This window comes from Adiantum capillus-veneris, chromosome 5, assembly GCF_014529385.1.
Source record: "Adiantum capillus-veneris isolate H3 chromosome 5, ASM1452938v2, whole genome shotgun sequence".
NCBI lineage: Eukaryota > Viridiplantae > Streptophyta > Polypodiopsida > Polypodiales > Pteridaceae > Adiantum > Adiantum capillus-veneris.
The window spans coordinates 64,934,190-65,006,278 of NC_140935.1; the positions used below are offsets into that span (position 1 = coordinate 64,934,190).

General features: G+C 42.5%; 1 protein-coding gene across 1 annotated transcript; it reads left to right on the forward strand.

Moving 5' to 3' along the window:
• The first annotated feature begins 21,125 nt into the window (after positions 1 to 21,125).
• Positions 21,126 to 50,829, forward strand: LOC147457445 (coronatine-insensitive protein homolog 1a-like). The gene is made up of 3 exons (XM_086512335.1): positions 21,126 to 21,907; positions 48,841 to 49,330; positions 49,530 to 50,829. Exons 1-3 carry the CDS (start codon positions 21,408 to 21,410, stop codon positions 50,271 to 50,273), a joined length of 1,734 nt encoding a protein of 577 aa, XP_086368461.1. The 5' UTR covers positions 21,126 to 21,407; the 3' UTR covers positions 50,274 to 50,829.
• Positions 50,830 to 72,089: the final 21,260 nt, after the last annotated feature.

Here is a 72,089-nt window from a genome sequence, read left to right on the forward strand (position 1 = left end):
ATCCAGGCAAGACAAAAAATTGGTGATGTTTATATTGTGTATGTAATGCGGTTTTTGGGACATCACATGGGAAAAAAACTTGTATGAATACACTCATAAGGGCTATCTTCAAGCTAGTTTGAAGATTCTCAAAAACCTTCATCTCCAAAAACCACATCAAATTATTGGATAAAAGAAAACAAATGCTCCAAAGTTTTCACCATAGATAAGAAAGTGACGTTCCTCCCCCTCTCTTTGAGCTTTTTCAATTTACGTGACCGTATTCATGCCGCATAGCTCCTCTGTTTACCTCTTCCCTTTGCTCTCTTGCGTGGAGATTCACTACTCTCTTGGTCAAAAGATGGTGATGACCAAGAGGAAGAGGAAGGAGAAGACAGTGATGGTGACCACTTTCTACACTTCCTCCTCTTGGGTTGGTTTCTCCCTTCTTAGGATTTGCATAAGAGGGAGGGCTTGATAACTTCCTCTACTTTTTGGGAGGGCTGGGTGACCGCCATACCCATTGGATTCTTGGGGCTACATCATTTTCAAAAATAATAGGCATGTCACTTTCATACCTCTCCCTTGAAATTTTAGGAAGTACTTCTAGTTTACCTTGGAGGTCCTTCTAGTATCTCCTCTTCATTACACAAATAGATTTCTCTGTTTCTTAAACCAAGAAGATGATGAGCATCATGATTTCATGGCGTAACCCTCCTTCCCAAACCCTAAACACCCCATCCGGGAGAAAGGATCGGAACGTTGAATTTGCCGATGCCGAAATCAAAAACCTATTTGCACTTTTGAAAGTGCGCACGTGCGGATGCGAAAACGGCAAGCACAAACCCTGCTCTGATACCAGTTGAAGGTGTCGCGAGAAGCGTATGCAAGTGCAAGTGCGAGAGCAGAGAGGGAGAGAGACCTGCTTTGGGTGGAGCGCACAGCAACGTTATCCTGTTGTTGCAGCTCCTTACTCTGTTGTATTAAAGAATAAGTATATAATGGTTAAGTTAGTAGATGGGTTAGTAGTAAGTGGGATGGCCTACCAGTTGGCCTGAATCCCAACAGAGCCTACCTGCTAATTTAGGACTTGCTAAACTAGGATGGACTTTGGTAAAGGTTAAACTCACCCTTGGTGTTTTAGAACTTCTCCTCCTATATAAAATCTTAGCACAATGATTTGAAGGTATCACAAAATTGGTCCAAGAATTTGTTAAATTTAAACTAGCTCTAGTGAGTTTTCACTTTACCCTAAGGCTTTTGAGAATTCATGCTTGGATTCTGATGAATAGTTTTAATCATTTAAAATTAACACAGCTAGTCTCTATTTTTAGACTCCTATAATTGCTCTAGGTAATATCCTTTGTCCTATACCTTTGATTAAGGCTACTCGGAAATAGATTCATCCTTCTTTGACGTGTACCTTTGACTGAGACTACCAAATAATAATTATCCATGCTCTTTTATAGACTGCTCTTTTGTGATCCAAACCCTTTGGCAAAGTTGGTCTATAAGCACTTTAATCAGCTTTACTTGTTCTCCTTTGTTTTTCCCGGATTTAAATGGCTAAATTGAGCTAGAAAATGCTTTTAAAAGGTTAGAAATTCATTTTCATTAGACTGCTTATGATGGAGGATTAGATGGATGAAGTAGAAGTAAGTTGCATGCCACAGAGGAGAAGAAAGAACTACAATGAGTGGTGGATAGTTACCTCCCTCCTTTTTTATAAAAAGAGCTTATCTTATTAAAATAAATAAAAGGAGAGTACAAATGCCTCTAAGGAAGGATAAGGGCTATCATGGCCATAAGAGGTATGGACTAAGAACGAAAGTACATTCACGAAGTGCTACCTAGGGCTCTAGAAATTGCATAAATTATAGAAGGCTCATAAAGGGCTAAAATGAATGGCCTCCATCTTTGCTATCTTAGGGATTTCAGTATAACCCTAACATCTTGAGGAGCATATGTATCCAAGTTGCACAACTATTTCATAATAGCCAAAAAATTGAGGGAGAGAGGAATAGGAGAGGATTAGTGAGGTAGCCCGAACAATACCTTGTTTTTTTCCATCCATATATGCCAAAGGAAAGCTCCTTAGAGATAGCTCCAAAGAGGAATATCCAAAAATCTTAACAAAAGAGATCTCTAGTTTATATGAGTTGAAACAGTAGAACATGATTTTTGTAGATCTCCCTTAAACAAATCAGTGTGCTTATAGCCAACAAAAAGATGAAGGAGAGATTTTTCATGCAGTTTACACCTGCTCTAGATGCCATTTGCAACTCCAATGCTTTTAGCTTTTAGGCATGTGTAGATCCCTTGTTGAATAACAAGCCACATTAGGCAACTTTTTTTAATTGATAGAAGGTAGGCCCAAATGCACTTAAACATGTATATCCATTGCTTGGCATTCCAAGAGACTCTTGGTTTTCTATTGAGCTTAGCAACTAGGGCCCGACACCCCTCTAGACTTTTTATTTATAAAATTAGCAAAAAGGGGAGGCATCACAAAGGCCTCACCTCTTTGGGCACATCAAAAAGAGATAGGAGAGCTTCAAAGTAAAGCTTTTGAGGTAGGCTTTTAAAACACACACACACACACACTCACTCACTCACTCACTCACTCACTATGGTCTTGTATTTGTAAAGCATCAGAGAAATACTCAACTATAGATGGTGTTGCCCTAGCAATATAGGAACTCAAAAACATGTTCTAGAAAGAGAGAGTTAATTGCCAACCTTGTCTTGTGGCACCCATTCCTTCTAGTTTTAACTTTTAAAATTTTTATTTTTGACCAATCTAAGGGAGCCACCCAATAGAGGAAAACTGGGATGCCAAGGAGGTTGCCACCCACCCTAGATTGTGCATCAAACGGCATAGTTGTTTGGCCAATTTGGCCTTGCATATGCATTTTACCCGAATTTTGTTCATTTTTCTGGCCTTTGCTTATTTTTAGGATAATCAATCTATTTTTTAGGATGTGACAATGGGCACTCTATTCCTAGTCTTTACTCAAACACCCCCTCCTTTCATGTCTTTAGGTGACTTTAGGTTTCATTCGCATTTATCAATTGAGTACTTAGGGTATGGACTCTATTTCTATAGTTGTAAAGTGACCTTTCTGGAGTCAGTTTCTAGGCAATTTCTCTCATTCTCCCTATCTCCTATTGTGTTTTTCTCCTCTCTTATGTGCTCTATCTATGTATAGAAAGCCCTTTCCTCCCTATTCTTTATTTTTTTGGGTTTAATTGCCTCCCTTTCATTCTTTAATTTGATAATGGCATTTTGGAAGACCAAAAAGGCCTTAGTGCACTTAAAAGTCTTGCAATGAAAAGAAATGATGATCTTTTGAATGATATTTTCTAGAGTTGGAGTCACCTTTAAGGATGAAAAATTGTATTCATAGGAGTTCGATCCCATGATGTAAAGTATTGAGCGAGTCTTTTGATTTAATGATTTTATAAAAATTTATTTCATTTATTTATTTATAAACTTATTGTAATTTTAACAATTCATTACCACATTTATTTCCAAAAAATCTAATATTTTGTTGTGAAAAAAAGTGCTTAAATATGTAGTGTCACTTTCTTGTTTTCTCCCTCGCAAAGCAACCTATTATTATAAAATTCTTTTTGATAGCCTTTATGAAGGCCATAGTAATCTTTCACCTTGTTTTGCATACTGTAAAGAGCCAAAAGGCATATTAAATCTTCAATTATGAAGCACAAGCACTCAATCTTCCCAAATGTTATTTTTAAGGCTATATTTTTTTGAATCAATAATAATTTTCTTTGAAAAAACATCAAAAGGCATACTTTTTTCCAAAACCAATTTATAAAGGCAAAGTCTTGTATAATACAAATTTTAATTTTATGGTACACCTCATAGTTAGCATTTGAAAATTATCACAAGTTGTTATTAAAAATCATAAATGGCGACCCTAGTGATAATGACAAACGTGCATCATTTTATCAAGGATACTCATGGCATTGATATTATAGTATGCATCCAATACACATTGTTATAGCGCATCAAAGACTGACTTTTTAGTCCTTTGTGTCTCTAATATAAGATTTTTAGATTGTGTGTGTCTCCAATAATTGAAAATTGACTATTCAAAGGGTTATTGTCTATAACATCATCCTTGAACTTAACCTTTACATGGATTTCATTTTCAATCTCATTGTATTTTGTTAAATTGTATTTAGATTTATTGAATATATGATATCTAGGTAAGACCACATGTGCGACATGTTTTTACCTTCAAAACTTCTACATGTATCATGCCAAATATCACAAAAAGGATAGTCTCTTGTCATCAAAACTGTACTTCTAAGTAAAGCTTTAAGTAAAGCTTTGCTTGCTTTCCATCCCTAAAAGAATGCTTAACTATTATTGGAATGAAATTTTAACAAGATTAATTTTTTCTAAGGTTTCTTTTCTTAATGTCTAAATCAAAGTTTTAAATTTGATAAGAATGGAAATGCCAAGTTTCCAAAATGGAAACTTACCTCAAACCATTCAAAAGCCATTAAAAATACATTGTATGAATAGGGATATCAAATTAGCCTTGAAATGACCTTGAAAGTGTTGATATGGAATCGAGGTAGCTAGGTCTAAAGTAGTAAGATAATAACAGCAAAAAAGTGGCATCTAATCTAGTGAAAGAATGTACATGCATGGAAAGTGAGTGTAAGCACCTAATTAGAAAATGTGCCAAGAGGGGTGGAGCCATATTAATAAACTTATGTTGTGTCAAATATGTGGCATTTCACAAATCAATAATTCCCTCTATGCGGGTATCATTGGCTAAGGTCCACAATATATGACCAACTCTTCCATTCAAATTACTAATTGGAGCATTCTTTTTGTATGTGGGTGGCTAATAAAAACCTTTTTGAAATAAAGATAATTAAAAACAACATTTTTTAATCAAGGGAATGATATGAAGTGGCTAAGCATTGGTTGGAGTGTTTGCACAAGGATAACAAATAATCTATTACATTGCTCGTTGGTTGCAAGAAACACATGACAACCCAAACTTGCAAGCAATTGTACATGATCACTTGCAATATTATCATGTGGGAGTAATTTGGTTGCTCCCATAGCCAAAAGGAAGCTATCTCTAGCCAAGAAGCTCGTGGAAATCAAAGAAAAATCTTAATGTGGGACTGATTTGGTTGCTCCCAGTCGCAAAAGAAGCTCTCTCTAGCCCAAGCTCATGGCAATCAAAGAAAAATGTTCATAGAATAAAGTGAATCTCGTTAAGGGAGGTAGGAGGTTCCTCTTAAATGTCTCATGAAATTTTGAGAAGGAGAGGACTGATTCTAAACAGTGTACTACTATGAAAACAAGGACTCATCAAGAGTCACATGTATATGCATCTTAACAAGGGAAAAATCTATGTCCAAATTTTGGATGATTCCAAATGTTTGAGAGAAATAAATGACTAGGCTATGTAAGTGTGGCACTTCTAAAGAAATTCTCTCTCTCTCTCTCTCTCTCTCTCTCTCTCTCTCTCTCTCTGTGTGTGTGTGTGTGTGTGTGTGTGTGTGTGTGCGTGTGCGTGTGGAGCGTCTCTTTACCTCCAAGAAGCCCCACTAGTTCCCCCTACTCGGACCTAGCAACTCTTCAGCTTCTTCTCTCTTGCAGACCATCCTCCCGATGTCCACCAGCTCGTGAGCCTAAACGTCCCTCTCGTGGAGCCATGTGGAGTACCTGAATGTGTTTCTCCATAATCGAGTAGAAAGATAACCGTGGCCGTAAGTGAGGAAAAAAAAGCATCGGTCGTCAAAGCGGTGAGTGCATCCACCTTTGTGCTTACTGACCCATAACCGAAGACCCACATACTACAATTATTTGTCCAAGAGATTTCCCTACTCTCTCTCTCTCTCTCTCTCTCTCTCTCTCTAAAGAACCTTTCATCACCATATCATGGAAAGGACAAATTTAATTCCACATACTATCCTTCATGGATCTTACACACATCCTTTGAGCATTGTTGTCTCTACGCATGCAAATAACAATATTTCTATCCTTTGCAATCTTGCTCAATACTCTCTCACTTGCCATTGACAAATAGCTTGATGGTTTTGGAATTGTTTCCCTTTGCAATAGTAGGTTGGGCCACCGTCAAGATATTGGCCTACAGAGAGTGGCACCAAGCTAGCTTTTGGAGATTTGTGAGCACCATTTGGCCTTAGGTGTCTCTCTATGGTCCATGGTGGCACTCACAATCTTTCCACTATAATGTGTAATTCTACTCGTCCACTCAACTCGCTGTCTTTGCGACACCAAAAAATCCAATAGTGTTGGCTTATGTGGAGCACATAGTGGATTTGCATGCCAAGGTTGTGCGCGCGCGCACGTGTGTGTGTGTGTGTGTGAGAGAGAGAGAGAGAGAGAGAGGGAGAGAGAAAGTCTATAACTCTTGAGCATGTCTCGAGAAGACAGAGAAGCTTGCAAGATTTTGAATAGAAAAGGCATTCAATTCTAATAGGGAGAGAGAGAAAGAGCTTGCTGGAGGGCCCAAGGCTGCATATGTAGCCACATACCCTCCCAAGAAATGAATGCTTCTTCATCTCCCGCCACTGTTGGATTGGATCCCCCTTCATCTTTAACACATGTCCTGCTATGTGAGCACGCTTCATGAGCCTCAGTGACATAAACCTTACCTTGATAGCCCCCACATCATCTTTGGCGCACATCTCCTCGAGCCAGCCCTTTGCACACAGGTCAGAATGATACAGATGTGATGGCCCTAGCATGGCTATACTAAATTCAAGCATCTATTATACGAAACTCCAACAACATGATCATGGGGGGCGGGGTGAAGAATGATGATGAGGATTGTATGAAGAACTACATTTGTGGTCTTCTTTAATTTGTGGTGGCAGCATAACACCTATGCCCACCAATGTTCTTAAAATGATTGATGAAGCCAAACACAATACAAAATCTTGATAGAGGGTTAGTGATGCATCATGATGCAAACAATGGCCTACTTTGCTAGATTATGGGCTATTTCTTTCCTTTAATTTGTAGGTACAAGCTGGTGCACTCCTCTCAAGTCTCTTCAAGGCAATGGCAAGGAGTTATTGTCTCTCATGTTGAGCAATAATGAAGACTCTCTCTCTCTCTCTCTCTCTCTCTCTCTCTCTCTCTCTCTCTCTCTCACACACACACACACACACACACACACACTCACACACACACACACACACACACACACACACACAGAGGCAGTGCCCATTCATCTCCCATACTTATTGCCTCTTTGTCTCTCAACCGGAGGCTCTTTAGATGATCTGTTAGGGCCCTTGCTCGCCTCCCGGAGGCCCGCCCTCTTCTCATCCACCTCGCCTTCTTTATAGGCCACATGGCAAGCTTGAATTCCCTTCTCCACCATAATAGTGCGCGCACACACACACACACACACACATAGACACACACACACACACACACACACACACACACACACACACAGAGAGAGAGAGAGAGAGAGAGATTTTATTATCATCCTTGGAGGTCAAATATGGCCTATGGGACCAAAGTTACATGTGATGCAGTATGTCTGTGGCTCATGAGTGACTCTTAATGCTCCAAAATTGTGATGATGGGAGTCACAGTGGAGAGCCCACACTGTGAATGGGAGAGAAAAGTGTGTACGGGAGCATAGCACCGCACCCAAAGCTTACTCTCTTCCTCTTGGGTATAGTCATTTTTTAATCGTGGCATTGCGGTCATTGGTCCACTCATGCATAGATTACCGCAACGTACCTTTGGTTTTACCACAGTTGAGAATGTGATGATATTTAAAGAGGTGCCACATGACCTTTGGCACTACTAGCCCCTGCTTAGACCTACTAGTATGTATATGTATCTATGTGCTTGTGTGCATGTATACTTGTGTACACATTTATAGATGAGTGAGTAGAGGGAGAAAGCTAAATCTCATATTACTCTCTGTAATGTAGATGTCAGACGAGAGACCATCTGGTGGGGAGCAGCCATCTGGTTCTTCTTTTGGTTGGTTCACATCCAAGTGCAGGGTGGAAATCACTTCGAGTTGACCCGAGTCTTGAGGCGGTGAGACCAAGCAAAGAAATTAAGATTATTTGTTGCTAGTTTTTTGTGACCAGGAGTGTTATAGGTTTCTCTTTGTTATTTGCAGGCATGACCATCCTACACCCACTCTACTCAGGTTCCTCCATTGAATGAAGATACAGACCTACAACAGGCTCTCTCTTTACGAGACCAGTACCTCGGTTCTATAGAGGGATTGTTAGGCCGCTACACTCTGCAACAGCTTACGAGTTACGGTCTTTCTCTGCAATCCACACCATGGGGGAGTCAAGGAGGGACTTCTTACATCCAAAGCCTTGCACCGACAGCACCTTAGTCTGCGGTCCCTTCTTACCGTCCTACTCCCCTTCCATCGCAGGGTCCCACTCCCATGGCATCGCAGGGTCCCATGCCACTCCATTCCAAACCTGCTTTGCCCGATCATCGTTGACGCACTTCTTCTAGCACCACACGCCGACACTCATCTCAAGGCAGCGAGCGCCGAGAGAGACGGAGCGATGGGGGATCTTTGTGGAGTCGCTTGTTTTGATGGGGGGGGGGGGGGGGACAGAGTCCCCTATTTAAGATTGTGTCGTCCCCCAAACACAGAGGACGAGGATATTGATGCACCCATGTGAGACATGCATGGGTGCTACTATAGGGTAAAGTATGGCAGGGAGGTGGATTTTGGTACAACACAGGGCAGGGCATTTCGACGCCATCTTTAGATTCTTATACATTCGATATATAAGAATTGCTTTGTAAATTTTAGAGACAAGCTGCCCAATCATGCACGCTACATTGAGGACACATTGCATGCTAGATTTCCAAATGCCCCCGATCATCATTTTTCACAACAGTGGTTGGAGGGCTACATAAAAATATCTTTGAAAAACAAGCAGTCCAGTGTACGGCAAGCAGAGGCCAACCAAGTTAGAGATCTAGACAGGAGCTATCATAGTGACAACATGGCAAATACGGAGTGGGAGTGGGAAATGCAAGAAAAGAGCGATGAGGCTGCATCAGGCTCATCCTACAGACAACAACGTGAAGCTCGACTGGGCCAGACAAACTCCCAGGCACTATGGCTCGGGAGGCAAAGCAGCATGGAAGGACAAATATGTAATATTGATTAAATTACAATCTAAATTGATTATTATAAAGATTTTAGTTAATGATTTGTTGTTGTTATTGCTAACTTAGGAAAATATCACTCTTAGTCGACCAACCATAGACATGGTCAAGTTTTGGGGGCGGCATACAGAATTTGAAACTTGGCAATGGTTGTTGGAGAACAACCACATTTCTCGCGAGCAATTCGACACAACAGTTGGATCACTACAAGAGGTAAGTTTAAAAAAATAGTATTGTATCAATTGTTTTGACTTGTTGATATTTGTTTAATTTAGTTTGGGTTAATGTAGAGTCAAGGCGATCAAACTACGTGCCTGTGGACGACGATAAGGAGGAGGATTAGATAAAAAATTACTTGTGTTAACTCTCATAAAGTCCAATGTGGCACAATGTATATACAATCCCATTTAGTTTCCAATGGTATGTCATATTGAATCTTTGTCGTCCATAACTTTTGCTCAACCATTATTTCAATGTACATAAGTGCCCGTTTGAAATCCATACTGGTGATAACTTCTCTTCCCTTTGTATGAGATTATCATGCTCAATTGCTTATCCACATGCAAGGTCAATACATAAGGTTCGATGGTCTGATTCTGGGGTCCATTGGCCAATCTTAAAACTCTTTATGTGATACATGATGGATTTGGAGAAAAGCATATAGTCAATCACACTATCCCCATTATGTTTTCTACATGTAAATCCATTGGTTCCACTCCACAAAGATACACCATTGGCAATCACTATCAGAGGAAAAATTACAAAACCGCTAGCATTTCCGCGGGTTAACAAAGAAAATAGAAAGGAAAAAGTTTGCGTGTGCGGCAACTGATGTGGTAGTGGTTTAACAACAATATACACGATAATAGATGTGAGAATATACCCGCGGCTATTATTGTGTCTATTGCTGCCACTATTACCGCGACTATTACTGCTAAACGCCTATTCAAAAATAAAGGTGTTCATTTATTTTTGACCTGCTAAAACATATGAAACATCAATTGTTTTTTGAAAGAGTATACAGAAAAAACAAAAAATTGAAATTGAATATAATTTATTTTGAAAATTTAATGTGCAAAAAATCAACTATTTAAAAAAGTTACAAAGCTTTCAAGAAAGTTATTTGTTCTTGTGCCAAAGAATGCTTTGCCATAAAGCATGTCCATGGTATCAACAAAGATAGATCACTCAAAAGGTGGTTTGATAAAGAATGCCAAGATGCTTAAAAGTCCTTGATAAAGCTTGATGCAACTATGGACAAAGAAGACTATCAAAGTCATTTGCATACGTACAAGGCATTGATTCAAAAGAAGAGAAGAAGATGGTAAGTAAAGAAACAATTGTTTCACTTCCAAGAAAAGGCACATGCATGTAGAAGATTTTGGAGAAACTTGAGGGACAAGCGGCTTGAGAGTTTTGGTAACTTGAGTCTTATTGATATGTACATACATTGTAGGCAACTATATGAGCAACCAAATGCTAGAAAAATGTCATTTTATGGTTCATTCTGATGTCTGCCCTCTTCTTTATTATTGAGGATGTATGCAGTGGGCTCGAAAAGTTGGCCACTCACAGAGCGGGAGATCATCAAGGTATCAAGCCGGAAATCATTAAATGGACGAAAGATTTTACACATGAGTGGATGCGTGATATGTTCAACCTGCACTTCAACATGGTATGCCTTATGATTGGAGTACTAATTGGGTCAAACATTTGCATAAAGGAGGGGATGTAAAAAATGTAAATAACTACCAAAGTATAATGATTGGGTCTCTTATGAGAAAGTTTTTTGGGTACATAATGGAGATAAAATTGAGTGATTAGGCTGAAGAGAATGGCAAGAGTGCCGAAAGGACAAGCGGTTTTTTGTCGATGCCATAGCACCATTGATCATCTTGTCATTCTTCGTGTTCTCATGGAGGAAAATCAATTGAAAGGAAAGCGATTGTATTGTTTCTTTGTGGACTTTAAGAAAGCCTTTGATATGATTCTATGTAACAATTTGTGGAGAAGGATGGAAGAACAAGTGCCCAATGAGTCTATGCTTGTGGTTTCTTGAATCTATGATAAGGTGATGTGTCAATTGCGCATGGGAAGAGGAATTTCAAAAAAAATTGCCATCACTATTGGGGTTAAACAAGGATGTCCGTTGTCACCAACTCTCTTTGGTCTATGCATCGATCAATTGGAACAAATGGTACTTGACTTTATGCAAGAAGAATGCATTGAAAAAGTCACTATTTGCAATGCGGTATTCATGCTTTTGTTGTATGCGGATGATGTAGTGCTTCTAGCACACACTTTAGAGGATGCACAAAATCTTATGGTTGTTCTTGAGAACTTTTGCTTGCATAGTGGGCTGATTGTGAATGAATCCAAAACAAAGGTTATGCTTGTAAAAACCAACCGTAAGGAGAATCCATGCATTGTGTACAACAATGAGACACTTGAAGTTATTGAGAGCTTTAAGTACCTTGGCCTTGAGGTTCCAACCAATCACAAGTGGCATGAATGTGATATGCATTGTTTGAAAGTGGGAAAGGGAGCGTACTATACACTTAAGAACATGTGTAATGCAGGAAACATCAAGTGTTGGGTTCTCAAGAACTACCTTTTTGACACATTGGTGACACTGATTCTTCTTTATGGAGTTGAAGTGTGGTGTGGGAGCATCTCAAAGTCTACTTGGAAAGAGTTTGAGAATGTCTTCTTACAAACTTTCTCCAAGTTAAGACATAAATACCATATATGTTCCTACTTCTGGAGTCAATATCTCTTTCAATTGAGGTTATGGGCATGGAAAGGTTTGTGGAGTACATGATAAAGATGCCTCAAAACCCCTCACATCGACTTCCTACAATTGCATGGGAAGCAAAAAAGCTCAAAAGACGCATAAAAGCAATATCTTGAAGTGAGATGGATGCAAGACATAAAGAAGTGATTTGGGAGATGGGATGCATTACACTTGCTAGATGAGGCGTCCATCGACTCCCAAGTGAATGTAGGTTTTCCACAATGCCAATGAATTACGGCTTGGGAGAAATTCGATGGGTCACGCTTCATACATTACACCACCCATATTGCCCCCAACTACAAAATCATGTTCTTCGTTGAAAGAGGGAACCGTACTCACCCTTACATGCTTGAGCCTAACCCCTTGCCAGCGATATGCAGTATTGCAGCCATTTGGCTTAGCTCCCACTCCCTTCGATGCAAGATAAGGCGTTGGGGCAATGGAGAAGAGTCAAATCGATTGTGCACATTATGCTCACTGCAAGTTCGAGAGTTTGAGTATCACACACTACTAGAGTGCTCAGCTTTTGGTCACATCCAAACTTGTTTCCCTCACATTTTTAGCCATGACTTAGACCTACACACTTTCCTCTCCCAACCACAGTGTGGGCTCTCCATTGCGACTCCCACCACAACAATTTTGGAGCATTGAGAGTCATTCATCAGCCATACACATACTGCATCACACATAACTTTGCTCCCATAGGTCATATTTGACCTCCCAAACAATATTAAACTCTCTCTCTCTCTCTCTCTCTCTCTCTCTCTCTCTCTCTCTCTCTCTCTCTCTCTCTCTGGAGCGTCTCTTCACTTCCAACAGGCAGCCCCACTACTTCCCCCACCTGGACCTAACGACTCTTCAACTTCTTCTCTCTTGAACACGGTCCTTCCTACGTCCCACCAACGCATGAGCCTGAACGTCCCTCTCATTTGAGCCATGTGGAATGCTTGATTGTGGTTCTCCATAATAGTGTGGAAAGATAATCGAGGTCATAAGTGAGGCAGAAAAGCATTGGACGTCAAAGAAGTGAGTACGTCCACCTCTCTGCTTACTAACCCATAACCGACCCACATACTACAATTATTTGTCCAGGAGATTTCCCTACTATCTCTCTCTCTCTATCTCTCTTTGTCTCTCTAAATAACCTCACCACCATACCATGGATAAGAAACTTTTGATTCCACATGTTATCCTTCATGCACCTTACACACATTCTTTGACCACCATTGTCTTCACGCATGCAAATAACAATATATTCTATCCTTTGACATTTGATCTGATACTCACTCACTTGCGATAGGTTGATGGTTTTGGAATTGTTGCCCTTTGCAATAGTAGCTTGGGCCACCATTAAGATATTAGCCGTTGGAGAGTGCCACCAAGTTGGATTTTAGAGATTTGTGAGCACCATTTGGCCTTAGGATAGTCTCTATGGCCCAAGGTGGCACTATTCAATCTTTCCACTATAATGTGTATTACTCAACTCACTATCTTTGCGGCACCACTAATGCTAGTGATGTTGGCTTATGTGGAGCACAGAGTGGATTTTCTTGCTAAGGTGGTATAGCGCGGAGAGAGAGAGAGAGAGAGAGAGAGAGAGAGAGAGAGAGAGAGAGAGAGAGAGAGAGAGAGAGAGAGAGAGAGAGAGAGAGAGAGATAGATAGATATATTTTATTATCGTCCTCGGAGGTCAAATATGACCTATGGGACCAAAGTTACGGGACCAAAGTTACATGTGATGTAGTATGTGTATGGCTGATGAGTGACTCTCGATGCTCCAAAATTGTAGTGATGAGAGTCGCAATGGAGAGCCCACACTTTGGCTGGGAGAGGAAAGTGTGTAGGTCTAAGTTATGGCTGAAAATGTGAGAGAAGCAAGTTCGGATGTGATCAAAAGCTGAGCACTCTAGTAGTGTGTGGTACTCAGACTCTCGAACTTGCACTGAGCATAATGTGCACAATCAATTTGACTCTTCTCCATTGCCCCAACGCCCTATCTCGCATCGAAGGAAATGGGAGCTAAGCCGAATTGCTGCGATAGTGCGTATCGCGGACAAGGGAATAGGCTCAAGCATGTAAGTGTGAGTACGGTTTCCTCTCTCAGCGAAGAACATGGTTTTGTAGTTGGGGGCAATATAGGTGGTGTAATGTATGAAGTGTGACCCACCGGATTTCTCCCAAGCCGTAATACATTGGCGTTGTAGAAAAGCTTTATTAGCATCTTTATCATGTACTCCACAACCCTTTCCATGCCCATAACCTCAATTGGAAGAGATCCCGACTCAAGAAGTAGGAGCATATATGGTGTTTGTGTCTTAACTTGGAGAAAGTTTGTAAGAAAACGCTTTTGGACATTCTCAAACTCTTTCCAAGTAGACTTTGAGATGCTCCCGTCCCACACTTCAACTCCATAAAGAAGAACCGGTGTCACCAATGCATCAAAAAGATACTTCTTGAGAACCCAACACTTGATGTTTCCCGCATTACACATGTTCTCAAATGCATAATATGCTCTCTTTCCCGCTTCCAAACGACGCATAGCACATTCATGCCACTTGTGATTGGATGGAACCTCAAGGCCAAGGTACTTAAAGCTCTCAACAACTTCAAGTGTCTCGTTGTTGTACACAATGCATGGCTTCTCCTTATGGTTGGTTTTCACAAGCATAACCTTTGTTTTAGATTCATTTACAATCAGCCCACTATGCAAGCAAAAGTTCTCAAGGACAACCATAAGCTTTTTTGCATCTTCTAAAGTGTGTGCTAGAAGCACTACATCATCCGCATACAACAAAAGCATGATTACCGCATTGCAAATAGTGACCTCTTCAATGCCTTCTTCTTGTATAAAGTCAAGTACCATTTGTTCCAATTGATCGATGCATAGACCAAAGAGAGTTGGTGACAATGGACATCCTTGTTTAACCCCAATAGTGCTTACAAAAATTTCTGAAATTTCTCTTCCCATGCGCAATTGACAAATCACCTTCTCATAGATTCGAGAAACCGTAAGCATAAACTCACTTGGCACTTGGAGTTCTTCCATCCTTCTCCACAAATTGTTACGTGGAATCATATCAAAGGCTTTCTTAAAGTCCACAAAACAACAATACAATCGCTTGCCTTTCAACCGACTTTCCTCCATGAGAACACGAAGAGTGACAAGATGATCAATGGTGCTATTGCATGGACGAAAACCCGCTTGTCCCTTTGCACGTTTGTCATTCTCTTCAGCCCAATCACTCAATTTCATCTCCATTATGCACCCAAAAAACTTTGCCATAAGAGACCCAATCATTATAGTCCGGTAGTCGCTTACATTCTTTACATCCCCTCCTTTATGCAAAGGCTTAACCCAATTAGTATTCCAATCATAAGGCATAGCATGTTGAAGTGCAAAGTTGAACATATCACACATCCACTCATGGGTAAAATCTCCCGTCCATTTGATCATCTCCGGCTTAATACCTTGAAGATCTCCCGCTTTGCGAGTGGCCAACTTTTCAAGCCCACCGCATACATCCTCAATAGTAAAAAAAGACGGCATACATGGGAGTGAACCATAAAATGGCATTTTTTCAGTATTTGCTTGCTCATTTAATTGCCTACAATGTGTGTACATATCCACTAGACTCAAGTTACCAAAATTCTCAACCCGCTTGCCTCTCAAGTTTCTCCAAAATCTTCCACATGCATGTGCCTTTTCTTGGACTTGAAATTCTTGTTGCTTTACTTCCCATCTTCTTCTCTTCTTTTGAATCAATGCCTTGTATGTATGCAAATGACTTTGATAGTTGTCTTTGTCCATAGTTGCATCAAGCTTTATCAAGGACTTTCGAGCATCTTGACATTCTTTATCAAACCACCTTTTGCGTGATCTATCTTTGTTGATACCATGGAGATGCTTTATGGCAAAGCATTCTTCCGCACAAGAACAAATAGCTTTCTTGAAAGCTTCCCATTTAGTTTCCAATGGTGTATACATAGATGGATTTACATCCACACTTTTCTAATCTAAGGAAACACTTTCATGAAAACTCCGGAGACTCTTGCTTTCGAATGTGAAACCGGCAATTACCATACGTTCTGTCCAATTAGTTGTGTAGCTTGGTTGTACCAAAAGATTGAAGATAGTTTTTTCCTGGTAGTGGGTACAAAAACTCGTGGTTATTTTTTGCAAAATGCTCTTGGAGTGATGATTTTTGCCGAACCTCGATATGCAATGGCAGAATTGGAAGAGGGCGATATCTCAGCTCAGTTAAATGATCAGAAAGAGTTGGAAAAGATTTGCTTACAAATAAGAGACGATAGGAATCCGAGTGTTATCATTTGGATTGGCACTTGTACTACAGAGATAATAAAAATGGATTTGGAAGGTATAGCGCCAAAATTGGAAAAACAAATTGGAATACCTATAATAGTTGCACGAGCAAATGAATTGGATTACGCCTTCACTCAGGGGCAAGATATCGCGTTGGTTGCCATGGCGCATCGCTGTCCGGAATACAAACATTGCACAACGAACTTGAAGAACCGGACTGATGAAATGGCGCGTATTGATAATCATACTACTAACGAATCTCCCTTTGAAGCGAGTAAATTGACAAGATTCAATTTAGTGCTTTTTGGTTCTTTATCCTCCAGTATAGCTTCGCAATTGAATTTAGAATTGAAACGACAATCAATTTCTGTTTCAGGTTGGTTACCTTCGCAGAGATACGAGGAACTCCCGACTTAGGAGAGGGTATCTATGTTTGCGGAGTAAATCCTTTTCTGAGTCGTACAACAACAACATTAATACGTCGTCGGAAATGTTTTTTCCTCTATAGCGAAGAGAATCCAAAATTGAAACCCGACTCATCTCTCAATCGGCGGAATAATCTTCCTCTGGAAGAGGAGGAGCGAGATTCCGAATACGTCAGGGAAACCTCTTCCGTAGATATACATCTGCAATATCCGCAGATATTTACTCCCGTTCGTTTGGGTTGCTACGCGGTAGCGGAGGATTTTCCGGAACGATTTCTTCGGTTTAGGCTTCTGGTTCATAGAAACAAATGGCAGAGGCAGAGAGAGAGAGAGAGAGAGAGAGAGAGAGAGAGAGAGAGAGAGAGAGAGAGAGAGAGAGAGAGAGAGAGAGAGAGAGAGAGAGAGAGAGAGAGAGAGAGAGAGAGAGAAGCAACTGGGGACTTAGCTTGCAAGAGTTTAAATAGAACAAAGCATTCAGTTCTAAGAGGGGGGGGAGAGAGAGAGAGAGAGAGAGAGAGAGAGAGAGAGAGAGAGAGAGAGAGCTTGATGGAGGGCCCAAGGATGCATATGCAACCACGTACACTCTCGAGAAATGAACGCCTCTTCATCTTTCGCCACCATTGTCGTCTTGGATTCCCCTTCATCTTCAACACAGGTCGTGTTATGTGAGCATGCTTTATGAGCCTCGTCACTGACCTCGCCACGTTAGCCCCCGCATCATCTTTGCTGCACTTCTCTTCAGGCGAGACCTTGCACGCATGTAAGAATGATACAAATGTGATGGCTAACACATGGCTACACTAAACTCGAGCATCTGCTATAGGAAACTCTAGCAGAATGCTCATTGGCATACATAAATATGGGGAAAGGGGGGGTGAAGAATGATGATGAGGATGATATGAAGAACAACATTTGAGACCTTATTCAATTTGTGATCGAAGTGCAACTCCTATGCCCACCAATTTTCTTCAAATGATTGATGAAGCCAAACAAAATACGAAATCTTGATAGCGGGTTACACATTGGTTTTGTTTATACTTGCTCGAGCTGTTGCCACGCCTCTTGGCGAGTTCATGAAGGCGTAAACTTGCACCCTCACATGCACAAACTTCAAACGAATCTTTTACTTTGGAAATTGATGATGCCTCAGGCTGCAAACAACTGCCTACTTTGCTCGATTGTGGGCTACTACTTTTCTCTGATTTGTGGCTACAGCCTGGTACACTCCTCTCAAGCCTCTTCAAGACAATGGCAAGGAGTCATCGTCTCTCTCATTGAGTAGTAATGCAATCTCTCTCTCTCTCTCTCTCTCTCTCTTCTCGTGGAGTGTCTCCTCACCTCCAGGTAGTCCCACTACTTCCCCCCACCGGACCTATTGACTCTTCAACTTCTTCTCTCCTACAGACCGTCCTCCCTACGTCCACCAATGCGTGAGCCTGAACGTCCCTCTCATTGAGATATGTGGAGTGCTTGAATGTGGCTCTCCATAATAGAGTATAAAGATAATTGTGGTCTTAAGTGAGGTAGAAAAAGCGTCGGATGTCAAAGAAGTGAGTGCGTCCACCTCTTTGATTACTGACCAATAAGCGACTCACATACTACAGTTATCTGTCCAAGAGATTTCTCTTCTCTCTCTCTCTAAATAACCGTTCACCCACCATACAATGGATAGGAAAGTTTTAATTCAACATACTATCCTTCATGCACCTTACAACACATCCTTCGAGCACCATTGGCTCTACGAATGCAAATAACAATATATTCTATCCTTTGAGATCTAGCATGATACTCTCTCACTTGCCATCCACGATAGCTTGATGGTTTTGGAATTGTTTCCCTTTGCAATAGTATCTTGGGCCACCATCAAGATATTGGCCTCTAGAAAGTGCCGCCAAGCTGGATTTTGGATATTTGTGAGTACCATTTGGCCTTAAGACACTCTTTATGGCCCAAGGTGGCACTATGTAGTCTTTCAACTATAATGTGTATTTCTACCCATTTTCTCAACTCGCTGTCTTTGCGGCACCACTAATGCTAATAGTGTTGGCTTATGTGGAGCACATAGTGGATTTGCATGCCAAGGAAGGGGAGAGAGAGAGAGAGAGTCTAACTCTTGAGCACTACCTTAACAGAGAGAGAAGCAACCGAGGACTTAGGTTGCAAGAATTTGAATAGAAAAAGCATTCAATTAAGAGAGAGAGAGAGAGAGAGAGAGAGAGAGAGAGAGAGAGAGAGAGAGAGAGAGAGAGAGAGAGAGAGAGAAATTGCTAGAGGGCCCAAGGCTACACATGCAACCACATACGCTCTCGAGAAATGAAGGCCATAAGTGAGGCAGAAAAAGCATCCGACATCAAAGAAGTGAGTGCATCCACCTCTCTACTTACTGACCCACATACTACAGTTATTTGTCTAGGAGATTTCCATGCTCTCTCTCTCTCTCTCTCTCTCTCTCCACCATACGATGGAAAGGAAAGTTTACATTCCAGATACTATCCTTCATATACCTTACATGCATCCTTTTAGCACCATTGTCTCTATGCATGCAAATAACAATATTTCTAGCCTTTGAGATCTGGCCTGATACTCTCTCTTGCCACCAACCGATAGCTTGATGGTTTTGGAATTGTTTCCTTTTGGGCCACCATCAAGATATTGCCCTCAAGAGAGTGCCACCAAACCGACTTTGAGAGGTTTGTGAGCACCGTTTGGCCTTAGGACACTCTCTATGGCCCAAGGTGGCACTATGCAATCTTTCCACTATTAGGGGGGGGGGGGAGAGAGAGAGAGAGAGAGAGAGAGAGAGAGAGAGAGAGAGAGAGAGAGAGAGAGAGAGGTTACTAGAGGGCCCGAGGCTGCATATGCAACCACATACCCTCCCGAGAAATGAACGCCTCTTCATCTCCCGCCATTGTCGGCTTGGATCGCCATTCATCTTCAACACAGGTTGTGCTATGTGAGCATGTTTCATGAGCCTCATCACAGACCTCGCCACATTAGCCCCCACATCACCTTCGGTGCATGTTTTGTCAGGCTAGACCTTGCACACAAATAAGAATGATGCAGATGTGACAACCCCAACATGGCTACACTAAACTGGAGCTGCTGTACAAAACTCCGGCAACATCTCATGGGGGTAAAGAAATATGGGTGAGGGGGGTGAAGAATGATGATGAGGATGATATGAAGAACAACATTTGTGGCCTTATTCGATTTGTGATGGCAGTGTAACCCCTATGCCCACCAATTTTCTTCAAATGATTGATGAAAGCCAAACACAATACAAAATCTTGATAGAGGGTTACACATTGGTTTTGTTTATACTTGCTCAAGTTGCTTAATGCCTCTTGCCAAGTTGATGACGGTGTAAACTTGCAACCTCAAAGGCACAAACATTAGAGAAATCTTTTACTTTGGAAATTGATGATGCCTCAGGCTGGAAACAATTGCCTACTTCACTCGATTGTGGGCTACTACTTTCCTTTGATTTGTGGCTACAGGATGGTACACTCCTCTCAAGCCTCTTCAAGGCAATGGCAAGGACTCTCTCTCTCTCTCTCTCTCTCTCTCTCTCTCTCTCTCTCTCTCTCTCGCGCGCCAAGGGGTTGTACCCGTTTGTCTCCTATCCTTACTGCCTCTTTGTCTCGCAACCGGAGGGTCTTTAGATAATTTGTCCGGGCCCTTGCTTGCCTCTCGGAGGCCCGCGTGCTCCTCACGCACCTCGCCTTTTTTGTAGGCCACATGGCAAGCCCGAATTCCCTTCTCCATAATACAATAGTATAGAGTAATGCCAATGCTAGTGCGAGAGAGAGAGAGAGAGAGAGAGAGAGAGAGAGAGAGAGAGAGAGAGATTGTTTAACAAGACTTTGTATCTTATTTGAGACTATGCATGTGCAAGTTGAGAGAGAGAGAGAGAGAGAGAGAGAGAGAGAGATATCATTAAAGAAAAGTCCAAAATAGAAAGCCCAATATGAATAGATGAGAGAGAGAGAGAGAGAGAGAGAGAGAGAGAGATATCATTAAAGAAAAGTCCAAAATAGAAAGCCCAATATGAATAGATTATACTAGGGTTAATATTAACTTTTTTTCTCATTTTATTTTATCCTACATTGGGGAGAGAGAGACATAGGGAGGTGTACTCATTTACCAATTATCTTCAAGGTATTTTTCACGAAGTAGTACACAATCTCAAGACACCTACGAGGCAGAGTACTTTTTTTTTGTTTGCACTCCTTTGCGAGAGCATATCGAAAAGCAGTCTCTAAGTGCTGTGCTATTAACATGTAACATGTAAGGCCTTGCAGACTTTCACATGGAGGAGCCAAAAGGGAATTTTGGAACTGGAGTCTTGAGAAATTTATTTCCCCCAGAGCAGCTTTGAAAGCTACGTAATGTTGACTACGAATCCTAACCAAGTATTCTCTCACTCTCCGTTTCTCTCTCTGTGTCGTCTCTCTCGCTTTCTCTCAATCAGTCATTTCTCGCGGCTCCTGTACTTGTCTATACGCAGGAGAGAGCCAGTTACTCATATCTTCATGCTGACTTAAGTGGGCTCCTCTGCATGGCGCCCACACTGAACATCAAACTAGCGAAATCAAGGTCGTAGCAACCATGGGTCCTCTTCATTCTTCATTTTCCACTCTTTTCTCCTAATGCCCACCATACCTGGAGGCCACCCTGCCGTTGCACCAAATGGCAGAGCCTCCCTTCCGCCCTCTGGCGCCAGCGTCCTCTGCCGGCAACAGCATCTCAGAAACAGCACTCGAGGCCATTTTTGGGCACATAGAAAAATCGGCAGATCGAAGTGCCATGTCTTTGGTATGCAGAAAGTGGTATATCGTTGACAACCGAACTCGCAGTGAGGTCACGATTACCTGCTGCTATACAATAAGGCCAGCGCGGCTCACCCAACGCTTCCCAGCATTGCAAGTCTTGAAGATAAAGGGGAAACCTAGAGCTGCCATGTTCAAATTGGTACCAGATAACTGGGGAGGGAATGCAGCTCCTTGGATCTCAGAGATCTCTGCAAATTGCCAATGTTTGCACTCCGTTCATCTCCGCCGCATGGTTGTAACTGATGAAGATCTCTTCATGCTTGCCAAGGAACGTGGGCACATGCTGCAAAGCCTCAAGCTTGATAAGTGCTCGGGTTTTTCTACCACTGGCTTGGAAGAGATCGCAAAATCCTGCAGGTAAAGTATGAGCAGGTCTGTAGAAACTCTTCTCAAATGTGAGAGTTGTTGCGTTTTGCTCAACAGGGCTGTGGTCTAGAGGCATCCGACTGTATCAGAGGGTGATGTTCCTCACTTGCTTGATCGGGAGTATGTAGATGACCCTATGCTTTTTGCAGAGCACGTGGTTTAATGTTGGATGCCTTGAGGGAGGCTTTAGATCCGTTTTGTGTGATCAGTGGTGCTCTCATGACGTGGGATGAATCCTGTGGTTTTGCCATTGAAGTTCAGGTTGTTTATGATAAGGGTGTTTCATATGGCTGCCTCAGGGGAAGACTTGTCGTTGCTTGAGTTTGGGAGATGTTCCCCTGAGCACCAGTTCACTTCCATTCTAGAGTCCATTGGTAGCAACCTGTTCCACTGGTGGTCTTTCAAAGAATATTAGCCGCCTGGTCTGAAATTTCTTCTGATGGGACAGGATACCAGGGCTATGTTTGCTTAGAGGATTGTGATAATGCCACATGTAGAGAGTGGATTTAACACCATTGATCCAGGGGTGCAGAGTTTGCGCCACTTTGCTCATTGTCGAGGGTCTCTTTCCGAGCCCTAACCTTTAAAAAATAATTTTGCTTCATGCCTTGTTAGGGTTGAACCTACTTTCATCCTATGTCTATGTGAACTATCCCTAATGGTGCTACTCTCACACACTTTAGTGGGAAGCAACCCTACACTTTGCATGACAACCTATGTGCCACCTACATGCCGCTATCTCTCACCTAAGAGTGCCACCTCCTATGCCATGTATTAGGACATGTGGCTTGAGGCTACACTCTCATAGTGCTATATCAGCGCACAATGCATTGTGCAAATTAAGCATCTTATCAATCTACCTATTTTGTGTAATTTTGTACTTTGATTGCTTACATTAATTTTTAAATCAGCACGTTAACGTAATGTCCTAATTATGAATGCGACTAATCATTATCCGCTTTAATTAGAGCCTTACGTGCCTTGCTTACTTATTTTACTTTAGCCAATTTTGTTGGCCTATTCTTAAGCTGTAGTGGTGTCTGCTCATTTGCTCTGCATACCTTTGTGCCTTGAAGTGATCTCATTTGTGCTACTTTGTTAAATTTTCCGTTTAGGATAACTTTGCATGTGTGCCTTAACTACAACGGAGAAGGGGTCTCCCAAGTTGAGAGAGAGAGAGAGAGAGAGAGAGAGAGAGAGAGAGAGAGAGAGTGAGAGTGAGAGTGAGCAGTACTAATGAGTGTATCATAGCCAAGGGTCTTCTAGGCTGAGAGAGAGAGAGAGAGAGAGAGAGAGCAAGTTGTAGGAATTTTGTTATAGACTTGGGCACCCTAAGTCGGAAATCTGGCACTACACACGAGAGCCACCTCAAACACTTTATGAAACTTAGTCACAGCTCAATAGAATCGACACGGCCCGACATAGTTCCGTGCCCAGAGGTATATGCCCCAAAATTTAGTGCTCCTTTCAGTATTTATTTTTATTAATGCTTGGGCAAAGTTACAAAGTTTGAGGGTCCTCTCGGCTCCGTTTCTCGTGAACAGATTGAGTGCAGAGTGGCCCTAAGTTCATATTTATAGGCCCTTGGGCTACAAACTCAAAAGCAGTTATATGAAAAGATGCAAACTCAAAAGCTACTGGCCCAAAAGCAACCAGCGTGAATCACGGAAATCCGTACAGCCTGCCACATAGCATAGCGCAAAACGCGGAAGTCCGTACTGCTACCACATCAGCATGCCAGTGTCAGTTTCGGGTCTCTCCTTAGAGTTCTACCACGCCATCAATTTATGACATACCCTTCCTTGAAAGAATTGTAATCGCCCTCGATTACGCCTACAAAATTAGACACTAAGCCATAAACCAGTTCAGTAGACACTCACTCTAAGTACCGACGCACTAGACAACACAAATCTAGCACTTGCACAAAGACGATAGTCACTTCACATTCACATCACATTCAAATCATATTACATAAAAGCCATCCAGAGCTAGGACCATGATTCCTGGCAACGTATTTAGCAATCGCATCTATCCTGCACTCAAACACAATCACGTGAGTGAGTATTCAAAGATCAGGTTCATTTATGGGAATTCCAATTCATCAATCACACACTGAGTTCATAGTGAACTAAGTGTTTCAATCATTCAGTCTAGTCATCTTATCGTTGTGTAGCAATCTCATCCCTCCGAAACTCTCGATGCGCTCATCACAGTAACCAGTCATATCATTCATCATCATCATTCAAAATTCATGATTCTTATCTTGAATCGCGATCGGGATTATTCTGGAGCTGTCATTGCTCCCAATTGCATTTATATGCAAATTTGTCATCATCTCATTCTCGATTTCACATGTTATCTGTACGCAAATAGCAGGATCTTTCAAAACACATTAATTTCACATAAATTCAGAGTCATTTTTGGAAGTCCTATTTCAAAATTATTCACTCATAAAGTCATAAAGCAAAAATATTGTCAGCACATCAATATCTTTTCAATTTTCTATCCGGAATTTATTCTGGAGCAAGTATCTTCTCGCCTAGTTCTATTGTAGTCTGTTAGTTGTTCTCATTCTTGTGCCTTCTTGGGGCCCCACGCAGATATATGTCCTTGTTCCCCATAGTCAAAACACTTCTCCGTTTTGAGGTATTCATCTTTCTGTTCCTCTTGTCAGTCGGGGACGTGCATCTTGCTTTCCTCTTCTTTTGTCATCATTTGTCGAAAGTTGTTCTGTTGGATAAGTCAAGTTATGTGAGTGCATAGCAAACCCTTGCTTAACATGTCCCATCGGTCGCTGTATGGACTCAGATTTCTGTAATAAGCAGTAGTCTTGAATCTCTTTGGTAAGTCCACAACAAAATCGTTCAATTTGTTGCTTAAAACTCATCTTTTTAAAAGATAAAGTAGGTAGAAAAACATCCCAAAACCTCTCGTAATAAGTATCCAGAGTATTTGCCTTGGCATCCAAAGATGATTCTAGGCAGTAATCATGTCACGTTCGTACTCTTGGGCCAGCCACGAGGAAATAAAAAGTCTTTTGAACTTTAACCACTTTATCGGTGCTTCTCTCTGTAACAGAAGAGTGGACCACCATGTCTGTGCATTTCCTTTCAAGTAGGATGATGCCCTTCTAATCTTGGAGTGCTTTGAATAGCACCCTGCAAAAAAAGCTAATTTGAACTGTTGAATAAAAGCGAGAGCCTTGTACGCATCTCGAAAACCTGAAAAGGTATCAAATTTTATTGCTTGTCCACCTTCTTGAATTCTTTGGTCTTCTTGCTCTCATCTTCGAGAAAGTCATATCGATTGGCTCTATAAAATTGCTTCCTCTTTGAATAAAACATTTGGGCATCAGAGTCCGAACTTTCAGAAGAGGATGAATGCTCATGAGAACTATAAGAAAATTTCCGAGATCTGCGGTGGGATCTGCTATTCTTGGCCTTCTTGTTCTTTTCATATCTTTGGTTCTTCTGTCGTTCATTGCCCTTTCTGTCCTCGTCACTGGAATCTGAACAGGCAGAGCTATCGGAACTGTCAAAAGAGAATGAGGATGAACAGGACACACCCTTGAAGCGTAGACGCTTCTTTGCTTTTCGTGCATTTGCAAAAGAAGATCGTCGACCCAAATAACGAGGGTAATCTGTTCCCTTGCTGTGTCTCTTTGGAGGCTTGGTGGTCTTCAGGATTTGGTTGACTCATCGTTCGATCACATCATCAAGTTCATCTTCAATGTACATCTGCGGGACAGGTGGTTTCTTCAATGCGGACTTTAATGGTGAATCGATGGCCGTATGTCATCGGAAATGCATCTCATCAATCGGATGCCGGGTCAAAAATTTCGTGTACTAGGGATCCTTCGAATACTGTAGCATCTGCTTGGCACTAGGGATCAACTTGCTGTTGATGCTACATTCCATTCATTCATACTCTGTAGGCCGTGGAGGCCCGTACTCTTGTTCCGATTTTCTATTTGAATTTTTCGTACTTTCACCTGATCTGGAGTTGTCGGGTGGGTTCGTCTGATTCTTGCGGGATTCGTCAATTGAATCCATGTGTGTGGCGGTAAAAGGATCGGATTTCTTGGTGGAAGGAAAACTGGCTGAGCTCTGATACCACTGTTATGGACTTGGGCACCCCAAGTGGGAAATTTGGCACGACATGAGTAACTTAAAACACTTAATGAAACTTAATCATAGTTCAATAGAGTCGAGACTCGACACGGCGTAGTTCTTGTCAAAGTCGACGATGCGGAAGCGTAGAGACCAAGGGGAGAGAGAGAGTCGACGATGCGGAAGCGTAGAGACCAAGGAGAGAGAGAGAGAGAGAGAGAGAGAGAGAGAGAGAGAGAGAGAGAGAGAGAGTCTCCTGAATCAATCAACCTTGGCAAATGAATCACTGAATGTGTATACAATGGAGGCAAGGGGTTGCTTACATAGCAATCCCAGTAAATTGCACTACCCAAGACTTTGACAAATAAGTAAAATAAATACCTAATAGCCAAACTAAATAATGGGATCACATTGGGCAGTTCACTTGAGATGCCTAAACTTTAACACCCATTTTGTAGCTCATGGACATCGATAGTGAGACCAAGTCGATGAAGAAGCTGCCATGGACACCCCAGCACCGGCCGGGATATTGGATACACCTCGATGTTGCTCTCCTCAACTTTGTACCTGAAAATAATGCCATCTTGAGCATCGGTTGCCTTTGTAGAAACTTTGAACTGTAGTTCACACTACGTCCAATAATCCCCATTCGTGAACTGTGAACACATCACGTCCAAAATATAAAACTCCAAGATAATGAACTGTTGGAACACATCCTTTCCATGATTTGACCAACAACAATGAATTGGCTAGTGTCACAAGGCGGGCACCACGTGCCAATAGAAAAGAAAAGACTGAACAAACTTTTAGCACTTCAATAACAACTGAACCGAAAGAGAGAGACGACACGCGACACGGAGTGGCGGAATTCCACCCCAGAGAGTATTGGCCCCAAACCTTGGCGCCCCTTTCGGTATTTCTTTATATTACTGCTGATTCACAAAGTACAACAGCCGGGGAGCACCTCCTCTGCAATTTACGCGCTAAAGAGTGCCAGAGAGGGCCCCCAAGGCTCATATTTAAAGGCCCAAAGCCTAAAAGCATCAAATATGAAAAGTTGACCCCAAAAAATCACTTCCCTAAAATTTTGGGATTTCCCTAAAAATCCGCCGCGAATTCCGGGACGTCCGTACAGGTGCCACATCATCATATTCTGATGTGCAAAGTCTTTTGAGTGTGTTATGCTTTGTTTTTAATGCCTTTATGTCACTTGGGGCCCCATCGGACGGGGTCCCCATAAGTTGGTAGGACTTCTTCTTATGTTGCTTGTTCTTCTTAGGGTTTCTAGAATTAGGGTTTGCAGGTTTTAGGGTTAGGGTTTCCAGAATTAGGGCTTGCAAGTTTTAGCGTTAGGGTTTCCAGAATTAGGGTTTTTGGCAAAAAGCTCTCGGACAGCCACATCATCTGTAAGTTGGCTCCATTCTTTAGGCTTTGACACGTCAGCAGTTTGTTACATCACCCCTTCTTGAAAGAGAGTAATCGTTTGCTCAAAAATTTCTGAGGGACAATCAGTTTGCTCTTTTTATTAAGGAGTTAGCTTCTACTTTCTGCTCTTTTGATCAAGGAGTTAGCTACTCCTATCGGCTGTTTTGATCAAGGAGTTAGCTTCTCCTTTCGTCCAGATCGGAACTCTTGATATTCCGGCGTAGTAAAATTAGCCATCACACCTAGACCGTACTGATCTTCCACGGGTGTCTTGATGCACTAAAATTACATACCCAGGCAATCTCATCCAATTAGGAATATTCAGTAGTTGGCACATCACAATGCAACACAAATGCTCACATATGCATGTTACAAGACATAGAAACATAAAGCCGCCGATGAACACTCCCCCCGCAAATTTCCATCTAGGTCCGCGCCATGAGCTTTTCAAGGACTCCCTCATCACTCCTCCCGCATAACCTAACAAGGTCCGAGCCATGAGATATAGAGGCCTTTTACAACCAAACGCCCCCCAGACCGCAGCCTGCGTCGTTTGGAGGTGCTGAGAGTAACCACTACTCAGACTTCTTAATACTCCTCCCGCATAACCATCCAGGTCCGGGCCATGAGTAACAACAACAATACTCCCCCCGTAAATAACCACAAGGGTCCGGGCCATGAGTTTTTTTATTTATTTTTAAGAGCACTTTTCAAATGTTCAATACTCCCCCCGCAAATAACCACAAGGGTCCGGGCCACGAGTGTGAACAAGCATTCTCAAAGATCATTTCTCACTTCTCCACCCGAGAGTAAAATCACCAATCATTGAAACCAGTATCAAACCAGAGTCAAACAATTCAAATCGGCACCAAGACAGGTTCAAAATAGATACCATCCATTTCAAACAAAGCTTCAAACAATACTTTCTCAAACAAAGTTCAAAAGTATCTAACTATAGAACAACTAGAGAGTTCATTCAGGGTTTTGTTCGGACAACCGAACTTTGAGGACGACTGGCTTGCCCTTTTTCATCACAGTGATGGTTCGGTTCCAAACTTGGAGAGTCGCATCATTCTTGTCATGCCAAGGCATGCCTAATAGAACGTCACAATTGCCCAACTTCATAATGTGGAAATCGGCTTTTCCATGATAATCTTGGATAGTCACTGGAAGAGCATCAATGAGTGGTACCACTTTCTGAGTTTGCCCTGTGGCTAGTTCAGCTTCAATTTCTCCACCCTTTGCATCATAATCAAAGTCCATCTGCTTCAAGAATTGTGGATGGATAAAGTTCTCTGTAGCTCCTGGGTCAAAGAAAATTAGGGCTTTCAAACCGTTGACTTTGCCATATGCTCGACACAATTCATTTGTACTTTCAAGGCGTATGCCATAGATGTCAGGTACTAATCCAATGGCCGGTTTAGCTCGTTTGGCTGGAGATGGTCCTGGGTTTCTGTCGACCGTCGACGCGGGAGTCAGCTCCGCAGGTCTGTCAGTGCATTGGGGACAACCAAAATAGTTATGTCCTGTTTGAAAGCATCCAAAACATCGGCCTTCTTGTAGTAAGGTGTCTCGTTGTTGAGGTGTCAAACGAGGCCTTTGTGGTTGACTTTCACAAGACTCTCGAGAATTTGTTCGTTGTTGCCGAGAGTTGTGGTTAGCGGCCGGATATTCTTCTGTGGTAAACTCTAGCTTTCCCTTCATCAGTTTGTAGCCGACCGTGGCATGGTCCATAAGTTCTTGCATGGTAGAGACTTGCTTGGATAGACAGTATTCTTGCAATGGTGATGGTAGTCCAATGGTGTATCGCTCGCACTGGGCCTCCAAGGGAACAGATCTAAAAAAGGACACCGGAAGGTACACGTCGAGAAACCTTTGGTTATATTCGTCCATGGTTTCGGTGGCAAGCATTTTCAAGTTGCCCCACTCTGCCAAAATCCGGACTTCAAAGATCGAAGTCATGTAACTACGTGCAAAAACTGTCTTGAAAGCTTGCCAGGCCCTTGGAGCATGTTGTTGTGTCGCGATTGAACTCCACCATTGCATAGCATTGTCTTTAAGAAATCCCGCTGCTCGAGAAATCTTGGATTCTTCTGTATAGTTCCCCAAAGCATAGATGTTGTTGAATTGCTGTAGGAACTGCAATGCTTTCTTGCGATCTTTCACCCCAGAAAAAGTGAAAAATTTGATTGTCGTGCCACCATCCTTGAAATCTTTGGGTTGGTTAGGCGCATATCCCGAGTATGGATAATAAGGGTATCCATATGGGCTCCAACCATTGTACCCTGGTGGCGGTGGCGGTGGCGGTGGCGGTGGTGGTGGTGGTGGAGGTGGGGGCAATGGCGGTGGCAAAGGCGGTTGCACTGGATCAGGGTCAGATGGTTGCACCATATTCCTGAAGACTCCCCCTATTGGAACAGACGGCTGAGAAGGTTGCCGGTTAGAAGCTCTCGTACTTTCTGGTGGCGGAGGAGGAGGTACCACCTGGGGCATCAGAGGGGGTAACATGTAGTTCAAAAATTGTTGAAAACTTTGCAGCATCGGAAGATTCTGCTGAGGATGCCGCGAAAGAATGTCCTGGAGTTCGTTGAGCAGGAACTGCAAATATTCTGCTGAATCCATGAATTCCAAGTATTGGGTTCTTAATTGGCTTATGCCCTGTAAGACACTGCGGCGAAGACGGGAGCGCGCCCGATGCGCGATGAAGTAAGGGTGGGAGTGGCTGATAGGCCCAGGCTGGAGGCGAAGATAACTCAAATAAATTCCATATAGCTCTGTCTGCTCTTTTGTAGGACCTGTATGCTTTCAGAAAAGCACACGCCTGATGCTCTGATATCACTGTCACAAGGCGGGCACCACGTGCCAATAGAAAAGAAAAGACTGAACAAACTTTTAGCACTTCAATAACAACTGAACCGAAAGAGAGAGACGACATGCGACACGGAGTGGCGGAATTCCACCCCAGAGAGTATTGGCCCCAAACCTTGGCGCCCCTTTCGGTATTTCTTTATATTACTGCTGATTCACAAAGTACAACAGCCGGGGAGCACCTCCTCTGCAATTTACGCGCTAAAGAGTGCCAGAGAGGGCCCCCAAGGCTCATATTTAAAGGCCCAAAGCCTAAAAGCATCAAATATGAAAAGTTGACCCCAAAAAATCACTTCCCTAAAATTTTGGGATTTCCCTAAAAATCCGCCGCGAATTCCGGGACGTCCGTACAGGTGCCACATCATCATATTCTGATGTGCAAAGTCTTTTGAGTGTGTTATGCTTTGTTTTAAATGCCTTTATGTCACTTGGGGCCCCATCGGACGGGGTCCCCATAAGTTGGTAGGACTTCTTCTTCTGTTGCTTGTTCTTCTTAGGGTTTCTAGAATTAGGGTTTGCAGGTTTTAGGGTTAGGGTTTCCAGAATTAGGGCTTGCACGTTTTAGCGTTAGGGTTTCAACAATTAGGGTTTTTGGCAAAAATTAGGGTTAGGGTTTTTGCTCTCGGACAGCCACATCATCTATAAGTTGGCTCCATTCTTTAGGCTTTGACACGTCAGCAGTTTGTTACAGCTAGCCCATCCATAGTGTTTTAGATGTCAGATTGGTTCCCTGCTAGATGCATGTGCATTGAACTCCGACCTCTGGGTCCAAACACCAATAACTTGAACTCCAACAGAAGGGTCCAAATTAATCATAGGGAGCAATGCTTGCCCCTCTCTGCCACTCACAAGCCTCTCTCTGGCTGAAGCTAGTGGTGACACCGATCTTCATGTGACTAGAGGGCGGGAGTCCGTGCCAGTGTAGTCACCACCACACCAACAACCACCTTGCTATCCTTCCCTGAGTCACTATCACTGCTTTCCTCCTGTTGCTTGCTTTTACCTTTGTCCTTTGTAGAATCTGTGTCTTTGCCTTTGGATTTGCAATCCTTGGCCAAATGACCACGCCTTCCACATTTGTAACAATGGTACTTTGTCCTCTTTCTGGAGTCCGAAGCAGTAAGTGCTTCACCATGTGCTTCCACTGTCTCAAAAATCTGAAATTTGCCTTGAGTTACCAACATGGATTCCTCCTCAATGAGAAAAGAGTTGAGATCATCAAATTCTAGCTAATCCTTCGTGACTTGTAGCCGAAGTGTCCTAGCCACTGTTTCATACTCTTGAGGCAACTTCGTGAGAATCAAAGCAGCTAACTGGGTACTCGTCAATGCACTCTTCATAGCCGATAGTTGATCATGAATAACTTTAGTCTTCATAAGGATTGATTGCATGGAATTTCCTCGGGGAAAGTGGATGGCAAACAATTGTCCAAGAAGGGTGACTGCTCGCATCGTAGAATCCCGATCAAACATTCCTACGAGCTTGAACCACATTTCGTTGGTAGTCTTCAAGGTCTGAATAGCTAGAGATATGTCCTTTGTAAGAGATTCCGCAATGGCCGACATTGCCTTCGCATTAGCTGCATCCCAATCGACACACGATTTGAGATATTCGTCATCTTGAAGGCGGGTGTGTTAAAGTTTTGGCATCTCAAGTGAACTGCCCAATGTGATCCCATTATTTAGTTTGGCTTTTAGGTATTTATTTTGTCAAAGTCTTGGGTTGGGCAATTTATTGGGATTGCTATATAAGCAACCCCTTGCTTCCATTTTATACACATTCAGTTATTCATTGCCAAGGTTGAATGGTTGAGGAGACTCTCTCTCTCTCTCTCTCTCTCTCTCTCTCTCTCTCTCTCTCTCTCTCTCGTGCTCACTCCCCTTGGTCTCCATGCTTCCGCATCGTCGACTTTGACATGGTATCAGAGCGTCTTGGTGAAGCTCATGCCCGAAGCCCTTGGCGTGAAGGAGGAGTCCCCAAAGAGAAGAGAAGAGCACCCGACGCCGGCATCTCTCTGTAACAGCGTTCCAAAACGTTGCCCTCCCTTTCCCGCCGGCAGTTTCCCTTTGCAGCCCACGAAGTCAGTCCCCTCCTGCGTTTTGAGACGCTGCAGAGCAGCAATGCTGGACAGCAGCTCAGTGAGCGTTTTGAAACGCACATGACCTCCTCCCCTTGGCGCATGAACTGCCCTGCCAGCGAGCATTTTGAAACACTGCCGGCGGCAAGCTCTAGCTCCTTCTCGCGCTGAGCGTTTTGAAACGCTCACAACCGGCTCATTTCCCTGCCCGCCATTTTTTTTTTTACTAAGGCAGCCAGCGTTTTAAAACGCTGCTGGCTGGAGATGGTAAATAGACAAGGGCAGCAGTGAGAGAGTGTTGCAGCCTTGTCGAGTAGGCTTCGTGCCAATTGAGGACTTGAGGAGAGCGTTGTCCTTGGAGGTTTGAAGCAGTTTTGGGAGCGGGATTGTGTGGAGCCTTGATCTCTTCGAGGGCTCCCACACGAAGTCTGTGCGGCTTGGGAGACGGACCTTGGAGCCTCGGACTCCAAAGAGGAAAAACCGTGTTAAAGTTTTGGTATCTCAAATGAATTGCCCAATGTGATCCCATTATTTAGTTTGGCTTTTAGGTATTTATTTTACTTATTTGTCAAAGTCTTGGGTAGGACAATTTATTGGGATTGCTATATAAGCAACCCCTTGCCTCCATTGTATAGACATTCAGTTATTCATTACCAAGGTTGATTGGTTCAGGAGACTCTCTCTCTCTCTCTCTCTCTCGTGCTCACTCCCCTTGGTCTCTACGCTTCCGCAACGTCGACTTTGACAGGGTGTACCTGTTGTGGGAATCCCGTGTGGGACGAGGCTCCTAGCCGTCGACAACATCCCATAAGTCTTTCCGTGAGAACTAGAGTCGCATAATCAAATTCCAATGAGCGTAGTTATTCCCGTTCAATTTGTCGCTGGAGCTTGAGCAAGGGGGGTCCATGGTGAAGTTGCGAGATATGCAACTCCGGGAACCTTCTCGCACTCCAAAGTGTGGTCGCACAAACCAAGCCGCAAAAAATCCAAGCTGTTGCCAATCCACTCCTCTGCAATCCAATTTCCCGTCCCTTTGTTCTCCCAAGCCGCACCAATTGTCACGTGTACACTCTGCTTACCAAGTGCCTCACTTCCAATTCTGCTCCTTGAAGGATGCCTTCGAGAGTCCACAGTCCACAGCGTTTTAAAACGCTGGGTTTGGCATTTAAGAAAGGGAGGGAGGGAGGGGGGGGGGGGGGGGGGGGGGGGAGACCTCTGTCGCCAAGTGCTCTCCCACTCCTCTGTTGGCAGACATCATTTCAAAACGCAGGCGGGCAGGGGGTGACCTCTGTCGCCGCTCATTTCAAAATGCAAAACACCAGGGGGGCGGGTCGTCGTCCAAGGGCTGCCCGACTGGGCGTCTCAAAACGCACATTGCACTCTCCGTTTCCTAGCTGCTGCAGGGCAGTGTTTCGAGACGCTCTCTTGTAGAGGGAAAATCCGACGCCATTGACAGTAGAGGGGGAGGTTTCGACAGCGTTTTGAAACGTTGTCGCAAGGCAGGGGGGTGAACACCAAGTGGCGCCGAAGGATGGGGTTGTGCACGCCGGTAGGGAATGTGGCTGCGTTTTTAAAACGTAGGGGCAGGAGAGGGTGGCAACGACCAGCGGGTTCGTCCTTCACGAGCTCTTCTCTGGAGCAGCTCCGTCACGCCAAGGTTCTTCACGCACGAGCTACACCAAGCTCTGATACCATGTCAAAGTCGACGATGCGGAAGCGTAGAGACCAAGGGGAGTGAGCACCAGAGAGAGAGAGAGAGAGAGAGAGAGAGAGAGAGAGAGAGAGAGAGAGTCTCCTGAACCAATCAACCTTGGCAACTGAATAACTGAACGTGTATACAATGGAGACAAGGGGTTGCTTATATAGAATCCCAGTAAATTGCCCTACCCAAGACTTTGACAAATAAGTAAAATAAATACCTAAAAGCCAAACTAAATAATGGGATCACATTGGGCAGTTCCCCCGAGATGCCTAAACTTTAATAGTTCCGTGCCCAGAGGTATTGGCCCCAAAATCCAGGGGCCCTTTCGGTATTATTTTTATATTAATGCTTGAGCAAAGTTACAAAGGTCGAGGGTCCTCTCTGCTGAGTTGCTCGTCGGCAAACTGAGTGCAGAGTGGCCCTACGTTCATATTTATAGGCCTTGGCCTTCAAACTCAAAAGCAGTTACATGAAAAGCTGCAAACTTAAAAGCTACTGGCCCAAAAGCAACCAACGTGAATCATGGAAATTTGTACAACTTGCCACGTCAGCATGCCAGTGCCATTTTCGGGTATGTGCGTACAGTTCTGCCACGTCATCAGTTTGTTACAAATTTTGTGAACAATAGAGCAATCCTTATGAGTATTTGTGTCATAGCCAAGTGTCCTCCCGCTAGGTTCATAAATAGAGAGAGAAATGAAATGTTATACGAGACTTCTTCAAAAGGCCAAAATGACCTATGAGACCAAACCGGTACAATCGTGATGAATTCGATACAATGTTAGGGTACAAAAAAGAATGAAGTGAAATAAGATAAAGACTAAATGGCTACTATCATGAAACTAAGCATCTCAGAGCTCTGTAGCACTATAAAGTGTGTGATGGTGAAACAAAGGGTAGTACAATCTTAGTGTATGAACATCAATGTCTGCAAATGTCCGGCATTGGGTACTGTTCGAGGAGGTACCGATTGGTAGCTGTAGAATATCGTCGATGTCCACCATGGTAAATACTCGTACTGGGCGTCTCGCATGTCGAGCTAAAGTGATCGGTATCCTCTGTTGTAGTCTCCGTCGATGCTGTGAGGAACCCTTCAATCGCGGGCATCTGGATCTCCCTAGCTTAGTAGCTCGATCGATCAATGTAATCTGGTGTGGGTGATCTCTGGGCTTTGCTTGGTGGTCTGCCCCTTTGTCTGCCCAGTATCTGGCCTAAAAAAATATGTAATCTGTCTCTAAGATTGTCTCTCTGCTGATCTCCGCAACAGGCTCTCTCTGTGTCTACGTAGCTCGAGTGAAAAGAAGCCAAAGTCATCTCTGATCCTGATATCTCATGACCTTGGATAGTGGTCCAAAACCCTGTGAAGAAGCAATGAAATTTCCCCCATATCTCGTAGTACACAGGTCAGTGACATATGTAGTGCAGCTTCGTCTCAGGCTCTCAATGGCATAACTGACATGTTCTAGCCTTTGCACATATGCCAATCTCGACCTCGAGCTGATGTGAAGGGGTGCGTAACTGGCCAATAGCGCACCGTACCCCAAGATAAATGTGTATCCATGTAACTAGGTCTAGTCACAAACCTGTCCTCCGTCAGTTGGAGAAGATGCTCTTTATAGAAAGCCATCTTCGTACCTGACTCTCGTAATCCAAGTCCTCCTAGTGTCAAGCTGAGACAGGTCTTGACGAATGAGCCGGGTGATCTTTGTGGGCATAATAGATAGAGTGGGTGCATCCAAAGAGTACTATATAGGAGGCAATCTATCCATACTGAAACCGTGTAAGTGAAACCATGATGTCATCTGTTCATACCAGCAAGTAGTATCCCCCTACAGTGCTAGCTGTTTGGAAGACTCAAGAGTAAGTGAGCATATCTGTGTCTAGGGAGGTCCCATAAACTGTGCATAAAGGAGACTGATCTGGTAAGTGCCTCGACCACCAGTGGAGATGCAACCAGCTCTGCTCTGATAATGTCATGTGGTACTGAAGCCTTAGCTCTAATCATCCAAGAGATGAGAGGGACCAAAGGCCTCTCCATACATCTCCACCCATTAGTGCTACCAGATCTACTTTGGTGGGCCACTGAAGGTCCCCATATTTGGACTCCATAAAGCATAGCTGAGAGAGAAATGGAATGAAATGCTATATTAGCGTCTTCAAAAGGCCAAAATGACCTATGAGACCAATTTGTTACAAAATAGTGAATCTGATACCACGTCTGGGTACAAAAGAAACTAGAACAAAATACTACTGCTACAAGCTGGAACTATGTGAATGTGAAACAATGACAGAATGGGGGATGGAGAAATGGTGAGGATCGATCCTCATCTGCATTCTGGGTGTCGAGAGAGTATAGCTCAAATCCTCTGTTGTAGTCTCCGTCTATGCTGTGTAGCTCCTCTCCTTAGTCGTGGTCGTTTGGATCTCCATATCTCCAGTGCTCGATCGATAAGGGTGCCAGTAGTGGTCGAGTGAGTCTGGGCCGACGAGCTCTGTGGTGGTGGCTGCTCCTCTGGCTGTCCCATATCTAGTGAAAAGAAATCTGTAATCTGTCTCTGGGACTCTCTCTCTAGCTCTCCCCAATAAAGTGACTCTTATGTCTGTGTAACTCAAGTAGATATAGTCCAAGACATTTCTGATCCTCATAACTCATGACCCTAGATAAAGGACCGAAACCCTCTCTGAATAGGCAATGGAAACGGCCCCGTACCTCATAGTACACTGTGCAATGACATATGTAATGTAACTCTGTCTCTGGCTCTATCTGGCATAAGCGGCATAATCTGCTGTTTGTTGGTATCCCCTGAATCTACTAGTTTCAATCTTGAGCTGATGTGAGGATGTGTGTATCTGACCAATGGCACAACACAAACCATGGGACATATGTGTGTCCATGTAGCTGGGTCGAATCACAAACCCATCTCCTGTGAGGTGGAGAAGATGCTCTCTATAGAAATCCATCTTCGTGCCCAACTCACGAGGGATAGAAATAAGCGTCTTTTATTCCTTTCTCAAGACAAGTACATAAAGAAAGTGCTTGAAAGATTTAATATGGCTGATGCTAAGCCTCTTGGTGTGCCTTTACCACTGCACACAAAGCTTAGCAAGCTTGATTGTCCAAAAGATGATGTAGTTGTCCATGCTATGAAAAGCATTTCTTATGCTTCAGCTTGTGGTTCATTGATGTATGCCATGGTTGCTACACGACCAGACGTTACTTATACGGTGGGAGTTGTTAGCAGGTTTATGTCTAATCCTGGCAAACCACATTGGGAGGCAGTGAAGAGCTTTTCAGGTACTTAAAAGGTACACAGGACACGTGTATATGTTATGGCAAGGGTACACTATTATTGCGGGATTCTGTGATTCGGACATGGCAGGTGATCTTGACACTAGAAAGTCTACGAGTGGGTATGTATTCACACTTCCTGGAGGTGCTATTTCATGATGTTCAAGGTTACAGAAGATTGTGGCACTGAGCACTACAGAGGCTGAATATATTTCAGCCACAGAGGCTTCTAAGGAAGCTATTTGGCTTCGCAGGTTGGTCAGAGACTTTGGTCTTCCTGCATATGCCTCAGTGCTTGGTTGTGATAGAGTGCTGTATGCCTGGCTAAGAATGCCATGTTCCATGCTCGTACCAAACACATTGATGTGCGGTACCATTTTATACGATAGATATTGGATGATGGCCTTGTCACACTGACAAAGGTCAAAACACAGGATAACCCTGCAGATGTTCTCACTAAGTGTCTTGCTAAGACACAACATCAACATTGCTTACACTTAGTGGGAGTTGCTTAAAGGTACCACATCGGGCCTTTAAGTGGGAGGTTGTTGGGTCTGGTCTAAAGGCCCTTTTGGGCACCTCTCATACATATTTTTATTCTTTTACACTTTGGGTGTGAACCACCTCTAGGGTCACTTAAGTGACCCTCATAACATGTACCCAATATAATAAAACGTGAAAGGCTTTTAAGTGTGTGCCTTAGAAAAACACACGAACGTTCTCTCCCCCTGCTCTATGTACAGCGCTCGATTTCTCGCTCTCTCTCTGCTCGTATGCCTTGTGGGTTCATCGCTAGCCCTTCTCCTTCCTACATGAACAACACTGCAAGAACCTTTGCCAGCATATCCCTAGCATGTATAAAGTGCTCCGCTACTAGACCATCATGATCATATGTCCTCTCGGTCCTCAACCTGTCAATGGCTCTCTTTACCATCTCAGTGGTAAAGAAGGTGCTCGTAGGTGGACATGGTTCTGTAGGATCTGGAAGGGGGTCTTGTCCAGGAACCATATATAACGATGTCGCATACTGGCCCCACACATCAGGAGAAGTAATCATTGGGGAAGGGGAGTGCTCATGAAAGAGTCGCCATGCCTCTCCCGAGTCTCTGAGCAAGAACAATCATACAAGTCTCGCTCCATCTGGGCCTGGTAAGCTAGTTTCTTTCGTCACACAAGGTGTCGAAAAACAACCCGAGACTGTCTGTAAAAGATGACTCCTAATAGAAGATCCCTTTGAAGCTGGGCTCTCATCTCTTTGTACTCCTCATCATACCAATTATTCTGGGGCATGCTCCCAGAATGTCGCCTCTGATTCGGCTGAGTGTGTGGGTATGCCTCTGATGCTGCACCATGCAATGTCTCAATCAGTAAAGTGGCGCACTCCTCCACTGCGAGGCATGGGCCAGCTGTGCATAGACGATCCCAAATCTCCTCTATATAAACGGAGTCAGTCTCTGGTGTAAATGTATAACGGGTATGTGACCTGCTTCTTGATGTCTGTGTTGTACTATACTGAAATGAGACAGACAATGTCAAGAGAGACATCCACTGCTATGCCCACTGGTCTGGCTCCCACTGGTGAATAAAAGGAATGAAGCTCGGCTGTGTCATAACATAGTCTACTGTATTGGCCCTGTGTTTGTGTGGAAAGTGTCACGTGACACATCCAACCCTATGTGTCCGTGGACAAGCTAAAGCATGATCAGGGCTCAGTCAGTCTAGTCAAGTCTAGATTAGCAGTGATCTGGCACTTTTGTGAGTCTATTTGTAGACCATGCATGCCCAGTCACTTAGCATAGATGCATATCCTCCGGTTGCACACAGCATGATCATCAGTATTCCCTTCAGAATCCAACAGATTCAGTCAGGGGAATTTTCCAGTGCATTTAGCCTTTTCCCTATTTTTGGTTATTTTCACTTATTATTTTTAAGTGACTTTCCAACAAAAGTAGGTAGGGCAATTTTGCTTAATTAATATATAAGCAAACCCAAGTTAGCACTAAATGGCAGAAGAGGGCGCAGGAGCTTCCCGCTCAACAGGCAACTTCTCAACAGGAACCCTCAGCACCCCTAGCGTTTTTGGATTCCTCCATCCTCGCCGCAGACATCAGCCCCAGCGTTTTCCCCTTGCATCATCGCCATCACCACCAGCTTGGTAGGGTTTTTGCATTCCCTCGTCAGTACCAGATTCCATGGCGTTTTCAGCCCTTGCTTGATCGCCCTCATCTCCCAAGTCCCCTAGCGTTTGCAGATCCACCCAATTTGCAGCAGAAGTACCAAGTGACCTAGCGTTTTTACTAACGCTCAGCCCACAGTCCAGCGTTTTTGATTTTCAGCCAAAACGCAGCAGAATATGCAGCGTTTTTAGCATGCTTGATCAGTAGCAGATTCAGCCCATTGGTTGCAGAAGAACCCCCAATTTCAGCCCATAAAAACGCAGCCAAAACAGTCATTTTCAGCCACCGAAACAGGCCCGAAAATCAGCGATTAGAAGATCCCAGATTCAGCCATCAAGTCGTCGTTGTCTTCACCGTCGTCGTCATCTTCACCGTCGTCGTTGGCATAGTCCAAGTTGTCTTCACCGTCGTCGTCATCTTTACTGTCGTCATTGGCATAGTCCAAGTTGCATCAGTCCATTGCATACGCATTGTACCACTTTGTGCAATCAAAAGTAGACCACTCTCGCCGACGAGAGTGGGGCCTTCAGAGGAGGGTTTTACAACGTTTGTGGTGTCGTATCTCTCTTCTCTCTATCTCTTAGTCTCATTCACTTTCACGCACAGTGTCCATTCACTTTGTTTGTGATCATAGCACTTTCCATTAAGAACGGAAGGCTCTATCTTCCATAAGAACTAAAAGGAACCTTGAGCACAGTTCAGAGCACTCATCTTGAGCAAAGCGCAAACAATCATTCCGTTGCACCTAACAGAAAGCATGTGAAACTTGCTGCTCCGGGAAATCGCTCTAAGCCATTAAGTATGACTAACCTATGTGTAGTCGTCATCTCATGAGATATCTGTCTGCTCTCTGTCATGTGAGCATCTGTCAAGCCCCAACTCACCCACATCCAGCTCTCTAAGCATCTCATCTGAAGTGTCATAGAAGACTGTCTGAGAGTTGCTCGTTCGGGCATTGAAGTCTCCTAGAAGGATGATATTACCATCCCTAGAAAACTCCAATATATCATCGTCTAGTATAGAGAAGGGTGACTCCCCTCTGAATGCAACATATACTGACGTACTGGGGGGGAAGTAACATATGGCAATGTATAGAAATCGACATGTGTCAACTCTCAACCTCACCCACATGTATCTAGCATGATCATCTCTCTGTACAATATGTAGTAGTGGCTGTAACTCCTTCCTAAATAGCACTGCTACTCCTGAACCTCTACTCCTATGCTCAGATCTCGGATTGTCTTGTGGACTGTCTCCCATCTGTACCCTGCCACATGTGGCATGAACTGTCCAGGGGCCTGGTGAGTCTCTGAGAGGAATACAATGTCCCTGTCTCTGAAACTATTCTCAAAGGCACCAACATCCAACCTCATAGACCCATTACAATTCCAAGTAGCCATCTTCAGTGTGGTCCCATAGGTCTTACACCATCATGTAGAGTGCCGCTCTACAATCACCACCCGACCATCTCTGTAAAAGGCTATCTTCTCCTTGTCTCTTGCTGCCTCAATCTCTGGCATGACTTCCTGCATATGGGCAAGCTGTGAAAGGGTGAGATCGTCGCCAAGATAGACACCAGTCTTCTTGAGGGTGGGCCTCTTTTTCAAGAACTCCTTCTTCGCCTCAGTAGAGGGGAAGCGCAAAATGAGAGCCCTCTCTTTCGATGTATCACCCATGCCCCCACTTTTCTTGCCAGCTCTCCATGCTCTTGCACGTGTCGCTTTATCTATCCCCATTAGTACCATGAGCTCCTCCACTTCTTCGTCGACTTGATCCCTATCTTTAAGGCCGATGACTCTCACATGTTTAGCTGTGTCTGCGTAGCTCGAGCAAAAATAAACCCAAGCATCTTTGATCCTCGTACCGCATGACTCTGGAGAGTGGTCCGAAGCCCTCTCTGAACAAGCAGTGGAAGCGGCCACGTATCTCGTAGTAGACGGGGCATTGGCATGTGTAGTGCAACTCTGTCTCAAGCTCCATGTCACACAAGAGGCATGTCCTGACCTCTGCAGGTACTCCACTGTATCTCCCAGTCTCGATCTGCAGCTGGTGTAAAGATGTGCGTATCTGGCCAATAGAACATCGTATTCCATGAGACAAGTGGGTGTCCATGTATCTGGGCCTCGTCACAAAACCGTCCTTCATAAGCTGGAGAAGATGCTCTCTGTAGAAAGCCATCTTCCTGCCCAACTCCTGTGTTGGTTGTATCCATGTCCTCTTGGTGTCTAGCTGAGTCAGGTCCTGGCAGATGAGCCTGGTGATCTCGGACTGTGTAAGAGTCAGAGAGGGTGCATCCAATGAGTACTGGAAGGGGGGCAATCTGTCTATGCTGAACCCATGCGCCTGAAACCATGATGTCATCTCCCCCATACCAGCATGCCGTATCTCCCTGCATGGCTAACTGTCGAGAGGACTCAAGTGGAAGGCGAGCATACGTGTCTCTGGGAAGTTCTCACATGCGGTGTATGAAGGAGATAGGTTTGGTGAGCCCCTCCAACCCTGGTGGGGGGGGCAGCTAGCTCTGCCCGAATAATGGCATGTGGTACTGAAGCCTTGGCTCTAATGAGCCGCGAGATCATAGAGACTAGTGGCTTCTCCATGTCCCCCCATCCATTAGTGCGACATGTCCTCCCCTTATGGTCCAAGGAAGGTCCCCAAATCTCAGCTCCACAGAGCAATGCAGAAGGCACCAAAGTGTCAAAGAGTCAGAGCTTCGTTCGAGGCTCCTGAAACTGAACATCTGAACACATCCTCTCCAATCTACACAATGCTGCATGGGCTCTGGTCAGTCTATTCTCTGCTGCTCTCTTCAATGAAAATGTTGGTCCACTGAAAACCACTCCAAAGTAAGTGTAAGCATCTGTATTCTCCACTGTCTCCTTGCCGTATGTGAATGCGGGCATTGACCTCTTGATCCACTGTGGGGTGGTAATAAATACCATGACCTTGGCTTTACCAAGGTTGATAGACAAACCACTTTCATGGCCGAACCTATGCAAAGCATCCAAGTGACGTTGCATCCCCTCCGGAGAGTCGGAGATCAACACAATATCATCAGCATATAACAATAGTGGAATCCATGTCCCTGGACCCTGCCAACTGTGCACCTCTATCACCATCTCTCTCAATGTAGTTAGAAACCTCATCCACATACATACCAAATAGAGTAGGAGAGAGTGGGCAACCCTGCTTCACCCCAATAGTGGAGTGAACCGCTGTAGATAGGCCCTCTGAGGTGCGTATATGCCCCACTACTAACCTGTATAATGCCATGACCCCCCAAATGAGCTCTGTGGATACTCCCATCTTATGTAATCTGTGCATCAATCTAGCTTTGGGTACTGTGTCAAATGCTTTGCGGACATCCACAAAGCTAGGATAGATCCGTCTCTGATGTGATCTGCCCTCCTCAATGATGGCTTTGAGTGTCAAGATACGGTCAAGAGTAGAAAAACCTCTCCTAAACCCTGCCTGCCCAGCTGCATGTATCCTCTCTCTCTCTCTCTCTCTCTCTCTCTCTCTCTCTCTCTCTCTCTCTCTCTCTCTCTCTCTCTCTCTGTGCCCACCTGCTCAGCTGCTGCTCAAGAATGGATGCGTACAACCGTGCCGATGTGTGTCCGATCATGATAGTGCGATAAATTATGATTCCCAGGCTCCATAGGGTCTCTTGACTTGAAGATAGGTACAATAGTAGATAGGCTCCAAGTATCAGGCAAGCCCTCACACCTGGCACGGTTAAACATAATTGCTAGAAGCTCTGCTAGTAGATCTCTGGCATGCATGAAGTGCTCAGTCACTAAGCCATCATGATCATATGCTCTCCCAATCCTCATCCTGTCAATGGCCTTCCTCACCATCTCAGCGGTGAAAAAAGCACATGTGTGGGGAAGGGGCGGGTGTCCAGGAACTGTGTATAGAGATGCCGCGTATTGGCATCAGGCCTCTATAGAGGTAATGGCAGGGGGGGGGGGGGGGTGCTCATGAAAGAGCTGCCATGCCTCACGTGAGTCGTGACTCAAGAATAGCTGGTAAAGGTCTTGCTCTAGGCGAGCCAAAAATGCCCTCTTCTTCTGCCGCACTAGGCGCCAGAAGTCAATCTGTGACTGTCTGTGAGTGATGTCCCCCAAAAGCACCTCCCTCTGAAGTCTAGCTCTAGTCTCGCGGCATTCCTTATAAGGATTCTAGTTGCTAATCCTTCATTAATTACTTAAACTCATGATTAAGACTTCAGAAACTTGAATTGTACTCGGAAACAAGACTCAGAAGACTCTGTGTTGATTGGTTGAATGTGTGATACAAGGGCTCTTTATATAGGAGATGAAGAGATATAAATGAAAAGACATGTCTCTTGGTGAAGAGACATGACTTTAGATGTAAAGGCACATCCTTTCGGCAAAGAGCTGCAACCATCGGGCCAAGAGTCGCACCCGTAGAGCGAAGGGTGTGACCAGTCGTCAAGGGAGTGTGGCTTTTGGCGAAGAGACCCGTCTTTTGGGCGAAGGGGTGTGACCATCCAAGCGTAGGGGTCCTCCTTGACATGGCACTTCGCGTATCTGCAACTAGGAGTAGATGTAATACTGCAACATAGTCACAATCGTGACATTCCCTGCCTCTTTAAATAAAACCTAGGGTAGTTGAAGAAAACTCTGGGAGAAGGAAATATATTTTTGTAGTGCTTTTGCATCCAAAGCTCTTTCTGTTAAGTCCCACGTCATGGCACTGTTATTGACCATGACTATTTTGCCAAACTGAAAACTGATCATATCTGCAACTTGATAAGTGCCTTTGTCGAAGTCATTTGTAATTTCGAGCTTTGTCCAAGAAAAGATTGAATCTTTATCTGCTTCAAGTGAAACTATCGATAAATTGTCTTGAATTTTCTGTTGAGTAATGGCTGTTGGTTCAAAATCTGCAAGGTATTCCATGGGTTTGTCTGGAACAGTAAGATCCTCCTGAAGGGATGTTGTAGATTGAGACTAAGTAGTAGTGCTTGAAGGTATATCCATCTGTAAAGGTTTATCAATAGAACAAGTTGTGTCCGAAGACTCAATTCCGAAGAACAGTTGCAGTGAGTGAAGTCGTGCTGCAAGAGTATGCATCTGATTTATCCTTTGCACCGTTGAAGGCAAGGACTGGAGTCTTCAAGGTGGAAGGATTATCATTCACCACTGCATTGGGTATGTGTTCAGAGACAAAGACTTATTTTCAAGGGCGGTGATGAGGCGGCTTTTTCTGCCTGGATCACGGCCATAGAAGGGGTCATGTGCTTGTCCGTTGTCACAAGAATTGGAATTGTCTGAATTTTCAACTTTCTCAGCGGGTATTAAGGCTTCCAATTGACAAGGGGGAGGTTGAGGAAGTTGTTGCTTCTTAGACCTCTGAAGGATCCTCTTGCACAAGGAAAGGATCAATAAATCTTCGACTTTACCACCATCAGACAAGAAAGACTTAAATGTAGGGCATGGCTCGCGAGGGGGAACTTGTCCAGCGTCGCAGCATTCACAACCGAGTACTCGACTAGGGTCGGATATATGTGCCACTAAGTAAGCCCATCTTGATATCGCTAATGATCCGTTGGAAGCTTCATATTGTTGCTTTTGTTGCCGATGATTCGAATAAGAAGTTGGTTGCTTAGTACTGTAACATTTCCAAGAATATCCATGCCGAGACTTTTTCTGCTCACACGAAGATACTTTGTGTCTAGTTGTCTCTAAGAAACCATGCTTTGAGTGAGAAAATTTGAGTCCCGAAGGCTTTGATTTGAGTGGTTCTTCTTGGTCGACCACTGAAGCGTCGGAAGAAGATGGCAGAGAAGTAGCTTGTGTAGTCCGAGAAGCAATTGGGTAACTCCGAGAAGAGGTTTGCATCTGCATCTGCATCTGATCCACGCGAGTGTGAATCGATGCGAGGCTTATTGAAATTGCTGCCATCTGCTTTTTGAAAACTGCTATCAGATCTTGGGGTAAAATATTGTCGTCGCCATCTTGTGATTCGGCCATGCCAATTGTTTAGCAGAAACTGATACTTCGGGAGTGGAAACTGCGTCTGGAACGGGTTTCGGCTTTGGAGTATAGGAAATGACGATTATTTTGGTTGTCGGGAGAGGGTACGCCGACAAGACTGCTTCGGGAATCTCGTCTATGTATGAGATGTACGGGAAAGCGATCCACTAGTGTTCGTCGACCATAGCAAGTGCGTGTACACTGCGCGGGAATGAAGGTGCAAGGGGCCAGAACTGCCAACGCTGGCTCTGTGTGAGATATCGATGGCCAGAAAGATGAAACGCTGTAGTGTACACATCGTTACGTGTTCTCTTGTTTATTTATTTTTAACTTTCACCAAGGGGGTGCCCACTGAGGTTAATAAAGTGGGCGACCAAACCAACTTATAGGTTGGCCATTTAATAAAAAAAATATCGTTGGCTAAGTTTAGGCAACGTTGTAATTGCCTTACGTAAGAATTGCCTTCAAAAGGCTGCTGCGTAACATGAGAAGGCAGCCAGCGTTTCCAAAAGGGCACACGAGGTGACGATTCTGCAAGCAGGAGATGCCACCGAAGGGGTGCTCACAGGTGAAAAGGCATGCCAGCGAAAAGTCACAAGGGGCAGCCAGCAAAAGGCAAGGGCAGCCAGCGTGCAATTCAGCAAAGCATGCACCAAGGGTGCGAGCACGAAGGGGTACAACATCGGGAAGGGGCGCAAACACAAAGGTTCAATTCAGCCCTTCGGGTTGTTCTTCTGCTTCCATGCAACTACGGGAAGGGGATAGAGTGTAGCGGCGAGAGTGAGAGGCTCACAACCTTCGAGTCCCGGAAAAAAATTGCTCTGATACCACTGTAGGATTCTAGTTGCTAATCCTTCATTAATTACTTAAACTCGTGATTAAGACTTAAGAAACTTGAACTGTACTCAGAAACAAGACTCAGGAAACTCTGTGTTGATTGGTTGAATGTGTGATACAAGGGCTCCTTATATAGGAGACGAAGAGACATAAATGAAAAGACACGTCTCCTGGTGAAGAGACATGACTTTAGATGTAAAGACACATCCTTTCGGCGAAGAGCTGCAACCATTGGGCGAAGAGTCGCACCCAAGAGCGAAGGGGTGTGACCAGTCATCGAAGGAGTGTGGCTTTTGGCGAAGAGACCCGTCTTTTGGGCAAAGGGGTGTGACCATCCAAGGGTAGGGGTCCTCCTTGGCATGGCACTTCGCGTATCTGCAACTAGGAGTAGAGGTAATACTGTAACATAGTCACAATCGTGACATTCCTCATCATACCAGTTGTTCTGGGGCATGCTCCCAGAACGGCATCTCTGCTCAGGTTGGGTGTGTGGGTATGCCTCTGCTGTTGCATCATGTAATGTCTGTGTCAGTATAGTAGTAAGCTCCTCCAGAGGTCGCCCTGGCTCTTCTGTACACAAGTGTCTGTAGATCCCATCTATGTATACAGAGTTTGTCTCCCGCGTGGAAGTGCAGCGAGTAGGGGCTGTTGCCTGTGGCCTGTGTGCTACACTGAACCGGAAATAGATGGTCAGCGACACGAGCGTGATCCACTGCCACACCAACAGGTCTGGGTCCAAACCGTGAGATCCTGGCTACTAGAGATGAGACTCGGCTATGCCATGACATAATCCACTGTGCTGGCTCCATGTCTGTGTGGAAAGCATGTAAAAACCCCGCCATCGGGAAATCTTTGTAGGCCATTCAAGATGACCAATCCATGTGCAGTCCCCATCTCTATCAAGTGTCGTCCATACTCAGTATATTCCCATACTCAGTATGTTCCCCATCCAATGATGGCCCGTCTCTGCAACATCCAGCTCTCTCAGCATCTCCTCTGAAGTATCATAAAAAATTGTCTGATGATGGGCAGTCCTAGCATTGAAGTCCCCTAAATGATGATGTCACCATCTCTAGAGAACTCCCAGATGCCATCCAAAATAGAAAAGGGGGACTGTCCTCTGGGCATAAAGAGGGAAGGGGGAAGGGGGGGGGGGGGGGGTGGGGGGGCACCCTGGAAAAATGCCACATCAAAATAAGTGCTAATAAACTAGCCCAAGGGACCAAATCTGGTCTCCGGCCGAATAAAACCAAGGGGCAACTGCAGAAAACTGAGGACTTGACCTGGGAAACCTAGGAACAAGGGTCTTGCCTCATGCCAGCCTACCGGGTGGGCAAACACATGGCTCGTACTGCCAGAAAAGGTATGTTTATGTCAAATACTGCTGGGGCTCAGTCATAAAATAGCCCTCGTTCCCTAAATTGCTCCTGGGAGATACTGGAGTCACCACCAGACAGAAGATGAAACCCTAACAGTAGCCTGAAAGGGAGCGAACCCAAAGCTGACCCACCTGCACAACACTGAACGGCTCCTTTGAAAAGTGCACCATGTGAAGAGCAGCTTCCGACATATGCTGCAACGTCACAACCAAGTGAGGGCAGCCTCAATAAGAGACGACGCCAGCTACTTGCTTGGCAGCCAAGACAGCGAATCAGCAAATGGAAGGCGAATGATGGATAGGCTGATGGAGGCACTGATGGCAGCGTCTGAGCCAGAGGTACACAACGCTGGCAAGCAGCCCAGCCAGTGCAGGCATCGTTTGCAGGGCAGCCAGCGAACGACGATGCAGCCAGGCAGTACACGCATGGTAGAGACAGAGGGGGCGCGACGACAGAGACGCTAGGGTTCCTCTCTTTGGCTCTCTCTAGTGTTTGTTGCCTCTCTCTCTTCATTCCTTCACAAGCTTCTTCTTATCGCAAAGTTTCACTTCACTTGGGTCTTAAACTTGTAATTCTGGTGATGGGGTCTATTAGGACATGCGTTTAAACTTGTGATTTTGGTGATGGATTTAAGAAGTGCAATTAAACATATCAATGCTGATAATAATGGATATACTGCTAAATAAATAAGCTGATGAGATATCAGGATTTAAGAAGTACAATTATAGGTTTTAATGCTGATAATAATTGTGTGATTGGTTTTCTCATGAACATATGTTTCTTTTTGTCTGCTATTTCAAGTAAATGAGCTACTTGCACTGAGAGAGGTGATTGGATTTGTAGGCTCACATCATAATCTGGTCAACTTTATTATTCAAATTCTGGGCCAAAAGCCTCTTGATCAGAAGGCATATTTCATGTTTTTGTTTCACATTGTTGACACCTCAAAATGGGTTAAAATTTTTCAAATTACCCAACATCACCGGCTGGCACAATTTCCAGTCGGTTTTTATTTGTTTTCTGGTAGCTGATATAGTACAATCTGTTTTGTGTGTGCAGATCTTTGAGAGAGCTTTTTTTGGAGGAAAGTGATATGCAAGATCATAATGGCAATTGGTTACGTCAGCTGTCGCTTTATAATACATCTTTGGAAATGCTGAATATAGCAGGAATTGACCTGCAAAATATTTGCACTGGCGATCTTTCAACATTAGCTTTAAATTGTAAATCATTAGTGTCATTGAAACTAAATGAATTGGAACTAGAAGGTCTACCGGAGATTCTCAGCCGAACAACAGCATTGCGAGAATTGGGAGGCGTTTCTGTAGGTGCCAGTGTGGATCAGCAACCAAAAATCACATTGCCAGCCACATTAACATCGTTGGTGGCCTTGTATTATATGGGTGTGGAGGAAGGTGACTCAATTGTAAATTCTATTATTCAACCCATTGCAGCAGGGCTGAGAAAGTTAGACCTTCAATATTCATGTCTCACTGTGGATGGCCACTGCCAACTTCTTGGTCTTTGTGCCAATCTTGAGGCATTGGAGGTGAAGCATGTTTCAAAATCAGTCCTTGCATTCTACTGCATACGTACGGACAAAGCTAGTTTACATTAGTGTCAGTAGGAATATGCTTGTCAATAATTGTTCTCTGCAGCACTTGCATTGTCAGCTTCTCTTTTTTAAATAGTGTGGGCAGACAATGGATGCTTTACATAATGCATTAATTACTGTATACTTGTTTCAGGTTTTCAATGCCATAGGTGATGAGGGCCTTGAGGTTATAGCGAACAAGTGCAAGAATTTGCGCTGGCTACGGGTAGAACGTGGAGATAGAGATGTCCAGCAAGGTTTTGTCACCCAAAGAGGCCTTATATTGGTCGCATTAAACTGCCAACGGCTGGAGTATATAGCAGCATATGTTTCAGACATAAATAATGCTGCTCTGTCCACAATAGCCACAAACTGCCCCAAGCTGAAAGATTTCCGGTTGGTGTTACTTGATGAAGACAATGAAGTTTCAGAATATCCTCTTGATGTTGGTGTAAGAGCCCTGATGAGGGGTTGCCCAGATATACACCGTTTTGCGCTCTATTTAAGGCCAGGATTCTTGACTGACAGGGGTATGGAGGAGATTGGCATGTATGGAAAAAATTTAAACTGGGCACTTTTTGGTTTGCTAGGGGAAAGCGATGAAGGGCTCAAGCTATTTGCGAACGGCTGTCCCAACCTTAAGAGGCTTGAAATCCGAGATTGTGTCTTTACAGAGGCAGCAATTGCCACCTCTGTTCTGAAGATGGAATCCCTGAAGTATATATGGGTACAAGGCTACAGGGCCACTGGAACAGGGCAGGATTTACTTCCCTTGACCAAAGATTATTGGAGCGTTGAGTTAATAGACGAGCCGGGAACCCCTGCTCAGTTTGTAGCGTATCGATGCCTTTCACAAAAGCGCGCAGATACTCCACCATCGGTCACTCTGCTTGGTTAAAGTGTGGGTGTGATTGAGGATTGAATCATGGGAATTGGCTGTGACTGATCAATCTTTCCTTTCAATGTGCATTAGCAAGGACAAAAAAGATTGCCATCTAAGGAGGAATACATTCATGCTGCGAGTGTTTGAGGTGGGTGAAAGGCAAAAGATTGGTGAATCAGCAATTGACGGCTTGAAGTTTACCACTGTTTTTAGCATGTGGGGGCTGGGTGAGTGAAAGGCAAGCGATCGGTGAATCAGCAATTGTCGGCTTGAAGTTTACCACTGTTTTCAGCAGGTGGGGGGCCTCTTGTGGGCTGCTATCATGGAAAACTCCCAACCACTTCATTTGTCTCACTGTCTGCTCGTTGGCCATGAGATGGTGACATGAGCACGTGGGGTTACGAGTTGAATATTCATTCATTCGTTTGTCTGCGATAATGCATAGAAATTCATTCATAAGGAAAGGGTTTGTCTGCAATCATGCGTAGGGGATTGCTTCTCAGAAGGGGTAGTCAGGTGCGGTGCTGCATTAGTATCTTGTTCAGCTTGCATAAGAATAAGGTCTTGGTTTTGGTTTTGTAGATAGAGGTTTAGGAACTGAGGTCTTGAGAAGTCAATTTTGTACACCGAACATGGGCAAATAAACTTTGTTCAGGCAGCATAGACAATGATCATTCAATTCTTAATATGAAACATTGTTAAGAGACCGGCAAAAGCTTGCTTCGAGCTTAGCATAGTAGGTATGGTGTGGGGAGAGACGCTGGAAAATGCATGGCTGCAGTCTCTATCGTAAATTGTGCAGTTTCATCCTTTATGGGCTCACGTAGGGTTCTGATAATATGTGGTAACCGACCTCTTGTGAGACACTCTTCTCCTTAAGCTGGCCAGACCCTGAAATCACGCTCCTCCACTGTGCAAATTGTATCTGCAGAGACTTGTACAACTAGTAGGCAGAGTCATTCAAAGTCATTGCAGTTGATCTGATTAGCTGCAATTGTGTAATTTTCCCATTCAAGGTAGGCTGAGTCATTCAAAGTCATTGCAGTTGATCTGATTAGCTTCAATTGTGTAATTTACCAAAGCTTTTTTTTTAAAGGGTGCTTTGTTATTGCATAGGGAAGAAACTTGCTAATTTACTAACAGGGACTCCTTTGGCTGGGTAATATTATGTTCTTACGTGTCAGCAAAGGAAGAGTGCTAACCCTACAACGCAAACAGAACCAAGCACTGACATTCGCTGAAGCCAGAAAATTGTATTGGAGAGCAGCCAAATATCCATGTTTCTCTTTATAACAAAGAGAGGGCCATTGTAAGACTGGCTTCGAGTGTTTTGTGTTATCCTAGAAAGAAGTACTATGATCAAAGCTACAAGTGACTAGACAAAATGTCAAGATCTGTCAACGCTTTCACCAACTCCCTTGGCGCTAGTCAAACAAGCAAAGGGACTCCCGCACATACCCTTTACCCTTGGTTCCTTGCTCCGAGCACTGGCGTCTCTCATTGAGTAGTACAATGTCTCTACCCTCTGTCAAGGTCCGGGGTCACGGGGCAGGTGATCTGGGCCGTCCAAGCGGCTAGCTTTCCCTGGCGGAATTGGGAGCTGCACAGCCGATGGATGGCAGCCAGCTCAGCCTGCGTAAGGGAAAAACAATGTCGTCGGCTTCATCTTCAGCAGCGTGTGCCACCTCAGTGGGCGGAATCTCTGCCACCTCAGCATCCAGAAATTCTCCAATCAGCTGCAATCAGACTGCAGCATGTCAGCACAGGGAAAGTGATGAGGTGCTGACTCCTCAGCGAGCGTAATGACATTCTGAGCTCTGCGCTGTCAGGTGAACACTACGACTGATCCGAGCCTGACTGAGTGCTCTCTTCTTGGTTGTCTCCCGATCGCCAAACTTTGCTAACAGGGATGGGTTCGTCTTCCTTATAGCCATGGAAAAGGAAGGGAAAAAGAGGAGGGGAGGGGGGGGGATTGGTGTCTTGCATCGTATGATGGATGGGTATTGGGTGTGGTGTATGTGTGTGTAGGGCATGAGCGAGTGTACGATTGTGCACGTCTATATGCGTATGAGGGTGAGGGTGAGGGTGTGTGTGGTATGTAGATGAGGCAATTAGTATAAAAGAGAGGGTTGGGGAGGCACATACAGCCCATTCTTGACCCCCATGGATGAAACAGGGAACATGGCCCACCACTCTTTTGGCTTCTTTTCAAACTCACCCATTGTCATGAACTTGGTGGAAACCCCCTCCCCACGACCTTGCTCCCCCTCGTCAAGGTCGTGGGGAGGGGGCAGTTGATCTACACCGTCGATTTGTTGTCCATTCTCTTGCAGAATCTTATCCGCGAACTTTGGATGGAGCCAAATCTGCACTCAAAATATGCCGGTTTGCAAGCCAATAGACGCCTCCCAGATCAGCATGTGGAATTGGAATTGCACCTGTTGTGGACACCTAAGCAAGTGGAATGTAGGAGCTTGGATTCACGCAAGGGCTGCCACATCAGCACACAAAAATTGAAGCTTGGTGTTAGCTTTGGACAGTCACCTGTTTGTAGGCAGGTGTGCTAACCCCCTAACCAACCACGATCATTAATGGTCGGGAATGGTCGTGCAATGATCATTCCCGTAATGAGGGCTCTTGACCTCCATCGATCGCCCATTATTACCGATAATGATCAGTGCACGACCAATCCCTACTCCATCACCTTCAACTCGGACAGCCTTGGAGCCACGGAGTCCTGTGTTCACCATGGCGGGAAGGGAGTTGGAGTGCTTGCACCCACCTGATGTTGCAACCTTTTCATTTGCAAAATGTTGATTGTAGCTTGTCAGGCTCTCGAATGTCGCCACATAAACAACCATTACTGGGAACGGGTGCTGTTGGATTGCTTGTGCACAAGATTATGCAGGTGCAGCTGTTAACCAAGTGAATTAATTGCGTGCATGTGCCTGCCCCAATAATGTGCATGTGTAGGGGTGTTCGTGAGTGTTGGTTTTTTTTTTGTTGCTGTTCTTTTTATAAAAAAAAATTTGGGGGGGGGGAGCACAAGTATGGAAGAGAGGCTTACTACGGCAGTGATATTTGTTCAAAGGGCAAGGTAGCATTGCACGTTGCTAAATTGGCGTTGCTGTCACTAGCCAATCTCTCGAATGTTAATCTCCTACTTCATGTAGTGTCTTCACCTTACACTCGCGCATGTCACACACACACACTCTTAACATTAGTTAGTTAGTGTGTGTGTGTGTGTGTGTGTGTATATAGGGTGCTTATTTAGTATTCACCACTTAACAGTAGTTTGGTAACCTATCAGAACATAAAAGTGTCCTTTTCAGGATTTTGGAAAAAAATTAAATGCTATTATCATATGTATGTGTTTTAAGAAGTCCTTACATCAACTCAAAGCTAAGACCATACTTTATGTGGAAAAAATAAGAAACACTCACAACTATACGGTCATGAGGATCTTTCAAAGCCAAAGGAGTTGTCAAATTGACCAAAAATAGCATATTTGTTAAGTGAACCTCATTTTACACATATACAAAATGCACTAGTGATCAAGCATATTTTTCCTATAAACATCAGTGGGTTCTTGACCAATGTATGTGGTTGCTATAGGCCCAAAAAAAATTGTTTGGACGTAGAATTAAGTACAAAAAAATTGTATTTTTTTGTTGATCTATCATTGATGTTTCTATGCCTATATCTATCATTGCCAATATAAGTGCTTCTGTTTTACATGCTTTGGTTCTTTAGCTTTATGTCTAGGCATAGAAATCATCAAAAGCATCAAAACCTATCTTCATAAGACAATTTGGAACACACCTATGAAGTACAAAAGTTGCACGAATAAAAAATTAGCATCCATAATGTGGCCTTTTATATCTCTTATAAACCTATTAAGTTGGTGCTAAATTGAGATTGTATACTTATGTTTGGACCTAAGCTTCAATTGCACCATGTTGATTGAGTAGAAATTTGAAGAAAACATGATCATAACGAAAAACGAGTTTCGATTTTGGTAAAAAAAATCACTCCTATCTCTGTGTTGTTTGCTATTTAGGGCCTTAGGGGCCCCAAAACTCAAGGAAGCAGAGTTACATAGTAATCGTCCATGAACACACTCAATCTTACCTTATGCTTTTAAACACACTTTCAAAATATTCATCAAAATGTGTTTTTTACTAATAAATCAGTGCAAATATTTTTTCATAAATGGGCTATAGATTCTAATACATAGGCTTTCAAGCTATTAGAATCATGAAAACATCTTGAGAATTATCCATGCTATCTGTGTAGCACTTTAAAGGTCATTAAGTTGTGTTTTAGGGTGGTCTAATGCCAATTTTATGGAAATTGGTCAAAAATAGCACATGTTTTTTTTTGGCTCAGGTTAGGTTTGAAAGTGCTATTCAAACCAAACTCTAAAGATAAAATCACTACCCCAAAAAACTTTCAAGTTTTTTCAAGTCATAAGCTAGCTTTGTGGATATAAACCACTTTAGAAACTATTTGACATCTCAAGCAATATTTCTTGGAGTTTGCTGAGTTAAGAGGACACAAAGTGTCCAACAACATAAAAGTGTCATGTTACCAATCTAGTGTTCAAAAGGACTTAATGTAATGCGCACAATTAATGATCAAATAGACTAAAAAGAGAGACAATGAGGGCTGAAGATGGAACACCCTCTCTTGAAGGAAATGTAATTCTCGAGTTAATATAGTCTTAGGTTTGAGCTCAATTACAATCAAGTTAAGAACGAGTTGAAGCACATTCACACTCAGAGATCATGCAAGATGTCATATGCACATGCATAAACATAAACTATAACATAAGGGGAAACTTCCAATATATATTACAAGAGAGAAATTTCGCTCATCTTTAAGAAAGAGTAGTAGTCCGTCTTGTCAGTTGCATCTATGGAGCTTGTAGCTTCAAGAAAATGGTTAGTAGAATATTTTGGTTTGTTGCTCTGAAAAGGAGAAGGTAGAGAGAGAGAGAGAGAGAGAGAGAGAGAGAGAGAGAGAGAGAGGGAATGGTAGAGGTAGCATAAGAAGAATTTGCATGGACTTGATGTCTAAGTGAGGAAAAAGGGTTGTATATATATGTGAAGTTGCCTCAATAACAAAAGAGAAAGTGGGCGTGAGCATTGTGAAGTACCCCACCACATGTCAAGAAGGTTTTGTTCTCATCCTTTGCAAGCTTTGATACCACTACAACAACGAGGAATGTGGCACCCCTGCAAACATATGCAAAATACCCTATACGAAAGAAGAAACATAAATGGGTATACATACCTTGCATGAGAGCGAGAGAAAATAGAGAATACAACGTGCACCTCTACGGCTAGAGTGCAATCTATGCACGTGAGAGAGGAGATGAGAGATTAAGGGAGAGGGGAGTGACACAAAATTGGGGAATAGGCTACTCCCTCCACATAGGTCCCTCAATGAACCCATGTGAACCTATTTATTAGTTTTGAGAGAGAGAGAGAGAGAGAGAGAGAAAGAGAGAGAATCCTTAAAGGGCAATGTCTTTATTATTAATAATAGAGACATTTTCATGTGCATCTGCTAGCATTCTTTAGAGCTAAAGAGACAATCCAAAGATAGAGAGTGTTTTCCACTTATCAACCCTACAATATTAAAATATGAGTGTACCATGAATAACTATAATAACATGACTCTTGCATCCCGTAAAGATCCTTAATGGATAATGGAAAAGCATGCCTATGTGTTTTATGGAGGGCTACCTGCTATGAATGGCAACCACAATTTTATTTGGATAGCTGTAAACTATTTAACCAAGATGTAGAGGTTTATTCATACTAAGACCAAAGTCAAAGCTCCTAAATTGGCAAGGCTATTTGTGGAGAATGTGTAATAAGTCATATAATGGTCTTCCTACTAACTTGCTAGCAAATTTGACGGAAATTTTTAGAAAGCATTATTCCAATGTTGGGTACTATACTCAATCCCATGAGAGCTAATCATTCTCAAACTAAGGATTTTTAATCACATACTTAAAGATATGCAAAGAACTTATGTCAATAAGAAATAGATTGATTGGGAGGATTACCTATGAATCTTAGAGTTTGTTTACAATAGATCTAAAGATGTTTATGATAGATTAAGTGATATGCTAAGAACTTATGTAAAAAAAAGTAGAATGAATCTTAGAGTTTGTTTACAATAAATCTAAAGATATTTTTGCTAGATTTAGTTCTTTATTCTCATGTTCTAGGTATCAATGTAGCTTATGCGATTTAAAAGTAGACTGATTGGAGGGATTACATACCAATCTTAGAGTTTTCTTACCATAGATCTAACAATATTTTTTCTAGACTTAATTAATCCATGTGCATGTATGTGTATCAATCTAGGCCACCGATTAGTATGGGTTTTTCAATGAAAAGGTTAGATCAGCAAGGGATTGTCTCCAACAACACATGGGTATGTTACACATTATTCCTCATAACGTGTGGTAGGCCCAAGATTGCTACAAAAATTTTGAAGAAGAGAGGACTTTTGAGGACAAGAAACATGCCCTTTTCAAGGTACCATAATAGTTTGAAAATTTTAAAGACTGTACCTACTCCTAAGTTCTCACCATGATATTATGGACTGTCCAAGATACTTAAGAGATACATCAATGAACTTATAAATTTGAGTAATCTACACATTTTGCGCTCATCCAATCTTCCACATTATTCATTTGAGTAAGCACAATTAGGAATAGAAGATAATGATGTAAATATGAACGTGTTGGCAAAGTCTAATAAGCCTCCACCTCAAGGATTCTAGATTACCAGAACTTACAAGCACCAAACAATGTTTGAGAGCAAGCTTTAGTCAAGTGTAAGGAGAGGCCTCATGAAGGTTCCACTTGGGAAAAAAATAGTACTCTTTAGAAGAGATTTTTAACATTTGTATGTGAAGAAAAACTCTTTTTCAAGGGGGAGTAATGGCAAGACACAAGCAGTGGCTACCACAAGCATATGGGAAAAGAGACCTTCTCCTAATTCTAATCCAAGATTTTCATGAATGGCGAGGGGTCCTTATTATAGGAAGAAAGATAACCTTATTAAGGTGGAGTTTCAACATGCTATTCTAGTCCCTTTCCAAAGATCTTTGGTGTGTAGCCTAGTGCTCATGTTGTCTCAAATCAATACAAAGGCCTTCACAACTAGTTAGGTAGTATTGAAAGGAGAATCCTAAAGTATGCAATGACTTAAAAACATAGTGTGATTCTACTTAATTATAATCTATGGGGATTAGGACTATACTCAAAGTTATATTCAATATCCATATCAAGAGATGATGTTGATGAATGCTATCAAGCCAATCAAGAATGCCACTAAAGATTCTCATCGTATCACTAACACTTGTAATGTTTAAGATCATCCATATTTTACCATGCGTTATGCAAGTCGTTCATAGTTGATGACAAGGAAATGTATCATCTCATTCAAAGTTAATGATCCCGCGCCTCTTTCATCTCTACTCATCATCCTTGAAAATGTTTTTCAAAGCCCTTTAATCTTTATAAACAAAAAATATATATAATCTGGAGTGTTATTAAGTCTTTGAAGATACAACCATGAAACACTACAGTTGCCAATAGGCAACTACTATCATGTGTGGTCCATTTTGTTCTCTTGAACCCTCTATGGTAAGGTGGTAAACCTGAGCTCCTTCACTCATCCTCTTAGACCATGGTGTAGTTCTTAGAAAAGTTATGAGTTTGTAACAAATAATCTGTCTTTAACACTAGTTTGGTACAAAATAATGACATTTGAGTGTTCTTTTCTAATATATTATATATACACTTTTTTGCACATGTACAAACTAATCATAAAACGACTTTGGAGGACCTTTTGTACACTTATCTAGTGCTTTTGAGTATTGGTGGCTTGATCTTTTGAGCTTACCATGAAGAATACTCTCAAACATCTACAAGAGATGCTTTCAAAGAATAGGTACCATGAGCCAAGAAGAAGTATTGAAGCCTACGAAAGAATACATACCATGTATTTATAATATAGCTACATGTTTGTTTGAATTTTCCTAAATAGGAAATGTAGTATCAAGTTTTATTGAATCATGTTTTGTCGGGTGAGGGTTTGATACATGAGTTTCATGCAACAAATCAATTATGAACCACTGCCTTTTACTTCCAAGTTGCACCATGTTATATATGTAGATATATAATAATATAATCATCATCAAAGGTGACAACGATTGATTTTCATGCAAACTAACAAACATAATCCTTTTTTTCAATGACACTAAATCGAAGCTAATTCCTCAACAAGAACACAATTGGAGCATCTATAAATTGCATTTACATGGTTGTTTTGTGAAAAAGTTTATTTTAAAATAAACCATGCATGATAATATCTCAAAATGTGACGATTTATGAAATTTATGTTAGATTGGAGCCTTTAAATTCCCTTAAAAATAATATTTTCTACATATTTGGGTTCATAGCTTTGCACTAAAACATCAGTTCTTACAAGGACTAAAAGCCAACTCTCATTTAGTAGTATGAAAGTTGCATTTTTATGCTTACTAATTAGATCAAATATGAAAAGTAGGCTCTATGGGTAGATTTTAGATATCGCTTTCTAATATCTAGAAACACAAGAGATCCAATTTCTTCCATAACTTGAAGCCACTGTATGAACTTCTCCAAAAAATCTCTAGTGACACAAGGAAAAAGTGACATGGGGAAAAATTTCTAAATTTTCATCCTCTCCAACCTTCACATATGAGAAACACTACAAAAGGATTGTATTCAGCTCTAGAATAAATAAGTGCAAAAAGTTTTCAAATAATAGGATACTTCACTGTTTGAGGGCGAGTTGCCCAATTACAAAACTAGTGTTACATTGAAGTGAATGTGAGGTATAAATATCCAATTTTGATTTCCATCCATCCAACCCCCCATGTCATAAAATCTAATATCTAACCAACCCAAATGATTTTCTCATATTAAATTGATCACTTAATGTGGGAGAATAAATGGGAACAAGTGTTAAGATATAGATATGTGCTTATAGATCTATCTCAACACGGGGCCAATGGTAAAGGGGCCCAAAAGGGAGATGGTCTATCAAAGAGCAAGGCTAACCAATGGAGCATAAGACCTTAGGGTTAGCTTCATTGAAGACCTCCAATAAATGTGTGTAAAAGTCCTTTGACCTTAGGTAAGCTAGGGCTGAGCTTGAGGTGGGAACCCGGCCCAAGCTCGAGGTGCTTGTCCTGCTTGAGGTGCTTGTCGTGCTTGAGGTGTTTGTCATGCTTGAGGTGCTTGATTAAGATGCTTGAGGTGCTTGACTGGCTCCATGCTTGAGGTTCTTGACTTGCTGCATGATTAAGGTACTTGAGGTGCCTTGAGAAGCTTGCCTGAGATGCTTGTGGGAACACCCCCTAGTTCAAGTGCTTTGTCATGCTTGATGAGTAAGGTGCTTGATCACCTAAAGTCAAAAGCATTCCTACAAGAGGGGGGGGCGAGCCCTTTTCCTAGGGGCTAGAGAGAGAACACCCACTCACACACACAAGGGAAGCCCCAACTTGAAGAGGCAGCAAGGACACATGTCAAGCCATTACCCATGTTACCTTCATGTGTTGCTTGAAGCCTATTGGCTAAGCTTCAAAGGGGTCCAATGATAAATTACATGAATTATCTAATTGTTTTAGCATTTATCTAGCCTCTCTCTCAAAAAGGAAAGGGAGACACTTGTCTCAAGGCTACCCCTACTGCTTGTAATGCCTCCTGCTCATGATTGGCTAAGCCTGGGAGGGTCCAATGAGCTTCAAGCATGAGCTACAAGGGGGGGTCGACCCAAGCTAGCTAGGGGCTTGCTTGAGGGGTATACTCACCCACACACACTCACAATCACTCTCAATGTGTGCTATGCAAAGTGCAAGAGCTCCCTCTCCAAGCAAGTAGAGGTTGAGAGCCTACACCAACACTCTTGGCTATGGAGTGCAAATCCAACCAAGAGCCATGCTTCAATGCTTGAGCTTGTCATCTCCTTCTTCTTCATTAATATGCTATTATGTATGCTAGCAACAAGAGTATGATAAGTGAGGAACTAGTTCTTTCTCCTATGAAATTTTTCTTCTTCCTCTTCCCTACCCTCATTCCCTACTAGCTCTCTCCACCTTCGAAGGTGTTTGAGGTCTTGGGACTGAGGCTTGGGACAATTAAAGCTTTCTTCAAGTTCATGTTATGCTATGATTGTGATGCATGAAGCTTGCCATCTTCATTGCATCACCTAGGTCACAAGGAACACAAAGAATGTATTGTAACAAGTCTCTCTTAATGGGAGAAATCATAATACAAATGCCTATTGGAGGGGGGACCGGCTCCACATAAATCCGGTCCTCAACTGTTGTCATGTTCTCTAAATTCTCTCTCTTGCAAAAGTATTGTTCATGCCAAGTTAACTAATTGCTATGATTATGTTGCTATCTTCAATTATGTCTACCCGCTATGCTCACAAAGTTATTTCTCGAAAGTATTCTCATTAATTTCCGCTATTCTCAAGTTGAATAGGCTAATTCCATTACACCTCACATTCTAAACTTTGCACCGTGCTGAAGTGAGTTAAGTTTTAGGAAGACATTGAAGTGTATGAGGGCGAGTTGCCCGATTATAGAACTAGTGTTAAATTAAATGAATGTGAGATGCAAATATTCAATTTTGATTTACGAGTCCATCCGACCGCTCACATAGAGTGGGTTGTGCACCGTACTTGAAGTGTGGATCCTACCTGATGGTGGGGTTCCACACTCTCATCATAATGTTTGAGCGATTCATTATCCTCAGCAATCCACACACAAAACCACACTAAAAAATGCTCTCTCTCTTGAGAATTAACTCCTCTATCCTTGAATTATCCTTGAATCAACTAAGTTTTGGAAGAGTTTTTTTGCAATATCTACATTTTCCAACTTTCTAGAAGCATCCAACAAAGCACTCCATACAACAAAATCTAGAAAAGGAACAGATTTTCACAGCATCATGTCTGCTGTATCTAGTTTGGCGGAATGGCAAAAAGCATCCACAATAGATGTGTGATGTTCAAGAGATGGAAAAAGGCCATGATCTATGCTCATGGGTTTTTTCTTATTTTTGGGCAGTCTCTACATCAGGTGCAGTCACTCGCCATGCATGAGAACAACAAGATGTTTTCAAGATGTTCGCTACTGCTAATGATAAACTAGATGGGGACAACTATCCAATGTAGTATTTCATGATGACACATGTTCTTGTGTCAAAGGGCGTTTGGAATGTTGTGCACGACATTGATATACATCGGCCCTTTGTAGATACAGGCTCTGTTGAGGATGTTACAGGTTCCGGCATGCCGTTTGCAGCTAGACTTGTTTTGCCTATGATAGAGCAGGCTCGTTTGGATGTTACAGATGTGCATGCTCATGCATTTATTGCATTATTTGTAAAGCGCACTATTACTCCTTACATTCTCACTCAACAAAATCATCAAAACATGCTTGGGATATTCTGACCGATCTTTATGCAAGTCGCAATGAGGCTCAAATTGCATTGCTACGTAGAGACTTGGAGTCGAAGATTATGCAAGAGGAAGATGAGATGGACACTTTTCTTGTTGGTATCAAGGGTTTTCATAAGCAATCAATTTTTGCAGGCGAAGTGATTTCTGACTTCACTTGTGCAGATTGTCCTTAATGCATTGCCTTATTCTTATCCGACTTTTCCTAGTACTTGGAAACTTATGACCCAAGGAACCCCTCAAGCTGTCAAGTTTGACGCATTATGCACATTGCTATTGGAAGAGTCACTTTCAAGAAAGCACAGGGTTAAATAACATGCAGTTGAACATGATTTTGTTGTTGTTCAAAGAAAAGGTGGTAATAGCAATGTAGCCACTTCTCATGGTTCTTTAGTAAGTGGAAAATCACATGTTCCTAATCAACACCTCGTATGGGAATTCTGGTGAAAAGGGAAAGAAAAAGATGCGTTGCCATTATTGCAAGGCTAATGATCGCTTGATAAAGCAATGTACTAAGTTGAGGGCGAAAGAGGACAATAAGAAAGAGACTAGATTCACTACAAGTGCAGCTATCGTAAAATCTTTTGAGAAAGGAGATTGTGATGTTGATGTAGATGCAGAGTGTGCATCTAGTGCAATGTACTTATGATCTTTGTGTCCATAATGCATGTATGTTAGATGCGGTAGATTCACATGTTTTGTACTTTGATTGTGGTGCTACAAAGCACATTACTTCATATTGTGACTTGTTTATCCCTCTCGAGTGTGTTCCTCATGGGAACAGAGTCACTTGTGCCAACAATGCCTCTTATTTGGTCAAGGGAGTTGGAAAGATATGCTAATTGCTACGAATGGAACTCTTTCATACTTGTTGATGCACTTTATGCACCACAGATCAACAATAACCTTTTGTATGTATCTGCACTTGCAAGACTTGGTCTTGTTGTTAAATTTGTGGATGACAAATGTACAATTCATGATCTTAGTTTTGATGATGAAATAGTTGCATGTGTTATTTTGTGTCGTGGCCTATATAAACTCACTTTGCATGACAAGTGTGGGTAGAATTTTGCAAATGCAAATGTGGATTCAAAGTCTGTTTAAGATGCAAAACTTTGTGACCTTCATTGATGATTAGTCCAGGCATGCATGTGTGTATCCGCTTAAGGCTAAGTTTGAGTGTTCATGTGCTTCAAGCAATTTTTGGCTATGGCTGCAAATATCTCTAATTGTACTATGGGCACCCTCTGTTTAGATCGAGGGTGGAGTATATGTCTTATGACTTTAATGCACGCCGCAAACAGAACGTTGCCATAAGTGCGGCTATATGCGTCGTCGCTATAAGCGTCGTTATATAGCGACACTTTTAACGACGCATATAGCCGCTCTTATAGCGACGCATACAATTTCCAATTTAGTGACGTTCATAGAGACGTTGCAGAACCTTAAATAGAGACGTCTCTAGTGACGCCCGAGAATAAAAATTTCATAAAGTTTTCAAAATAAAGATGCAAAACCGACAAAAGTATTTTTCCAAAAGTGAATTGACAAAAGTAATACAATGACAAAGTTATACACATCAAAAGCAAAATCACTTGATTTTTAAGTTTTAACCAAAATGTAATTGTTACAACAGAATTGTCATTATTGAGAAAATACATCGTTGAACAATAGTTACAAAAATAAGGTACACACGTCATCTCATTATACATGCTATGACAAAAGAAAACTAGTGCTATCTGGTTATGGCTAGATTGACGTCGTCTAATTCGACGTCTCATCGCGTCCAAGCGGCGTATCAGTTGAATTTTGCAAAAAAAAACAATAAGACTTTCTGTAAGTATAAACATATAATTACAAAACAATCTATTTTTTAGCTTATCATTAAGATACAACAAATTTAAGAGAGTAAATTAAATACTAACCAAGCCAAAGCAAAAACTTAGAATGTCCATAAGGGCGTTTAAGCTCTTTCTGTCCATGTACTTGTGCTTGTACGGTGTGGGGTCGCGTCCTGTCATCGACCACTGTTCAAAGCATACAAAGAATACGTTATGTTAGAATTTAAAAGTACAATTATCTATAACTACCAAACCTAAAGAGGAATGCAAAAACACTTACAAAGTCGGCCTCAAATGATGTCCACCCACTGCTCCCTAAGTGGTGCAAGCTCCCTACCTCTACTCGCGCTTTGGTTGCCTCCTTTTGTTGCTTCCACTTGTCACGATCTCGCACGCTGCTCGCTTTGCATTCTTCCAATCTTCTTTGGCCAGCCAATCTGGAATGTTCCACCTATGCTTTATTGCTTTTTGCACTTCAAAACGCTTACCTCAGACAAGAAAATGTCGATCTTGCATATGCTATCTTTTAATGATTGGGTTAAAGTTTTGGCTATCCTAGACAAGGACTCCAAGGAAGGGCTAAATTTGATTGCCCAATAGATAGCACAACTTTCCATACTTTCTTCACGATACCAACAAGAGCTTGCCCTTTTCTCTTCCTCTAGTGCTGATCTGTGTAGCTTTTTAAGGAAGTTGTGCGGCCTTGATCCATCTTTTGTTTGTACATCGGTTACCCCGACTATCCCTCAAACTGGTGGTATCTTTTGTAGGGATAGTGCGTCTCTTGAAGCCGTCAAAGGATTTCAGAGTAATTTTTGTTCCCTCAATGACTCTAACCTCTTGGAAATGGTGCCTAAAATCTCTAAAGTTTTTCATGTCTTACCTATTAGAAATATTGAAATTGAATCTTTTAGGGTTGACCATCAGTCATGGGGCCTGCGCAACAAGGCGTTCTTAGCACCCATTGTGAGTGAAACATGGGTTTACCTTGCCAACCTCCGTGCCTCTACTGTGGAAGACTGGAGACCCAAGATCTTAAAAGGAGGACAATTTCTTGACAAAGGGGAGCTCATCAAAGCACCCATCAACCTCAATCTCATTGACCACTCTAAATGCACTTCCAATACTGACCTCTACATCCGTACTAAAGGAAACATGGAATTTGCTAAAAGTAACCCCGACTTCTACATAGAATCCATCTAGAATGTTTTTCGGCCTTATGTGCAATATGCCTGCATATTTCTTGACCCTAAAGCCTTCTGCAAATCCAGCATCATGTGGTTTAATCGTGCCATTTGGTTCATTCTCAACCATCTTGACCTACTCTTCCTAGAAAAACCAGTGGATTTTCACCTCTCTCTTATTTGCTCTTGGTTGGGTGGCCAAGCTAAACAGATAGTAATTGCTCAGGTTGCCTTTAACATCTTTCGTGGGATTAATGCTGGATATCTTAAAAGAATTAAAATCTGATGAGCCAGGGATCTACCTAACTACTTATGCTAACTACAAAGGCGTTAAGATCATCACTAGCTTACTCAAACCATGTATCGATGAGGATGATTCCCCTGCTCTGAAAAGACCCAACTCTCGTACTACCCCCAACTCCTTTACTTCTTTTTCAACTCCTAGTTCTTCCTCTAACCGGGGGAAGGCTCATAGCTACACCAGGGGTAGAGGAAGAAACTCCCCCATCAGGAATTTCCTTGAATTGTAATCCGTGGTGATATTGCAGGTTACTACAAGCCCTTGTGGTCGAAGAACTCTCAACAAGGTTGCTCCAAACCAAGGTTATATCTACATACACTGTCTCTTCCACAATGTACTTCTCGATTGGATACAACCTAAACCCCTTTTTTGTGAGTGCTTTGACCTTCTTTTTGGCAATCACAAATTACACGATAATTTACTCATTGGTTGGAAGTATCAACAACCCGTAAAAAACTTGCTTTATAGTAATGATTTGCTTCGGCATGAATCTGTTCCCAAATGTACATGCTTTCAATTTACCACATTCTCCAAGAACTTTGATACATATGGTAGGCACGTTTGTACTTGTGATCTCATCATTATTAAAAATATCAAAGTACGAAGAATCTTGGCCAATGGGCTCAATCACATACCTAACTCTCCCAAAAACCCTTACCTTGCTCTATCAGTTGTACTAAGCTGCCTCACTAACCTTGTCAGTGCTTTTCGACTGGAGATGATAGTCCTACCGGACTTAACTAAAGTAGTGAAAGAATGTTTCTTTCAGAAAGTATCACAAATTCTTAGAAAATGGTTATCCATCACTGATGACTCTTGGCTTACATCACATCTTGCTCTTGATTTTGAAACTATTTCTCATAAATGGTTCATAGTCGAGCTTGACAAAAGCTCTAAGTGTCCCACTCTTATTTGCAAAAACCTAGTTTGGAATGTTGCCCATGATCGGGTGTCTGGGAAAGAATTCCGTAGAATTAACTCTTCATTACAAACAATTACCAATAACATCTCAAAACACTTAGGGAATCTAGGCTATTTTGTACTAAACACTAAACTCCCAGTATTGTTTCCCACCTATAAAGTACATAAGCATAAGTTCAGATGGATTTTTGATGCTTCCAATGGTATCTTTACTGATATCACCAAGGATATCACTCTTTGCCTTGACCTAACACTAGCAGAGTTAGAACTTATTTGTGCCATGCTATGAAAACATCCCCCTTGACGGGGATCTTGGCCTTCAGAGTGTTGTAGCCAAGGTGATTAAGATGTATTTCTCCAATGCTAGAAATAAGTATCTTTTCTACATTTCTCTTTCCAAAAAACTTAGGTGGTTAAAAAAGACTTACTCCGTACACCCCTTACACTTCAGTGAAGAGAAGCTTTGTCTCTACATCTCATGGTTGCATAAAAATTGTACTATAGTTTTTGGTGGACTCTGTTTCAACCAATGCCTAGGCATCCCCATGGGATTCTCATGTTCTCCATTTATGTGTAATATTTACCTGGCCTTCTTTGAATACAAATGGTTTGTCCAAGCCATGGAATATAGGAAGGAAAAACTCTCACTGTTCAGACATATTTACAAATATATGGATGACATACTTAGCATCAACAATAAAGCATTCCTCAAGGAAATCATCCTGATATATCCTCAATGTCTTAAGATTGAACCTACTTCTTTACACGATTTTATGACACCGAACGGGGCTTTTTGCACTTCGGTACAATTCCTTAACCTATCTATCTTTCATCATATTCCTTTTGTTGGAGGATAGGACCTTAGGTATGTGTGGGAAAAAGATCTTTTTAAACTGCCACCTTTGGAGTTCATTATGAGGAAAAGTAATAGGCCTCACAAAGCAGCGATCAGCACTTGTATCAGCCTACTATATTTAAACATCTAGTCCTCTTCCAATATTGTCATACGGCTTTAATAGAAAACAAATAGTCAACTTAGTTTTACAAACTCTTACTCAATATGAATTGCCTGGGTTACACTTTAAACTAGATAATCTCATTTCTCTATACGGTAGTAGGCCCATTCACAATGGGCCTACTAGCGACTCATTGTGTTTGGTGCCTAGGATAGGGCGGAGACACACACACACACACACACACACACACACACACACACACACAAATACTTGCACAATCTCTCACTCTCTGACTATTTCTCTTTAGATAATATCAACACATATCAGACCTACAAAAGCTATTGCTTCTCAGCTTGGTCCTTTTGATTGGAAGAGCGGCTTTTTTCACAGTAAAATATTGTCCATTTAACTCTTGTTTAAAGCCTTAGCGCTCTAATTTTGGCAAGACCTTAAATCCCACTAGTGGCCAACCACAATTGTGAGCCCTTGCGACATGCATCTTCGCTAGAGGTGGTAATGAAATAGACACACACACACACACACACACACACACACACACACACACACACACACACACACACACACACACACACACACACTAGGTTAACTTCAAAAAGGGGTCCTTACAAATAGATCCCTCCTTCCACACATGATAACCATCATACAGATAGCTAAATGCCACAATGCTTCATACACTGATTGTGGATCCACGCAAGAATGAACGGAATCAAGTTGTGTGTGTGTCCAAACACTTAATATACACTATTTTATCACCAACTTTGAGTAAATTTTGTTTTCAAATCAAGTTAAGAGCAGAACTCGACCTATCCACGGTGGTGGAAAATTTACCTTTATACTCCATGAAACATTCCTTGGATCTAATGGGTCCCTCACATTCACACACATATATTTTGATTGAAGTTTGAAAAAACGTGTAGATACTTTCATGGCTAAGTCAAGAAAAGAAAAGAAAAGAAAAAGTAAAGTCAAGTGTGTGAAACTATGAAGCACCTTTTGAGAGTGATTAACTTAGGTAAAGCTTAACGTTTTTATTTCCCGGAGGAAAGGAAGACTTGCAAACCAATTTATTTCTATATATAAGGCAAGGAGATCACCTTGCTATTCTTATCTTTCCACCACGGCACTATCTGCATCTGATAGGCAAGGGATAAGTCAATACTTTGTTTGCATGTACGCAAGGCTTATCCTATCTCACAAACGCATTATCTCAGGTTCTGAGAAATAATTGGGTCTTTAAGAATGTATCATTGGGCCTCTTTTGATTTATCATTTGCGAGTGAAAATGATGTCTCTCTCTCTCTCTCTCTGTCTCTCTCATGCTGTGGCTATAGAGATCTATCTCTCCCCCCCTCTATCTCATGCTATCGCCACTACAGATCTCTCTCTCTCTCTCTCTCTCTCTCTCTCTCTCACACACACACACACACACACACACACACGATAGCTGGAATGTCGCTCAACCTCTTTGTCGAGAAAGCACAATTTTTGTGCATGTACAACGATACACACATAAAGTCAAAGATTTTGAAGCAATTGAAAGTAGCAGATAGGCCAAACTTCCAAGAGGATACAACTCTTCAATCACACTTATGCCGCAAGCAATGCGTTCGCAATCAGGTTTCTTTACTTTGTTTATAAATTGTGGTTATAATGAACCTGCAAATATTATGGTTATGATGAACCTACTATAGTGATAAACTATGGTTATGGTGGCATGAATAGGGGTTAATGATTCCAAGCATGCTATGCGAATAGAATTTTGCCTTTAATTTGATTTATTTTGAATTGATTATTGGTTTGGCTCTTATATTTGAATGGCTTAACACATGATACTGCATTGATAAGTTCACATTGATGTTTGATTTGTATTGATTCGATTTATGGCCGTTTCATATGAGATATTGACAGTAACTTCAGAATCCTTGAGATGATTGACAAAATAAGATTTAAGTATGCCCTCAAGTGAGAATCTCTTTTGAGATGGCTACTATGGTTTTTTTTTTGGAAATATCACTCCCAGAATACAATGGAAATGTTGCCAATTGTTAATTTTTTTAGACAGAAGTCTCTACATGGCTTATATGCCTACTTAATCTCTGCATAGTTGTTAGTTTCTGACACCGATAACAAGGGGAAGGGGTTGTTGACACCTGTCTTCCCAAGTAACACTAGTGCTAACGTCCTTGCGTTCTTGGATGGTGACAGGTAAGAGGGTCCTTCCTTGGGATTACAACATGAACTACATCGATAGCAGGAGATGCTCATCCATTACTCAATTTTAATTTATTTTATGATTAACATATAATCCTTGTAAACTATCTTAGGATGATTGTATACTCACTCAATACAATTTCATTCATTTGCTCAGTTCTATTTCTTTATGATTAATATGTAATCTTTGTAAGTCTTTTATGATAATTGTATACTTAAGTAGTACAATTTCATTTAATTATTGATTCTAAATTTTGTCATATGTACAAGTTTTTTTAATGACTCTAGGAGTATTCTCTTGTAAAATTTGAGTTATCTTCAAGTATGTATGTTCTATCTGGTGTTTAGTCCCATTGTATGGTTCAATAGTTTGTGAAATCAAACTATTGTTAGGTATTCAATCATAAACACACACACACACACACACACACACCTGTTCCTAGCTAGCCTTTGGTCGGGCGGGCTAGCACCATACAATGGGTCTGGACCTATCATATACCCTGACTTGACCTATCTAATTCAAAGGGATGGGTTGGGGCCACGACTCCTAATCTGGTCAAGTACAAATAGAATATAGCTTTTCATTATAAAAAAGAATTGGTTACATGACTGTCTAGCAAAGACATGTCATCTTAGCCTACGTAAACTGATATCTAATCCAAAAAGATGTACTGTGACTTTTTTAGGTGTCTATTTGTACAATAGGCTATATGATTTTATAATGTACATAGTATACATGTACATTGTTGTAATATTAAACTATTATCTAGAAACTTGTTGTAATATTAAACTATTATCTAGAATCAAATTTTATCAGTGATAGACTTTTGAGATATCAAACTTATATGTAGCACTTTTGCAGGATATGGGACGATGTCCGCATACAAAGACTTGACATTATCTGCTCGATCATGACGCAATTCGAATATGGTAAACAATAGTAGGAGATTTTATTTTACTTAGTAATTTGCATTGTGAACTTTATGACATATCATGCCTATATATTAGCCCTACGGGCACCACTTTACTAGATGGTAACCTTTTTTGCATAGGAAGTTTCTGCTCAACATTTCTCAAAATTGAATTACACATACACTCACACATAATTCCTGTGGTAGTTTTTAATCCACAGTTTTCAAACTTGGTTGGGGGTAGGGTTCCACATGGTGGGTCCTACCTCCCACCATGGGACCCTCCGCTAGGGTTGGGGGTGGGCCACACACACACAAATACTTGCACAATCTCTCACTCTCTGACTATTTCTCTTTAGATAATATCAGCACATATCAAACCTACAAAAGCTATTGCTTCTCAACTTGGTCCTTTTGATTAGAAGAGCGGATTTTTTCATAGTAAAATATTGTCCAGTTGGCTCTTGTTTAAAGCCTTAACACTCTACTTTTGGCAAGATCTTAAATCCCACTTGTGGCCAACCACAATTATGAGCACTTGGGACATGCATCTCCGTTAGAGGTGGTAATAAAATAGACACACACACACACACACACACACACACACACACACACACACTATGTTAACTTCAAAAAGGAGCCCTTACAAATAGAGCCCACCTTCCACACATGATAACCATCATAGAGATAGCTAAATGCCACAATGCTTCATACACTGATTGTGGATCCACACAAGAATGAACCGGAATCAAGTTGTATGTGTGTGTGTGTGTGTGTCCGTGTTAATATACACTATTTTATCACCAACTTTGAGTAAATTTTGTTTTCAAATCAAGTTAAGAGCAGAACTCGACCTATCCATGGTGGTGGGAAAATTTACCTTTATACTCCATGAAACATTCCTTGGATCTAATGGGTCCCTCACATTCACACAGATATATTTTCATAGAAGTTTTAAAAACGGGTAGATACTTTCATGGCTAAGTCAAAAAAAGAAAAGAAAAAGTAAAGTCAAGTGTGTGAAACTATGAAGCACCTTTTGAGAGTGATTAACTTAGGTAAAGCTTAACGTTTTTATTTGTTGGAGGAAAGGAAGACTTGCAAACCAATTTATTTCTATATATAAGGCAAGGAGATCACCTTGCTATTCTTATCTTTCCACCACGGCACTATTGGCATGTGATAGGTAAGGGATAAGTCGATACTTTGTTTGCATGTAGGCAAGGCTTATCCTATCTCACAAACGTTTTTATTTCCTGGAGGAAAGGAAGACTTGCAAACCAATTTATTTCTATATATAAGGCAAGGAGATCACCTTGCTATTCTTATCTTTCCACCACGGCACTATTGGCATGTGATAGGTAAGGGATAAGTCGATACTTTGTTTGCATGTAGGCAAGGCTTATCCTATCTCACAAACGTTTTTATTTCCTGGAGGAAAGGAAGACTTGCAAACCAATTTATTTCTATATATAAGGCAAGGAGATCACCTTGCTATTCTTATCTTTCCACCACGGCACTATTGGCATGTGATAGGTAAGGGATAAGTCGATACTTTGTTTGCATGTAGGCAAGGCTTATCCTATCTCACAAACGCATTATCTCAGGTTCTGAGATATGATTGGGTCTTGAAAATTCTATCCTTAGGCCTCTTTTGGTTTATCATTTGTGAGTGAAAATGATGTCTCTCTCTTGCTCGCTCTCTCTCTCATGCTGTAGCTATAGAGATCTATCTCTCCCCCCCTCTATCTCATTCTATCGCCACTACAGATCTCTCTCTCTCTCTCTCTCTCTCTCTCTCTCTCACACACACACACACACACACACACACACACACACACACACACACACATACGATAGGTGGAATGTCACTCAACCTCTTTGTCGAGAAAAGAACGTTTTTTGTGCATGTACAACGATACACACATAAAGTCAATGATTTTGA

Excerpts from the sequence above, each read along its gene's own strand:
- LOC147457445 (XM_086512335.1), top strand. The coding sequence starts at position 21,408 with ATGGCAGAGCCTCCCTTCCGCCCTCTGGCGCCAGCGTCCTCTGCCGGC. Across the intron at positions 21,908-48,840 it reads GAGATCGCAAAATCCTGCAG|ATCTTTGAGAGAGCTTTTTT; the intron begins GTAAAGTATGAG and ends TTGTGTGTGCAG. Across the intron at positions 49,331-49,529 it reads CCAATCTTGAGGCATTGGAG|GTTTTCAATGCCATAGGTGA; the intron begins GTGAAGCATGTT and ends TACTTGTTTCAG.